The sequence below is a fragment of the Primulina eburnea genome, chromosome 14, assembly GCF_022965805.1.
Source record: "Primulina eburnea isolate SZY01 chromosome 14, ASM2296580v1, whole genome shotgun sequence".
Lineage (NCBI taxonomy): Eukaryota > Viridiplantae > Streptophyta > Magnoliopsida > Lamiales > Gesneriaceae > Primulina > Primulina eburnea.
The window spans coordinates 30304082-30359489 of record NC_133114.1 but is presented as its reverse complement, the minus strand read 5'-3'; the positions used below and the strand labels follow the sequence as shown (position 1 = coordinate 30359489).

The following is a 55408-nucleotide window of genomic DNA, read 5'->3' as shown; positions in this document are numbered from 1 at the left end:
TCCTGAAAAGAACAATTCAGTCCTCAAACTTACAAAGTAAGATATTTTGTTTTATCTTTTGAAATTCAATGGTGTGATATGAAGCTAGTCTCCTTCTCATCAGCAAGTATTTACCAGAACTATAACTGCGGACTGAAATCCCGGTAATCCCACCATTAATGCTGTTGGGTAAAAATATGGGAAATAAAAAAGAAAATAATAATAATTTTGTAATTTCAAGATTTTGTTTCTTCTTTTTCCAACACAGCGTAAATTTCTCACTATATATCTACCTTTTTTAGTCTCGTAAATTTATCACATTTCAGTAATCAAGAATTTAGCTTTCTTCCATTTTTTCTCTCCACCTGTCTACCTCTAAAAAGGCTGAGATCTGTGGTCTCTCTCTCTTTCTTCAGTGGAGGGTCTGTCCTACAAATCTCCGCGTACTTTTCTTGGCCATTACCGGTAAGTTTAAGCCGGTTTTGCGCCATTTGATGGGAACCCACTATTTTTTCTAGCCATTTTTTTGCCATTTTGTGATTGTTTTTTCGGTCAAATTCGGGTTCTTATTGCTCTCTTCACACGTTCTTCTTCATATGTTGTGATCTTGATATTTCTTGGTGAATTCGGGTGGTATTGATTTGAACGAGGAGTACGAGGGTTGACTTTCTTTTCCGATGTCCTAAAGTTCCATTTTTTCTTATCAATATATATAGATTAGCTTACCCTTAAGTTTTAGATCGATTACACGGAACTATATTGCATTTATTTGCGCGGTTTCTTGAACGTTTCTTGGTTCTTTTTACCCCTTTATTCATTCTTATGTGTTTTTATAGTATGAAGGATCTGCGCGTTATCTATGATGATTTGTTGTTGAAAATTAAAACTTCTATGGCTTGATTCCGTACCGAGATTGATCTGTATCATTCTGGTATTTCAATCATTGTGGCTTTATACGATTTGTACTCATACTGTTTAATTTGTAATTAGCTATTGGGGACATCCTTGTTTGATTTCAACATTACACATTAGATTTCTTGAATTTTCATGGTGCTAACTCATTGTTTGTATTTTTAAATTCCATCTGATAAGAAGTGGAAATTTGATTGAAGGGGACAATGCATCGATCCAAATAATTTTGTTAGCCTGAGTGATTTCCTTAAACATCACAGTTAAGATTATGAATTTGGCTGATTCGAGTGATCTTTGTTAATCAACGTTCCTCGAACAAATGATTCTTGTTGATAAAAAATTTCTTTTTGGGGACTTTTCTATTATATAAGGTCTATTGTCAATGATGGTAATTTATTTCTGGTGTAGGTTTTGAGAATTTACCTTGCGCCGTTTGTTGCATAACATGGGTGTGGAGGTTGTAGAATCCAACTCAGCCGTCAACATGGAAAATGGAAATGAAGCCAGCACATCAGTTGAAAATGGAAAAGTAAATATAAATTTTGGCTCACATGGTGTGGAAGAGCCAGTTAAAGGAGAAGCTCCTAAAGTTTTTGAGTCCAGTGCCCCTAAGGATGCAGTGGATGAGTGGCCAGAGCCCAAGCAGGTACATTCATTTTATTTTGTTAGGTACCGGGCATTTGAAGACCCGAACCTGAAAAACAAACTTGATCTGGCTGACAAAGAGCTTCAGAAAAGGAACCAGGATCGATTCCAACTTATCGAACGATTGAAGGAAAAAAGGGTAAGCTGTGGTATTTGTGTTTTAGCTGAGACTATACAAGATTTTCTAGTGTTAGCCTCTTTAATGCGGCCAATTGTTGATTTGTATAGTTCTTATACAATTTGGGAGATCTTTTGAGGTTTAGAAGGTCCACATTTAAGTAAATGTAAACACCTGAATTATTATGATTTTAAATCATGTGAATGTACCGTAGTGGCTAGCCATGCATCCTTTAAATTGGTTGGTCCTATTAATCTGTGATGTTTCTACCGAAAGTTAACTTGATTTATCCACTTTTGTCATATTTATTCATTCTACATGTCTCATGGTATTGATTGTGGACTGTGTCCAGTATAGATCTAATTATGAAAAGAAAACTGTGAGATCTTAAATGATACCAAGTATGTGTTGCAGGGGGATCGAGCCCAAATCATAGCCCAACTACGGTCTTTGGGTGTTGAGAACAAACAATTTAGGATATTTATGGATGAAAAAAGGAAAGAAATGGAACCTCTCCAGCAGGCACTGGGTAAGTTGAGAGGTCCTGCTGGAAGTAGAGAAAGGGCTTCCAGTATATGTTCATCCGAGGAAGAACTCAATGATCTTGTAAGATTTTATTTAACTGTTTTTTTTGTTATTTTCATGTAGCATATATTACATCAATTGCTTATATGTTACTGCCAGGATTGTGTAGCTAACAATTTTTTATTGCTGAATGGCTTAGATTAAAAGTTTACAATACCGCATTCAGCATGAAAGCATTCCTCTCAGTGAAGAAAAACAAATCCTTAGGGAAATCAAACAGCTTGAAGGTACGAGGGAAAAGGTTATTGCAAATTCAGCTGAGAGGGCAAGGATTCAGGACTCGTTAGGTGAAAAAGAAGCCATTCAGGACCAGGTCAAAGTAAGAAGATAGTCCCTTGAGATTTTCATGTTTAGAATCTTCTTAATTTCCATTTATCAGTAGCCTTATACTTATTTTTTGGTGTATATACAGCTGATTGGAGTCGATCTCGATGGAGTTCGAAAGGAAAAGCAAGTGATTAGTGCCAAGCTGAAGCAGCTTGATGATGCAAAACTGGCAGCAGAGAAAGTGATCAAAGCTTTAGAGGAGGAATTGACTACAATTACTGAAAAGAGAGACAAGACTTTTGAAAACATTAAAGAAATGAGGAAACAGCGAGATGAAGGGGTACGCATCTTAAATTTAGTTTGACGGCTATTTATGCACTGTACTGTCTATGACCCTGATTTTTTGGGTTGAACTATCTATCTATTCTCCATGACATTATTTTAGCATGTGCCGACCATCTATACCGTGTATCAAGAGAGAGCCTGTATTTGAGCTCACTCAACGAAAATACCCGCTGCATCATACCAAATAAGAACTCTATTAGACTGATCCTTTTGATTTCTTGACAAACATACCCAATATCCATTGTGTTTAATATTTTGAATGTTATTAAAATTATTGTAGAGTAAAAATAATTTTATTTTCTCTATATACTTGTTATTTTATTATCGTGAAATCATTCAAAATGAATATATTATATCAAATCTTGATGTATGAAATATTAATTGTAGCCAACAAGGTTTAAATCTTATTAAAGTTTGAATTAAATACTCACTATATACATATATTAATTGTGGTAAACAAGGTTTAAATCTTATTAAAGTTTGAGTTGAATACACACACACACACACACACTTGCAATAAATTTTGATTTATAATCAAGATATTTCTTTTTTCAATTATGATGGATTGTCATAGTTTTCGACTCATTACTTGATTGCTCTTCTATTTTTCTGAGTAGCTCAAAACCGAGTTTTTTTGGCCTTTAACTTTTTTTTTGGAAACTATGCCATATTTCACAATTTCGATCATTATGAAGTTTCTATTCTATCTTGCAGAATTCTCCCTTCCATCAAAATCGTGTTGTCTTGACCAAAGCTAAAGTACTTGCAGTTAACAAGGATGTTGAGGCCCTGAAGGATCTTTCACATTCAGAGGTTTGAAAAAATCTTTCTACTAGTAACTCAACGTCATTATTTTGTAATTTATTTCACAGTTGTTTTATGTTATTCCCTCGACTAGGTTGAGAACTTCATGAACCTCTGGAATAATAATAAGGCTTTTCGGGATGATTATGCGAGGAGAATCTTGTCATCCCTTGATGCGAGGCAGTTGAGTAGGGATGGCCGGATGAGAAATTCAGAGGAGAAACCACTGGTGTCAGTCGAGGTGTCCACTCCATTTGTGCCAGAGGTGGTAAAAACATCTTCCAAACAACCTCTAAAGCAAGATTTGGTATCCGTGCCTAAAGCAGATACTTCGGAGCAGAAAGTTCAGAATCCTAAGAATGCTAAAAGCAATAAAGAAAACAAGAAAGCAGAACTCGCCTTGGAGAAAATTGAACAGCTAGACAGAGAGGAAGTGTTTCAGTTTGACAAAATCCAGAAGGATTCTCTCCCCAAGAAGGAAGAAGTGGATGAAACTAAGCTGAAAGAGCTTAAGAAAGCAGAAGAGATGGCAAAGCGTATTCAGACAGAAGAAAGGAGGAAGAAGTTGGCAGAGAAAGCTTCGGTCAAAGCAGCTAAAAAAGCTGAGCAGGAAGCGGAAAAGAAGCTCAAGGAAATTATCAGTTTTTTTTTTTACCACACATACTATTTCCAACTAACGTAATTTTTCGAGCTTTGATACTGAAGTTACTTGAATTCGGATTTATACAGGAGCGTGAAAAGAGAGCAAGGAAGAAGACTGGTGCCACTGTTGCTGCTGTGGCTTCTGAAGAGCCATCTGAAACAATTGAAGAAGTTGCCGAACAGGAGATGGTCGAGGAGAAAGTCGAAACTCCTGCTCCATTCAAGAACAGGGCTCGAAAGGAAAACCCCATCAGACATAGAGCACGCCCGAGAGGCGGTCCGGACTCACTTCCGAAGTCCATGCTCAAACGCAAGAAGGCGACGAATTATTGGATATGGGCTATTCCTGCTGCTCTGGCGGTTCTCACTCTTTTGGTAGGCGGCTACACCTATCTTAGTTAAGGTAATGGAGAAGAAACAACTCTTGAGAGACTGTTATACTATGGTAGCGAGTTATAGTTTTTCGCGTCCTGTGTACAAGGATGGAGTTTGAGATATTTACGGCAGAGCAACTGTGAAACTCTTTTTTTTTTTTTTGGATTGTCGAATTTTCAATTTTGTCCTGAATATTGTTGAAACCTTTGCTTACTGCAAACTGTTGTGATGGTACGTAGGACAGGATACTGTCCATAATTCTGTGATATCAAGAAAATCTATGGTAAAGTAGAAATTGTAAATTAGTTTTTAATACATCGAAAATCTTTCAATATTTTCTACTATTTTAACGAAAAAACTGGACTTATTTAAAAGTATGTCTGTTAAAATTTTATTATAATGCAATATTAAAAATAAATTTTAGATCTTATGGTTGATTACATATTATTCTATTAAAAATTAAAATTATAAATTATTATACATACGTTGTCCCATAACACGAGCTTGTCTCCCATATATCATAAATGGTTTCATCGCACAGTGTTCAAGATTTTGGGCTATCATCGGATTCGTTAAAATATGGGCTCAATTAACTTGACCCATTGAGAGCCCATCCAACCTCTTAAACGGCACAACCACCGAAACTCGGATTCAAAATTTGAACTTGGCATTTCCTTTTCAATGGCTACCAACGGTCGCGATTCCACCAACGCAGCCGCTTTCCTCACTACACCCACCAAAACTCCCGGCGGAGAAAAGTCCTCTTCCAGGAAACACCACCATCAATCCATGGATGCTTTCAACAGTACCGTTCCCGAGTTCAAAACGAGATTCGAGGCCTACAACAGGCTTCAGGCCGCTGCCGTTGCATTTGGTGAGAAAATCCCCATTCCCGAGATTGTAGCCCTCGGTGGGCAGTCCGATGGTAAGAGTTCTCTGCTCGAAGCGCTCCTAGGGTTTCGTTTCAATGTGCGGGAAGTTGAAATGGGCACCCGTCGCCCTCTCATCCTTCAGATGGTTCATGACTCTACTGCACTTGAGCCCCGATGCCGCTTTCAGGTCCTCTGCATTTTTTTTCCAGAATTTACTTGGTTGATTTGATGCACTACGGTAGAATTGAACTAAATTTCTGTTAAGTTTGAAACCATATTGTTTGGATCATCAGTTTGGAAATAATCAAAAGCTGTTAAGGTTGGAACTTTAATTCCAATGGTTCAGCTCCATGATTCCAATTGTTATGTTGGGCCTTTTGATTGTAGACTTCTGATATGGATCTTTAATTCTAACGATCTATTTCTTGATGCAATAGTTGAGTTAACTTTGATCGTAGAATTGTCAACATTTAGCTCGTTTTTGAATTTCATAATGAAGAGTTGAATTCTATAAGGTGAGATAATTGTGAATAGATTAATATTTTTTCACGGTTTGGCTTTTGAAATTATGAAACAGAATTAGGGATGACATTATCGCCAAGTTGATGTACATTGTAGATTCAGGCTTTTGAATGTATAAATTTTGAAAATATTTCTTTAGAATGTAGTTGTCTTGAACCGAACTAATTTTGCTTAATATAAGAATATCAATCTTGTATTTTTCCATCGAGGAAGCTGAATTGAGAATATTGTGACAGGAAGAAGATTCAGAAGAATATGGGAATCCCATTTTGTCATCTACTGCAATTGCAGATACTATAAAGTCTCGAACTGAAGCACATTTGAAAAAGATAAGGACAGCAGTTTCTTCGAAGCCCATTGTTATGAGAGCAGAATATGCACATTGTCCTAATCTTACCATTATAGATACACCGGGCTTTGTTCTCAAGGTATGCAATGTAAAACTTTAAATATTGATAACAATTTAAATTTATGTTTTTCCTTTTAAAATATTCTTTCTGCACTAAATTGGTGGTTTGAAATGATGGCAGGCAAAAAAGGGTGAACCTGAGAGTACACCTGATGAAATTTTGTCAATGGTGAAATCCTTGGCCAGCCCACCACACCGAATTCTAGTGTTTCTTCAGCAGAGTAGTGTTGAATGGTGCTCGTCATTGTGGTTGGATACTGTTCGTGAAATAGATCCTGCATTTAGGAGAACTGTCATTGTTGTCTCCAAATTCGACAACCGTCTAAAGGTATAACTTTGTTCAAGGATTTGCTTCATTGGTAATTATAATTCAATAATAATACAGGGAAAGATTAGAATCAACGTGATTAACTAATGATATATTTCTCATCATCGACAAAGCAAATTCATAGTTTGCATGAATCAGTCTCTCTCGAGTGCTGTTGTATGAAACTATTGCATCAGGACCAGTTTTGAAAACGTTTCAATTTTTGGTTTCGGGAATAAAAAGCCCAGGAAGTAATATTGGTCATAAAATATGAATCAGCTTAAAATCTAACATGTTCAGGAGTTCACTGATCGCTGGGAGGTGGACCGCTATTTGAGTGCAAGTGGATATCTCGGAGAGAGCACGCGGCCTTTTTTTGTAGCCCTGCCAAAGGAGAGAAGTGCAATTTCTAATGATGAGTTCCGTAAGCAAATATCTCAGGTAGATACAGAAGTAATGTCTTATCTTCGTGATGGTATAAAGGGGGGTTTTGATGAAGAGAAGTACAAATCTTACGTTGGCTTTGGCTGTTTAAGAGATTATTTGGAATCTGAACTCCAAAAGAAGTACAAAGAAGCTGCCCCAGCTACAATCGCCCTACTGGAACAGCGCTGTAGTGAAGTCACAACTGAGCTGACCAGGATGGAAAGAAAAATACAGGCAACTTCTGATGTTTCTCATCTTCGCAGATCTGCCATGTTGCATGTTTCTTTTATCTGCAACCATCTGGTATGTATCAATGTTTTATTTTAATATTTATCTTTTTTATTTGAGTATCATTTTTCGGAAACTTAATTTTGAATCCAAAGTTTGAACCAGTGTTCCTGTAAATTGTAAAGGAAGCACTTCTTGATGGAGCAGCAGATCCAGAACCAGAGCAATGGGGGAAAACAACAGAAATCGAAAAATTCGAGAGTGGTATAGGTTGTTGGCCTGGTGTTACCACCGGTGTAAAACCTGCCAATGCAACTCTCCGCCTTTATGGTGGTGCTGCTTTTGAAAGAGTGGTGCATGAGTTTCGTTGTGCCACATATTCCATGGAGTGTCCCGTGGTGTCTAGGGAGAAGGTACTTTTTCATCAAGGTTTGGGACTATGTGTCAAAACTATACAGCGTAATTTACGTCCTGAACTGTGACAGGTCGCCAATATCTTACTTGCTCATGCTGGCCGAGGCGGGAGTAGAGGAGTTACAGAGGCTGCTGCAGAGATAGCACGTGCTGCAGCCAAAACTTGGCTTGCTCCTCTTCTTGACACAGCTTGTGATCGGCTTGCTTTTGTTTTGTGCAATCTTTTTGATATTGCGATTGAGAGAAATCAACATCATCACGCTGGATGTAAGTTGAGAACATATTTTTTTCTGTTTCATATTTACCTTATCATAACATTGCTTTTTTATTGTTATATTTTCTGTTAGATGGTCATCAATCTGGAGATATGGATGGATATGTTGGTTTTCATGCTGCATTAAGGCACTCTTACAATTGCTTTATAAAAGATCTTGCCAAACAGTGCAAACAAGTAGTTCGACACCATCTAGATTCAGTTACTAGCCCATATTCACAGGTCTACTACGAAAATGATGTTCTGGGGAGTTTAAGTTCAGGTGTAAACTCGATTTCTCGACTAAACCAAGTATCAGCAGGATCGTCTTTCTTTGAGCTCAGCGATGGCAGGCCTGCTTTGAACAAGGAAGCCACTAAAGATCAAGAAAATATACCCCCTGAAAAAAATGATACTACACCAGGGAAAGTGGCTGAGGGTAGAGATGCTCTCCGAGAATGCCAAATGACGGTGCCAGAAACCCCATCGCCTGATCAACCAAGTGATGGAAACTATCTGGTTAAAAAGGAAGTTGGTAACTGCATTGAAGTAGGGGCAAGAAAACGCTATCCTAGACTTACAGGAAATAATAGAAATTCGGATAATTGTATTATTCAAAATGGTGGTGGCCTCTTATTTGGTTGTGGAGATAATAATACTTCCAGGTCAGGATCAGCTTACTCAGACATATGCTCATCTGCTGCTCAGCATTTTGCTCGCATTCGTGAAGTTCTAGTTGAGAGAGGGGTGGCATCAACTCTGAATTCCAGTTTTTTAATACCTTGGTAAGGGGCTGTGTTTGTCTTAACTCTAGAGTTATAAAAAGGAAAGATAATATGTACCAGCTAAGTATAACCAAGTTTCTTGCCCGGTAATTATAAAACACTGAACTGATTACTTTCTTCCCCATTTATTATAACACGCTAAAATGATTAGAATCCTTTGAACTCATTTTTATATCCTTGAAACTAAATCCTTATTGCTGATTAATCTGAATCAAACTATGGTTTTTAACTTATGCAGCAAAGAGCGGCTCATGGTAGCACTTGGATTGGATTTGTTTGCTGTGAGTGATGAGAAGTTTATGGACATGTTTGTTGCGCCTGGAGCATTAGATGTACTTCAGAATGAAAGACAGTCGCTTCATAAGCGCCAGAAAATACTGCATTCTTGCTTGAATTGAATTCAAAAATGTTGCAAGGTCACTTTGAACACAGCCAAGTCATACACTATATGCAGACTTTGCTGGAGAGGTATGATATTTTTCACATCTAGTGAAACTTTTAGTTTCTATGATTTAATTTCCCTTTTCACACAGAATGAATTAGTTTACTTTTTACCATTGATTGAGAATACTTTTTTTTTTCACTTGGAAATATCGGTGTAAGTTCTTATGGTCATTGTTTTTCACTATACTATATTATCGAATTTGAGACATATAAAGTAACCAACTTTAGTGACATTATCAATTTTTTTAAAATATCAACAATATTCCTTTAAAATTATAAAAGCATAGTAGGTCGCTTAAGTAGTTTTATAGCTGGTGCCGAACTACTTGTTTGCATTGTTTGGCAAGACCTTTTATAAAGCAATCGTGAGATTGCCTTGATGCAGCATGAAACCAATTGTAAGAGTGTCTTAATACCAATAATAATAGCCCTCAGAAATACCAACAATAGCTCTCTAAACTTTTTTATATAACTTTGAGATATCTCTAAAGTAAATCCTTTATTATATAAAGAATCACAATTGGATCATCAGCGCGAACAGCAGTGTTGTGCAAGGATGCTTCACTTAATCTCAAAGGTCGATAATACCATATGATTGATTCCTTGACTAACTTCATTGTGGTCAGGCAATCTAATACTATAATCATAAAATATGAAGAAAAATTGTATAATGGCGTGTTTCACATGGATAAGCAACAAAGCATTAGTTCTGTATTTAATTCCACGTGAATAAATAATGTACGCATAAATGCCCTCGTAAATTGAAGTACTATACCGTTAGCCATTCATGCACATTATATGAAATAAAGTTTTAATAATAATTAACCACCAACAGCTTTTTTCTCTATTTGAAACGGTCTCATGAATCTTTATCTGTGAAACGAGTCATCGATATTCACAATGAAAAGTAATACTCTTAGCATAATAAGTAATAATTTTTCATGAATAACCCAAATAAGAGATATGTTTCATAAACAATCCACTTTTTATTGTTTTTTGTATTCTATACAAAAAACACCGTTTTCACCGCTAGTTAATTTTTTTATATATATATACAAACAGTTATTTGTACGACTAGGTATATATATTTCATTCTTTCAGTAGATAAATAGCCCGACGAAATGTTCTTGTGTGGCCAACTGAATTGTCCAACACAATGATTAATGAGCATTTTATATACAATAATGTATTATAATATTATAATTATAATTTTAATGTGTCATGTTTCTATTTTGAAATATTAATGTTTGGTCATTAAAAATTGATTTATAAGACAGTGATAAATAAAAAGAAAAATGTTGATAATATAATTATTTTTGACATCAATTATTATAGAATTGTTGCTAAATTGTCACATATACTAATCAATGGATTAATGAGATGGAGTGGACTCAATTATTGTCATTGTTATGCGGCTCGAAGCAGAGATGCTAAGCCTACGATGTTTAGGTCAGTTGTGGCGGGAATAATTAAAGCAAAGCATTGCCATTTCATTAATTAATTAATTAATTATTATTATTATTATTATTATTATTATTATTTGTCTCTGAAACTAGCAAGATCAATAGTTTTATATTCCACATTTATTTTTATTATATTACATTTCCTGTCCTTATATGGAGCTAGGTGAATGTACTTTGGTGGACAATATGATTTGAATGAACTTTTATTGTCAATTAATAAAAACACTTTTTGAAAAATGAAAAAATTTATTTGATCTTTCCTATTCCTATCAAATTGTAAAAATTTCCAGATGCTTTTAATTTTGGATCTTAAATATTATATTATATTATATCAGCCTAAACTCTTAAGACTGAATCCGAGAGATGAATTATTGTTAACAATGAAACAATTGATCAAATATTATATTAGTATATTATTTATTTATACATTAGTTATACAAAATATAAATGATTCGATTATTAAATAAATTTGAAATATTTCATGATTAACATTAAATATTATATAAACATATAAATGATGATTTGAAGTTTATGTTTTTACATCCGTAAAACAACAAAAATATATTTAAGATCCATAAATTTAAAATACATGGCAACCTTAAATTGTAGAATCCAAATTTAAAAGTAATATGTACTGCACTTCACTTTGCTATTCTTGTAAATGTTCAACATCCACATCATCTCATTATTGAAAATTTAAAAGGTTATAAGAAATTTCATATAGTGGAGTATGCCTGGATACAAGTAAATTATATGCGAGAGAACAAAAAAAAAATGCAAATTCGAGAAACAATTGTAAATAAAATTTAAAAATATGTATGAAGAATATTGGACCACTACTCACTTCATGCTTGATCGACTTTGCTAGCATTAATAAAGTTAATATGTTCTGCATCATAGATCAAGTGTTTATTATTAGATCAAAAGTTAGAACTGTTAATCAATATGTAATTTTATTTTTTTTATACCCGCGACAAACCGAGATGAGTGTTAATAGATTTGACTGTCAGAGCCGTGAATCCGGAGAGGTACGTGTCTATCGCCTGAAACGACCTCATTCCCATTAGATGTCGGCAATAATAGGAGTGGAGCAATTAATGAGGAAGGACCACGTGTTTGTTGAATTCGTTCAGTGGACGAAAAAAAGTTTGAAACCAAAGCTTTTGTTCAGACGAGGAATTGCATCTATTCATCAGTTGCAGTATCCCATTCTGAGTTCCTCTCTCAGTATACACATATTTGAGTGTGTTCTATAATATTTAATAGGTGTTTGTTCTCATGTATTAAGAGAGTTTGTGTTCTTTTTGGAAACACAGTGAGTGAGTTGTACACCACAAAATATTATAGTGGAATTCTTTTCATCTTGCCCGTGGTTTTTACCCTAATAATTTTTAGGAGTTTTCCACGTAAATCTCGGTGTCCATTTTATTCTTTATTTTCGGGTTTTTACTATCTCAAATTCCGCACGTGGGACCAACATTAGAGATCGATATTACTCATTTTCTACCACCGGTCCTATCCGCAACAGAGATATTATTACTCGTTAAAATCTGATCATTCATGATTAACCTACTCAACCAAATCAAGCGACCTAATGTCAGCAACTTACAGACAAGAACTTCTTAAAAATTATCCTAATATCAGTATCACTCATACACACTTAATTAAACATATACGTTTCTTTCAACCCCCTTCTCAATATTCCATTTTAATGGGAATTTGATTCTTTACATTCTTAATATGGCCTCACCGTTTAAACATCTGCACTAGGATATGATGAACTAAGCGAACAAAATACACACATTTTAAAGTCAAAATCATTTTTCACAACTTATTTTTTCAAGGTTATTGCCAATTTCCTATATTTCCTGCCAATTAAATTTAAACAATAAAATTAATAATCCTTGTACGGCATAGGGCATCATGTAATAGTGCTTGTAATGTTTTTTTTTACGATGTCATTTTCAGAATCGATGCAAAATTCCATCTTAATGCAATTCAAATATCAATATTTTTAAGTATAACTTTTATTAAATACAAAGAGTTAAATTTCATGTCTCTATTCGATCCAATATTTTTTTTATGTTCGTTGTATTTCATGTCTCTTAGATTCGATCTATAAATACAACATTTAAGTGATGCATTCCAAAAATAAGTTATATTCAATCTATTCTTAGGCATTGTTCGATATAAAAGAAGAAGAAAACATCAACTGATTATAAATATTTGTTTTTACCATAGTTTGTCTCAATTTTTTTAAATAATTATATTTATAAATCATTATAAAATCCATATTTGTTGATTATTATCACCATATTATATATCTTTATCATTATATCTCACAAATCAAAATGATAACTAAGTTTTTACCCAAAGTTTATATCAAACCATCTATGTTTATTCTCATAAGTGAAAGTTTCAATTTTCAGTCCCAATCAGAAACGTTCTCAAGTCAACGAGTTCAATCTGAAAGCTCCCACTTTCCCATCACCACGTGGAAAAACCATTCTTTCTTTTTTACTATTTTTGCTTTCAAAATCTTATTTATCTTGTTAGTTTGTGTGTGTATATATATACACACACTAAATGCAATAGGGGTCTCAGTGTGAGACCATCTTACGGATACTAATATGTGAGACGACTCAATACTACTCATATTCACAATAAAAAGCAATACTCTTAGCATAAAAAATTATATTTTTTCATATATGACCAAATAAAAGATCTGTGTTACAAATTCGACCCATGATACCGTCTCACACAAGTTTTTGTTATAGTCATAATTATGTTATCTTCAAATAAAATAGGAAATTACAAAAAGGGTGTAAATTGTCCCTATAAGGCTATAACCCTACCACGAAGCAAGAATGGAACAAAGAAAAATAAGATTAAAAAAACAAGTCACGTATCGTGTGAGGAAAAAGAAGGTTGGGTGCATGAAAGACTTCAACTTGACAACAAAATAAGGGGATAACCTGCGTTTTTTTTTTTAAATATATATAAACTTTAAAATAAAGTTTTGAATTAATTTTATATCGAAACAATCACGAATCAGTTCCGTCGTTTGCTTTGAAGGTTTCGTCATTCGGTTTGGACATATATTTATATATAAATTTTGGCATATTTAATGTGTAATAAAAGAGCACCTCTCCCCATACCCATTCTTTTCACTCGTTCATCGCTTCTTCTCCTCCCAAACCTTTTTCCCTTTGTGTGTCTCTGCTTCATTTATTGCCAATTATGGATATCAACTCTCCGAGAATTGAAGAAAGAGAACTCAACCCATCTCCCACCACCTCTCCCCACAGCAATGGCGGCGGCGGCTGCACCACCAGTAATGCGGCGTCGGTAATGCTTGTCGCCACCCCGCCGTTCACCCCTAATCCAAACCGCACTTTCAGATCTAACGAATCCAATCCATATCCTACCACTTTCGTACAAGCGGACACTTCGTCCTTCAAACAGGTCGTGCAGATGCTCACTGGTTCCTCGGAAACAGCTAAACAAGCATCCAAAAAGGATCCAACTTCGACCGCTGCCGCCCCCCGAGGCGGTGGCGTCAGCAACAGCAGCATACCGCCTATCAGAAGCACCGCTCTGAAGAAGCAAGGCTTTAAGCTCTACGAGCGCAGAAACAGCCTGAAGAACGGGCTCATGATCAACACACTGATGGCGGGTTTCTCTCAAAACTCCAACTTTTCGCCGAGGAAGCCCGAGATTTTATCCCCGAGTATCCTTGACTTTCCGGCGCTGGTCCTCAGCCCGGCGACGCCATTGAACGAGGATAACCTGAGCAGAGCCTCACCGTCCTCGATCGAGAATTCGTTGGAAGAGGAAAAGGCAATATCTGAGAAGAAATTCTACTTTCACCCCTCCCCGAGGACGGCCCCCGGAAACGCCGAGCCTCAGCTTCTGCCTCTTTTCCCGGTGACATCACCGCGAGTATCGGGTTCCTCTTCGTAAGCAAAAATATTCTTGAATTTGAAAATTTTATTCAAGGTAGGGATCATTCTCCATTTGTACAATTTCATCTTTCATTTTTATCTCTCTTCTGTTCTATGATTACAAAGAGAAAAAGGAAACGACTTTCATCGTCCCATTGCTGAATTCCAAGCCGACATTTCCACCTTCACGATTCTTTACCAAATGTCACATCGATCCATAATCAAACCATAGTTGTTGATGTTGGATCAAATTCGTATTCACTTATTCTGTACTTCACGAGTCAATTTAACAACAATCTCTTTAAATTTAGAAATCTTATTTCTTTAAATAAATAAAATACAATTTTTATGTTCAACAATTTTTAATTAGTCCCAATTTTCTTATTTTGTCTTCGGTTTTCATATTGGTGATTGGATTGAACCAAGAAATGCTATTTATAAACACAATCAAATAACTACAAATTTGAGTCAAATTGTACTTCAAAACCACTAATTTTGTGTTTATTTTTAACTTGGATAGCGACTGATTAAATTAAAATTAGACTTGCGAAAAATAACACGGTCTATTTTCTAATAATTGGGTCAACATTTGGGGACCAGACAAGCCTATATCATCTTGGGCTTTCTTGTTCATATTTATTACACGGCCCACTTCTTTATATTAACTCCCAACCTTTAATAATTTAGGGATGGGCATTCGGGTCGGGTAACATCGGTCCCCACCCGATTTTATGCGTCTTACAATGTATGTCATATTAAAAAAAATTGATGCTTGTCACATTTGAAAAAAAAAAAAAAAACAGAACGAAATCTGTCTTAACATGTACTTTACTTTCTCTCGAAAAAATTGCATACAAATCCCTTAAAAATTGAATAAAATCCTTGTAAAATATCAATAGGCGTTTAATTCACTGTCTATACAGACAGATTTTCATGGACAAAAACTTGTGTGAGATAGTCGCACGATTCGTATTTTGTGAAACATATATCTTATTTGGGTCATAATTTAGAAACAGTGCCAACGAATGCACCACTTCTTTAGAGGCCCACTAAATCCATGTTAAATATTGATCCGCTGGGCTCGTGTTTTGTACTTGAATTATGATTTTACTTATATAATATAGAGGTTTATTATTCTCGCCTAAATGTACATGCACAAGTTATCTCGCTTCTCAAAACTACTTTAAAATAATTGATTTAAAAATCATACTTAGCAAAACAAAATTCTTATTTTCTAATGTTGAGGTGCCTATCGTCTATTGGCGACCTGAATTTTGTCAAATTATTCGGGAGAACACGTTTTACTCCAAAAAAAGTAAAATAAAATGTAGTTTTCATCATCACAATTATTAAACTCGATAATATTTTTTATTCAATCATTATACCACAAATCCAAGATAAGATTGTCTTTTAATATTCAAAGCATAGGGGTATTTATAAAACTATAAATACAAACAAAATATATAGAGGGTATTTTGTTTTTTAACTTTGGTCGACTATTTATTTAAGAAAAGGCAAAAACTTGTTTTATATGATCGCATGTATACATTGTTTATACTGGGATATTTATATCTCACCGGAGTTATCCGGCTGTTGTCTTGTCTGTATGTATGCATGACAACATGTGGGACAGGTTCAGGGTCACAGAGGTGAAGAAAGATCGAGTTAGAGTGGAAACTACGGACTTGGACTAGAGATAGGGTTTAAACACTTGATAGTTAGTTGTTGAACCTGAGATGTGTATGATTGTATATTTTATCATATTTATACTTATATACTGATATGTATAGGAGTTTGATTCCATTACCTTCTGCATTTTAAAAAAAAATTTATACCCTGTTTATTCTAATTGATTAAATTAGTCCCAGTGAAGATTAAGAAGATGATTAGCGTTCCGGTCCCCACAATATATAGAGGGTATTTTGTTTTTTAACTTTGGTCGACTATTTATTTAAGAAAAGGCAAAAACTTGTGTGACAGTCTCATAGGTCGTATTTTATGAGACAGATCTCTTATTGTGTCGTCCATTAAAAAATAATACTTTTATGCTAAAAGTATTACTTTTTATTGTGAATATTGGTAGGGTTGACTCGTCTCACAGATAAATATTCGTGAGACCGTTTCACAATAGACTTACTCTTAAAAAATAACCTCCTCACTCGAGGAGGTCATAAAATATAGTACCCAAAAAATCAACTTAACATGCTATTATGATAAATATTTATCAGAAGATTTCGAAATAATAAAATTTTAATTTTAAAATAAGTAAAATAGGAATCAAGAAATTTCAACTTGGAAGTTTCGCAAATTATTTCAACAAAACAAAGTATAATATTATAGAGTTGACTTATGTTTCTCAACTGAATAGTTAAAACAAAGTGTCATTAAACCATTAAATTACTCCGTGTTAAATATATACTAATTTGCTTACACGTCTATAGTCGTGTAAATGAATAATTGGTTGTAACAAAACCAGGCAAGAAAGGGAAGACAGATGGAATAAGGAAAATAAAAACTATATCCATAATAAATTAAAAAAAAATATAGGAAATCAGCAGAAGAAATTTCGAAGCTATAACATAAATTACGATACTTTACGTCGTGTTATTCATGAAACAATATTTTAAAATAAAACCCTCAATTTGCTTTAAAATTTAAAACTAAATAATTTTTTTTTAATTATCACTTGGTTTTTGTCATAGTTAATTTATAGAATAACCATTAAAATTCCGACCTCGTGCATCTTATTGTGTATTGAAATGGGAGCGGGCTAGTGGCTTAACTAAAATCTCGATTTGTGATTCGCACATGTCCGGACAAGAAAACAATGTATAAAATGTGAGTGTTTTTACCATGTCTTAATATGATCTCACATATTTATATTAATAAGATATATCGATTGATTTATATCTATAATAAAAAATAATATTTTTTTTATTAAAAATAAGATATTTCATGAAGCGGGTCAGATCAGATAGAAGATCGCCTCACAAAATTGAGTCATTAAACATTCTCGTGATAGTTTTTTTTTCATTGAAATGGTATAGCCTATGCACCCACAATTGTACATACTTGTATCACCAAACTATTTAGCACTTGTACCATCTTCAATCGGTCAAACAATTCACTGTAAACAATAATTTATTGATAACAAATCAACAAATATTAGAAATAATTACATAAAAACTATTTATAATTGTTTTAGAGAGAAGAATATTTATCAAATCTGTATAATCCAATTGTCGGATAATTTTTGTCAATCAACAATATAACTAACTTATTTAGTGAAATTTTTTTAATCAAAAAATAAGTGTTTATTAACTTTAATTTTGATAAATTTCTTTATGTTGATACAATTATTACAGATATAATTACAAAATCTTAAAGAAAATATAAGTATTTGAAAACAAACCTTTCTGTTTCTCAAAACATCACGACATATTCGAATTGTTGAAGCTCCATGTATTTCTTTATCAAACTAATTAAAAACTCTCAGTACTAAAAAAATACTCAAAAGTCTCTTAAATATATATATACCAAATGACTCATAAAAAGACGGTCTCGATATCAAATAATTCATTATTATTCTATCCATTGGTTTTTTCTATAGACTTCCACACGTGTAGATGAACGTAAAACATTCCTGGGGGTAGTGTCCAGCGCATGTATTATCTCATTAATATGACTCGCCAATATTATCAAATAATAAATGCAAACGTTATCATTTATTATTTAACGCCTTTTTTCTCAATCAAAAAACTATATTTTATAAATATATTCTTCAAGTAAAGATGGATAAATGAAGTGTTAAATACGTGGATGCAAGCAATTGAAATAATAAATACAAACATCATTCCAGCTTTGAGCTATTATATAGACTTGCGCAGTATAATTTATATGTCAGTGATTTACATGCTACTGTATTACACACGAAAGAAAGTGACTGCAAATTTCCAAAATAAAAATTATGTATCATATCATAAATAAATTCATGAATGATTCCACATGGAACTGCCTCGTATTTAGTTTTTAGACAAGTTTTTAGACAATGGGAAGCATCAATTATTATTTTTTAATGAAAATACAATCATATTGACATAGGAAATAAATATCCCAATTGAATTCCAAATCAATCACCAATAATAAATTACGAACATAACTAAAGAACGCCACCCAATTTACTTTTATAAATTAAATAGAAAGACTGAGAAATTCGAAGACGAACAGAAAACAATCAAGGTGACGTTACAAAGCCACCCAAGCTAAAACTCAGCACAACTGAAACGGCCAGCACCAAGACAACTTTCGGACTGTACGCCGGGGCCGCAAATGAACCGGGACCCGGGGGTGTATTACCGCCCGCCGGAGTGTTCCCTGTCCCCGGAACAGTAGTAGCCGGAGATCCCGGTGTCGTGGTTGAAGGTGGCGACAGGTTTGCCTCTGGGGATGAAGCTGAAGGTGGGGGGCCGGAGACTTGGTTTGACGGTGTAGGTGACTGATTAGGTGATGCAGATGGGGAAGGAGACGTCTCAGACGGTGGAGACGATGGTGAGATGACAGGTGGAGTTGATGATCCGTTTGGTGTTGGCGGGGCGGCGTTTGGCGGTGTTGGGGGGCTCCTAACGGCCAAGACGACTGTAACTAGCTTCTGGCCTTTGTCGCAGTTCTCTTTGGTTCCGGTGATGAAGTAGAAAGGCCCGGATCGATCAAATTTGAAGACTGAATTTCCATCGTCCATTTTCAGTATCGGATTTCCGGTGTTGCAGTTGTCATAATCACCTTTGTTCACCACCAGCACCGAATCCGATCCTTTCTGATACCTGAACACTACAGATATAGAAGACAAAAAACAAGAAACAATCATTTCAACGAATAAATATGCTCGTAAACACTGAAAATCTAATCAGATTTCGATAACTTACAGAGAGTGTCATTAACACTGAATCTGTTCCTTCCAGCCCACTGACTGTAGCTTTCAGAAGGGTTTAAAACCCAACCATCTTTGCCTCCAACAATGAATTGATAAGCTAGCGAGGATTGACTAAGACATGCAAAGATCAACGCAAGAGAAGAGAGAACACAAAGCAGATCAATGGCCATGGCTTAATAATCAACCAATGGCGGACAAGAGTTTCTGAGTTGTTCCAAAGAAACAGAATGAATTCTTAAACTGAATCGAAGAGGTATCGATTGAAAGGATCGATGGAGAATGGTGAGGAGGAAACGGACTTTATAGAGTCGAAGACTATAGAGTTTACCGTTGCATGTAGGAGAGGAGTTAAACACGTGGCGTACATGAATGGACTAAACGGTAAGCAGAATATTGAACTGGAGAGTACCTGGCACTTGAATGGTAGGAACCCCGTTGGATCCTGCAGGATAATTTCAAAATTAATTTAGGTTGCATTTTTAAAAAAATTAAAATGTTTAAAAATTCGTTAGTTTTTTGAAACGATGTGTAGCTTTAAAAATTTTAAAGTATAAACAAAATATTCAAGAAAAAAATGAAATTTGAAACATCTAGATAATATTTTTCCCCCAAGCATACATACATGATGAATTTATATTGAAATTTAAAATTCATTATTTTTAAACATAAATATCAAAATTTAAAAAATTACCAACCATCTTAACGCAGCGAGAAACGAGAAGATTTTGTTTCTTCATAAATACGGGACAATTTATAGAGTAAAAATTGTGAAATTATTATTATTATTATTTAACGAATTAGTTAATTCATGACCCTTGATCTTCTTCGGCAGGGGAAGCAGAACATTTTGCACGATTCAAGATGATTGGTACATTTTATGAGGTGGCGAGTTCATTTTCGTACAAGCCTAGATAATCTGTTGCGCCACGTGACATGCATCATTTTGTACCACGCACAGATGCACTTTCAGAATTAACCTTTCAAAGATTCCAAGATAAATAAAGTATATTCAGTTGATGCAAGTTCCTAAAAATAATCTTTTTTAAAAAAATTTGAGCAATAAAACTTGGATTTTTTAAAAAAAATTATGCAAAAAAATGAGAAAATCTCTTTGATCGTCATCCAAGCAACTACGAATTGAAGCGAGCGAAGGTTCCAAAGAAAACAAGTTACTCCAAAATATATTTTACATGAGATTTTTCCGGTTCCTTTAAGTGTACATAACGTAGAGGGGTGTCATCACATACCCTCCATTGTGCCACATATAACTGGAGCTACAAGCTTTAATCTGAAGGAGAAGATGGATGAATTGAAAAATTACTCGATTTGATGTCTGATTGCCTGGCAGAAGCACCGAGACTCTGAGGGGAATCATGTAGATGATGGTATCTACAGTTGACACAAAAAATATGGTCTTGGTCGATCAGTAGGCATGAAATAGATTTAACCAGTTTGTTTTCTTCATAATTCAGGTAAAATTGATTCTACAATGATGGATAAAACTAGGGACTTCAGAGAAATACAGCGAGCAGCGAGTCACCATATTGCACCAACGCCGTGATCGTTCCAGAGTTTGGCATTGTTCCCGCAACAAACAAGAATCTCCAAAGCCCGATACTCCAGGCTGGAAACATCAGGAAAATCAAACAAGTAAATCAAAGCATAACATGAATTTGATGAAACATTCTTTCCCTGTTGTGCAAGAACCCTTAAGATTAAAAAAGTGATAATGTCATAAATATCTGCTTTTGTGGGGAAAAAAAACACATTATTTATGCCGAAATAAAGGTTTGAGAGCTTTTACTTCAATTTGTTTTCCGTATGAGCATATTCGTCTTACCAATATGTTAATGCTGTTTTTGGTATGTTGATAAGCATCTTAAATCCGCAATCTTGATGGTAATGGATTCGAGTATGCTTGTGTGTGTGCTTGCACGTGTGCCTGTGTGTGCGAAAAAAAAAATCCAGGAAGGATTAGGATAAGACTTACTTCAGGAAATGGCTACTAGGATTCCAAGAGTTGCGTCAGGATCGGAAAATTATACTGCAGGGAACCATTTCATCTAGTATTCACCCATCTGCTATCCTTCTGCTCACAAAGAATTTTGAATCTTGAAAACGGAGGGGTTCGTTACCCCAAGAAGTCCAGCCCGATAACATCTCTCTGGAGAACAGTTCTATGCAGCGAGCAGGTTTGCACCCTGGGACGTAGTCCACCAACAACTCTATTGGTGCAGCGGGATGAAAATAAAAACAAGTGACATCAAAATTGATATGGATACATTGGTGTTATTGTATAATTTATCATCAGTGTAAACATGTACACAAGATTCCGTATAGCACTTGCCACGACGGGAAATCTTCAAAGTAGACAAAAGCAAAATTGTGGAAATTCTTTGGCTAGATGAGTACAAAGATACCTCCGATTGGGGGTTTCCTTGAATAATCTCCTGGAATGCTGATGAATACTTGATTATTTGGTATATGTATTGATCTCAGAAGATGTTCAGAATTGGAATCCTGTGAGAAGTAGGGTCAGCGTCAATATTGAGCATCTAATAAAATCAGAATACGATTTAAATAGTGAAAATTACCTCCCCGTGACTAAAACCAAGAAGGAGGCACTCGTATGGTCTGTGATGAAAGAGGTCCAGTTCACCAATCAATGACCCATCTGCTTTCACCTATCAAATTGAAACAGGTTGAATGCATTAAAACAAATTGACTTATGATAATTGCTGATGCAGTCAACAACCCTATTGCTACCTTCAGCCAGAAAAAGGTTGCAGCATACTGAACACCCCATTTAGGAAATAATTCATTCTCAACAAAAGTCCGCAATTTCTCCCTATTGGTTACCCATAGAGCCACCAAAGCTCCAACTTTATGAGTAAGTTTTTTAATTGGAATAGATAAAAAGTATCGATTAGGCAAAGTTTTGTACCTGCAGTCATGGAAAAAAATAAAATAACCGAAACGAAGAAGAATATCAGGATGATATCAAAGCGAAAACGAATTTTTCAAGCAACCATAAAATAAAAGGTATACAGAATCTTGTATTAATCCTCTGCTACAGTCCTACAAGCAAAACAGTCCATTCAAATTGGTTCAAGAAGTAATGACCTCTCAAATACCAAATATCGCATTTAAGCATATATGGGAAAAAAAGTTATGTACACTTCATATTCGCTTCCTCGAATTTTTTAGGTGCTAGATATAAATTCAGAAGAAATTTAAGCAGGAGTGCAGGACTTTCTCGCGCTTCAGCAGATTTAATAACTTCATCGTTAACTTACTTAAGTTTCTGATGTGCACTACTATTCTCCCATGGTGGATCGATAACTATCAAATTAAAGCCACAATCAGCTTCAGCTGCAACAAAATCAGGGTCAGCAATCCAGCTTTGCTCAGAAGCATTCAACTCAAGTTTTCACAGCTCTACATTAATAAATATAGCATGAAAACAAAACACATATGTTCGAATGGAAATGCCTCTCTAAAATTCCCAAGCAACTATAACTAGGTCTTCGATATTTAATACTCATTCTCGTGGATAAAAAATCAGAGAAACTTCACTTTACAGAAATTAAATCGACCTCCTCAGATACTACAGAAGCATCTCCAAGATTACACATGTTTTATGTCCACTACGGGATGTAGATGTACCCATTCTGCTATAGCATAATTGGACACAACTAATAGGAGGTAATAAATTTTGCTGTTGCTGCAAAACAAGAAAAACAATGAAGTACTGCCAAAGTTGGAATTGCATACTCATGCACGTTGAAGTTTTATTTCCCAGACAGGAATGCATTTTGGAATTGACGAAATGTGGTTTTGCATCTTCCCAGAAATATCACTTGCTTTTTAACAAAGCTATGATAGAAAACTTATTATACATCACTTTGCACAAGAGCAAGAACAAAACAGATAATTACCTGGAACAAGGTTCTGAATCTGCCCATAATCCGACTTCCACATGAGAGAATTATGGCATTAAGAGTGTCAGAATAGCAAATTGGAGGAAAATCATTAAAACAAGAAACCATCTATTCAAAAAATAGTATCTACTTCAACAGGGAAAAAACTCGAACATTTGAATGTTGATAACAGAACGAGTGAAACTATTGCGATAATTGGTTTTAATTTGGAAATCTTGAAGGAGTTTTCGGAAATGAGATGTATGTTCTGTTATGATTGAGAAAATAAAATTGATACTACAGATGTTGAATCATTAACGAAATAATTAGATAAAATTATTTTAAAATGGCATGATTTTGGAGAATATAATATGATAATAAAGTCTTTAGAGAAATGGTGAAAAGTTTAGTAAGAAGAGAGATGTGAAACTAATAAAATATGTTTTGCAGTAATGTTAACCTTTCTATTCACAGTTAAATATTAGGACCAAAAAGAAGTCGAGAAGTGTTGCAACCTCCTACCATTAAAAAGCGACTTTTCTTTGGCAAGATAAACTTGCGGTTAAATATTTCAGCCTCCGTCTCATTACTCCCTTCATTGGCAACAAAGTTGTCAAATACAGGATGAATGCTTTTATCACATGATTCAACACCTGCGCATGAGAAGGATAGCACAGCTCCATAAAGAATATAAAACTGGCAATAAACTTAAAACCCTGCTATAGCGAGCTTCAATAATTGCAAAAAATCAACAGACTGTGAACTGATACAAAAATTTGCTTGTTTTATGATACATGACACATCTAGCTCACACATACAAAAAAAAAAAAACAAAAGCCAAACAAAAGAGCTTCAAATTATCCCCTTTTCATATCTACTTTTATCAAATAAAGAATGCGAAGGAACCAGTCAAAATTGCAGCTTTGGGATTCCCTCTTTGCAAAAACTTCTCGAAAACGGACTAAGATGAGCTTGAACTGACCCACCAAGTATTTGTTGGATCTAAACAATTTGTGCAGCAGTTGATGCTGAGACTAAGATATGTTTTTCTTGATTACCATATGTAATCCTATAGCATTATTCCATCAGCCTTCATAATCGACGTTATGAAGATAACACAAGATGTCCTGATTCCACACAACCAAGACATACATTTTATAAAAGATTTAATTTAATTAGCGACTAAAAGATGCGATTTTATTTTCAGCAACTTTATATGGAATACTGTTTTTTTCCACATTTCAGATACTGAATGGTCTAAGTGTAAAAACTATTAGAAATCGATCATTAAAACGTTTAATACGATCAAGTAAAACCAAACGTCCTTTTCCAACAGTATTACCATCTACACCAACATTAAGAACAATCTCATAAAATCGCTTCTGCCAAAGGCTCCCCAACTTGACAAAATCAAGCTCACTGTTTGAAGGATTCGGATCTACATCACCCTTCAAACCACTGCTCCCCTCATTCCTCAAATTCCTCATCATTTCCAACAGCAGACCCGCTTCAAGCAATGTATCATGAGCATTGACCAAAACTGGCCTGACTTCCTTGAATAAATCGGAAAAAAAGGAAAAGAAAATTCAGCAAAATAAATTTTTTAGGCTGTCAACATGAACAGAATTCCCGCACGAAAATCACACCTGATGACGTTGATCAGCGATTTGTTCCCGTGAATTGAGCTCGTGTAGTTTTTTCTTCAAATTTTTGCTGCGTTTTCGTTTTTTGGAACAAGATGAAGCAACATCGTAGTTCACAGTTGAATGACTTGAGGACTGAAAGAAGCGGGAGTAGTAAGCAGACGGCGAAACGTTAAACCGCGTGTAGGACCGGTTCAGTACCCGAACGGGGTCTATGAAAGCCACGTTGGAGTCACCGAACCGGTAAATGCCTGAATTAACGAAGAGGGATATCTGATGGACGGCCTCGGCTTCGGCGTAGGCCATACTCACGGCGGGCTTTCGTTGTCGGGGAAATCGGAGGACGAGTCGTTGAGAAAACTTAAAAGAAATGGGTCGTAATGGACTCAGAACGGCCCAAAATAGAAAGATTCAAGGCCCCGACAAAACTTCCATGGCCCACAAATTCTTTGATAGCTAGCCCCATAAAAACAATCCAACGCCTTAAAAAACCATATCGCCATTATTTATAATTTTTTTTTAAAATTTGGAGCATGGCATTTTCTTCATTTAATTTAACCAATCAAACAAACAAATCTAACTCGGTATATACAACCATATTTTAATGCGTTATTCAAAAAAGAGAGATTACTTAAATTAAAATTAAAAAGAAATCAAATATGTCAGGACGGATCTAGTTTAGGTCAGTCTTACTCTGTAACCCACTATACTCCACTAGTTTAAATTATAGGACACAACTTCATTTAACGATATAATTTTATGATTATTTTCTTATATATATACAATTTACAATTTATCACATTAAGTTCAAGCTCCCTCTTACTCTAACATATGAATTCGTCTCCAAAATACGTTAATTTCATGCATTTATATTGAATTCGAAGGAAACAAAAACAGAAGCCACTTAATTCTATCTTTATCTAACAATGATTTTTTTTTTAATTTCTAAAATATCATTTTTCTTTAAATCCTTAATTCTATCTTTATCTATAAATTTATTTTTAGACTCTTAATAAAAAAATATGTAAATCATTAATTTGAAATGACAAAAAAATATCATGTTTAGAGAGATAAATATTTCCATTATATATAGGCAAAGGCACAGTAGAGTTAATATTTCAGTTATATATATGCATGCAATATGATAATATTAAATAAAACGAGGGTTATTGTAGTAAAGATATCATATACGTCCTCCAATGGCAATAACACGTTAATTGCCAACTTTTATTTAATTATTTTGATATTTTATAATTATCCCTTCATTGCCAACATTGTTATAAATTTATAGCATAACTCGATTCACGTAATGAAATAAAAGAGCACGATCTTGCAGGGGAAAGGCCGATGAGAATATAAGCTCAATAGAAGATCCGGTTCGAACCGGGCAATTTATCGAAACCTCGTCGATTAAACGAAAACGTGTTTTATTTTTCGAACAAATAGGCGACCGAAACTTTTTCTAATTTCCATTAGCCTCCAAAAAGTAGGAGAATTCTAAAAAAAATTAGATTAATATTGATAGTTAACTCTCGTGTTTTGTATTGTGTTCTTACAAAGTCACCTAGGTAATGACAGAACAAGTTTAAAGCCAATTTGATGACGTGATTATACTTATTGAATAGATAAAAAAAAACTCATAAATGATCATAAAAAAAGGAGATTTTCTCAATTCTCTGTCCCCGTAAGATTTCTACGCATTTATTACTTCATTGATTTTATAATTATTTGTTCACCAATCTTGGAGGATAATAAATCATGCATGGGATAGATTTACTCTTGTCCACTTTGAGAACTTCGAAAGCAGAAGAAGACCTATCGTCTGGACTGATAAACCACAAACTAACCCAATCCACAGACCCTATTTCCAAAAAAAAAAAAAGATTTAATCAAAGAAATTAATATTAGTGTACATATATATATAATAATATAAAGACCATCTTTATAATTTAAGCTTGTAATACAAGATAAATAAGATAAGAATATATTTAAGTCTACCTTAGCATATAGTTTCAACTTGAAACCGAGTAGAGCAGCACAAGGCATGCCAATGCAATAGAAAGTTCCCAAGTTAATAAACACTGCCAAATGCTGCCAACCACATCCTCTTGCTACTCCTGTAAATTTAATGCGATATTTCAATCAATATAAAAGAACCTCAGATAATCTTCAAGAAACATGTAAACTTTTTGGGAGCAAACCAACCTGATAAGATCCCTTGAATAAAATCGCATGTTACAGATGCAAGGAGTAGGGGTGTCATTGAGGCAAATGCATCGATGATCACATGGCTGTCGCTAAAGGAGCTAGCCCACAAGTTATGGCCAAAAGATAGGGCTAAGAGAACACAAACTACAACAATAACAGTTAGTTTAAGGGTGACAACCATGGCATGTTTGGCTCGATCCGGATTTTCTGCTCCTAACTCGTTGGACACCCTCGTGCTGCAAGGAAAAATGGCAAGATTTACATCATTAAATCAGAAGGAGAAGATGGAGGAATCTGAAAGAGGATGTTTCGTGTGATTACCTAGCTGCAGCACTGAGGCCATAAGCAACCATAAACAAGATGGCTTCTGTATTCACACTGCACAAATGTTATTGCGTTGATATTTATCCAATAGACAAGATAAAAGGATTGACTATTCAAAATCCATGGTAAAATCCTTGGATTAAAGTAGAGTTTCAGAGAAAGATAGAAGCAGAAAACTCACCACATTGCAATTAGAGAAGTAGTAATTTCAGAGTTCGGCATCAATCCCGCCAGCAAAACTAGAATCTCAAATGCCCAATACTCCAGACTGGTTCAAATCAGATGAATAAAAAAAACTTTTTCATTCAAATTTCTATCCAACCGAATACAGGTCTTATAAAAAGATGAACTTGTAAGAATTACTAACCAAACCATGGCTGCAGAAGGCAGAGCAAGCTTCAAATTCGTAAAGACATGACTAAAAGACTCACGGGTAAAACCTTCCCATGTTTTCTCAAATTTCTTGGCCTTGAGCACATATAAACTTAACATAAATACTGAAATCCACAACGAAATTGAAGCGGCTACAGGAGCTCCCCTATATCCTAGAGTGGTCCAGTTAACTAAAGCATAGACGATGCCCAGATGGAGGGTTAAAGGGACCAACGAACACACTACGAGCGGCAATACCACGCACTGTGTCTGAAGAAATCTTAAAATATTTTGCAAAAACCCATAAGCAAAGAGCCCGGGAATAAGATACTTCAGATAGAGACCGGCTTTGTCAGCTATTTGAGCATCTTGATGTAGGAAAATCAAAACGCTATTGGAAAACCACCACAGAATGGATACTGCAATTGTGAAGATGATGGTTATGATGCAAGACGCTTGTAGATATATCCCCAGCATCCCATAGAGTTTTGCACCGTATCCTTGTCCACACAGTGTTTCAAGTGCACCACTCAAGCCAACCTGGAGCAAGAAGCAAAAAGTTCACGCACTCGCTAAGTAGATCAATGAGAAGAATGAGAGCAATATTTGTCTGATGGCCGTAGTCTTAGGTCCATCCTTTTCTGTATTTTATGTTTTGAACTTTACAAGATGTATAAAAAAGGTTTAAAACATCGCCTTCTCGAGGTTACTTCGGATACAGCACATTCTAAAATAAATTTTCTCGAGAAAAAGACAGCCGGTTAAAGCAGTAAAGTTGCCTATAAAACTGATCAGCATTCCTGTTTTTCTAAAAAGCTTTTATGCAAATCATCTGGATCATTAAATATGGCTTTTAACATCACTAATATTGCATGAATCAGTAGAATTTGCCACCCAGAGTAAGTGAAGAGAGACAATCCCATTTTTTTCCGCTAATATTGATTCTCCTTACGTCATAGCACGAGGACCAGAATAGCGAAGTCTTAATTGGCCTGCGGCTGTTGTCAGACAGCAACAGATAAAAGATGAATAAATATGATAATCAACAGATTGCATCCTTATCTCAATTTGAGGATCATTGCTGTCATAAAAATCAAACCCTTCAACATGCATCAAATCGGCCCATGATACAGCACTAGTTACAACAAGAAAATCACGGTATCTTACTTCAAATAAGCAAGTTCGCAAGTAAAGAAAGTGGTTTTGTTACGCTCTAACGATAGTTATATGTTTCCATATGCGAAAAATTAATATCCAAAGCTAGAAGATAATTACCATGAGAGCGTAACCAGTGACAGCAGCCCAAGAATTGGCCAGATTGGAGCCAGCGAGCTCGAGTTCTCCGAGGTGGCCGGCGAACATAACGGACACCAGTGGAATGAAGTAATACGAAACATTAGTCACTATCATCGGCAGTGCGAAAAGGATCTGATCTTTAGCCTCCTCCACATCAATAACCTTGCTCAGCCATCCTTCCGCCGCTTTATTCTTCTCCAGCAGCGGAGTCGCCGCCGCGTCAGCGCCATAGCTTGATGACATCTTCAAATACCCAAGCCACCGCCACTCTTCTACTTGCTTATATTATACGTGGGCAGTTGAATCCTGGTGAAAGATTGTGTGGAGAGCCAGTTTCATATCCAACGTGAATCCCGAACTTTTGTTCTTTAAATATAAATATAATTAATAATTGAGATACAAATAGCCTCGCACGGCATCTCCAACTATTAATTTTATTTTAATATAATTTTTGTATTGAAAATAATTGAATTTCTTAACCAAATTGAAAAACAACTCCAATATATTTAATTCAAATCTTACGCTTACATATATTAATCGTTATATTTTATACTTATATTTGTATTAGAATTAACAATTTCAATTGTTAATTTTGTATTTTTTTATAAATTATTTTATTGCATTAAAATTTTCATTTGTATTTAATTATATATTATTTATAAATCATTAAATCAAACCCTTAATTAAATATTTTTAGTTAATATAAATAAATAATATTATTTTAAAATCTATTTATAAATTTATTTGATTAAATATTTTAATCTTTATGTTTAAATATCAAATTATTAAAATAATAGAATAAATATTATACTATATGTTTGCACAATATTTGATTTGCGGACGTATCAGGTGCGAAAGTACACCGATTTGTGTGAAAATGATAAAAATCTAACTTCTAAAAACAAATGAAAGTGAATTCTAAATTTGATCGTCGGTTCTAATCTCCTAAAACAACTATAACGCCAAAATGAAGAAAACTATTGGAATTTAAGAATAAACCCCTGACATTGTTTATATTTTCAATAAACCGTAGTAATTTACTAGGCATAAAAATATAACAAATAGAGTTGGTGAAATCTAAAACGAGAAGATGTAAATTGCTAGAAATATGCTGTTAAGATTGAAAAACTATTGCTTGAAGATTGAATTTTTAGCAGATAGTATTTTGCAGATTTTTGCTGAGTTGAGTTGTGTCTTCTGTCAGTGTTTGCCGATCTCTTTTCTCCCCCCTCGCTGTGCCGTTTCACTCCACTCTCCCATGATCCACGTTCCCCGCTTTTCACGCCACGATCTCAACCTCCCACGTTCTTATCTCTTTTGGCGCTCTGTGACCAGTTTTTGAATCGATAAAAATCAATCTGCCACGTTTAACGGGCCTATATAATTTAATTGGGCTTGTGATTAATGTGGGCTTCATAATTAATTATTTTTAGCCCAAACACTATTATTTAAATAATAATTATAATCTTTATAAAAAATAAGATAATTAACATATTTTTATAATAATTTTTTTTTAAAAAAAAACTCTGCGCCAAATCTATCATCTGCACCAAATTTAATGTAGAGGAGAGGGTTGCACTATTTTCGCCAGCTCGATTGGAGTACCAATTTTGCACCAAAATGGTGTGAAAATATCATTTCTATGCAAGATTGAAGATGGTCCAAGTGTTTAGACTACTTCCTCTATCCAAAACAAAAGGGATCACAAAAATTAGACCGCTTCCCAAGTTTTATCGACTCAACCCCAACCTACCAGCAACCAACCAGTCCACGAGTCAATTTTTTCTTTCTTTTTTTTTGTCTTTGAAACAAGAAGTTTCATTTCTTATCGGATAAAAAAACTCACACTCTCTGACATATCTAATTAATAAGTTGTAATTTCTTTAAACATTTCACAAATTTATTATATTAATAACACGTATTGGTACGAAAAAATATTTACAAAAGATTTCTTCCAGCCTAGAGTTCAAGTTTGCGTGTGGTGATTGAAAAAATGTTTATATAATAAATTACATTCAATGATTGGATTTATTTGATATTTATTTATATATGTACACACCCCGAACTTTCATAGAGTCAAAGCGCAATCACTTAATTGAGAGAGGAATTGCATTTATTTCAAAGTGTTTTTTTTTCAAAAATATAAAATATTCAAAGGTTATTTTCATGCAGCCAGCAAATTAATGCGACCTATTCCCACTCCTTGGACTATCAACTATTTTATATTTCACTCGTGGCCAACTTGTCAACTAGATATTTATCAATAAAAAAATATATAGTTTAAAATAATATTTCGGAATATAGAAGGATGTCTTAATGGGAAAAAAAGGAAAAAAAAAAAAAAAGGAATAGCACTGTTACGGACCGGCATAATTCCACATGGGATCGAGAACTCGTATTCTTGATTGTGGTTTTTGGAGGCCCATTTGGGATTACGGCCCAATAAATTGCGTCTTCTTAACCCAAACTAACCAATCTGAAAGGCGAAGAGGATACACTTGGGCCGGGAAGTGTCCTGGGACGACTTGAGTAATCGAATTTCAGCTTCAGTTTAATTATTGTTAATTGTTAGTAGATATACTAATTATTGTAGTTATTAATATACCAACAAATTATTGAGTTGAAACTAGAATTCTTATGATTTCTCAATTCTTTATTATTTTTAGGTTTTATCGATGTAATATTGTGAGTATAATTGATCTATAATCTTCATTTTTTTAACCATTATTTTAATTCTTTTATTTTGTTTTTTTAGTTATTTTAAATATTTATAAATATTTTAATTTTATACATAATAATGTTTTAATTATTTTTCTACTAATTGAATATTCAAAACGTCTATTTAATTATAATTATATCATTAAGTTTATAACTAGATGTCTGATTATTTATTTATTTTTATATTTATTTATTTAAAATACATATTTAATTAATACTATTATAATAGTCTAATATAATTTGAAAATATGTATTGAATATGTATCTTGTGGGACGGTCTCACGAATCTTTATCTGTGAGACAGGTCAACCATAATCGATATCACAATAAAAAGTAATACTCTAGCATAAAAAGTAATAATTTTTCATGGATGACCCAAATAAGATATTCATCTCACAAAATACGACCCATGAAACCGTCTCATATAAGTTTTGATAGACTTGTGGAGACGGTCTCACGAGTCGTATTTTGTGATACACATATCTTATTTGGGTCATTTATGAAAAATATTATTTTTAAGTGCTAAGAGGTATTACCTTTTTGTGAATATCGTGGGATAGACTTGTCTCACAGATAAATATTCGTGAGATCATCTCACAAGAGACCTACTCATAATATTCAAGTTATTTATCAACTTTAATAATTTACGTGTATTAATTCATATTACATGTAATTTAATTAATATATAATAATTAGATTAACAATCATGATTATTTGATCAAATTAATAAATGGATACTAAATAAAGGATGAGGAATAATGTATTTTTTTGTATGTAAAATTTGAGATAAATGAATTGATGATGAATGTTGTATCTGATTCAAAACTACCTTATTTTGGTACAAAATTTGCACCAAAATAGATTTGTGGATAAGAGTCTTATTTGTGTAGGAAGAAATGTCGCAACAAAATGGAGTTCGGAATTTCAATCCAATTCGGTGGAGCCTTTGAAATTTGCAATATATTTGTATTGTTTCACAGATTCACAGATATAATTGTTTGATTATCCAAATAATGGTTGGAGACTACTAGTTCTCAATCCCCAACTTCCATGTAAATTATTCAAAGTGTTTGGAGATAATCTAGGCAGTAACTTGGTACTGCAGATTACTAATGCTAAATAGAATGAATCCATATATTTTGCAATGGGCCTTTTCTCAAGATCAAAACGACCCCTTTATTTATATTTAAAAAAAACACCCTTTACACTTATTTCTTCTTGCAGAGGCATACAATTTGATGGAATTTTGGGCCGATTATTAGATTTGATAAAAGGTCATATAAATTGATTTGTCTTGTTAGCCAAATAATTTCAAGAATCTGATTTAAGTAAAGCAGATGTAATTTAAAAAGGAAAAAAATAATAAGAAGAAAGAAAGAAAGAGAAAGACTGCAAGAAGAGAAGAACATGGATACCTGAAAATTTTAAAACTCTTTGTACCGAGCCAATCTCTTTCCCGATGTTATCCTTAAGTTTGATGGGCATGTTTTCTTTACAAATGGATGAATATTTTGAAGAACAAGAAATAGATTAAGAAATTGCCTATATGTTTTCAATATTCTAACCAAAACAGTAAAGAAAAGATATTGATATCTCAAGACTTTGCTTGAATCATTTATGCCACAAACACACACAGTTCTTAAAATGGAAAATCAACAATTCACCAATAATTGCACCAAGATTATAAGTACGTTCAGTTACACGAGCAAAAGCCCACATATTGTAGTGAAGATCTTTCAGATTTCATTTCATAAATCTGTGACAAATTGCCATCATAAATTATGGCATACATAATTAAACAGAAAGAAAACATGAATAATATTATTACTTAATAATTATAAATCCCATCTGCAGGGAATCACGAATCCATCACTCTGGCTTGGTTTCTTTCTCCTTTGGCTTGCTTTTCTTTGGCTTCATGAAGCAGAAACAAGAACAGCAAGGACACTGGAACAAGAACTTCATCCCTTTATGCCTGCCCGCCTCTGTGCATCAACAATTTCTGACAACTAATTTAAATGTGTACTATTGCTAGAAAAGAAGGCACCTTTGGCTTTGCCTTTTTATTTTCTTTGCTGTCTACTTTTTATTTATAATAATAATAATAATGTTAAATGTACATGCAAAAAAGATAAATATATATTATAATAATATATCTTTTCATCATTGGATTCCAAAAAAATCACTTTCAGATACCAACTCTACCCAAGAAGAATACATCAAACTGGATGGTGGGATGGCCAATCAAATTTTAATATTGGAACTTTATATTTTCGTAGACCTTAAGTGAGGCATTATTTTGTTCTTGAATAGGTTGTTTGTATGCTTTGATTTTATTTGTCTTGAGTTTCAAGATTCCTAGGGTGGCAGGCACTATTGAAGGACTGAATTGTCAATGGCTCTGTTCATATTAAATGCTTTATTAGTTTTTTTATCCATAATTTTGTAAAAATTAAACTCGATAAATTGTATAAAACTTAAGATTTGACATTATGTGAACTATAAGGTCGTCAATTTATTTCATTTTAAGACATCTATAGTTAGAAAGTAGCAAGTTTCTTTCGAGAAGTAAATCTTATTTAAAGACGCAATTAAATCTAAGCAATTTCTATCGAGGGTTGCTTTCAATCTTATACTTGAGCAAATTTGTAAACTCTAATGGTGATCACTTTGCGGTTTGCACTCCCCATGTCCTCACAAAATGACAGACTACGGATAGAATGAAAAAGGTAAGAGTAGAAAAGAATTATATGGACGTCATTCGATATATATATTCATATTACACTTAAGATGGTATTATTGGTATGGATTCATGATTATACAAAAATCTTGTTCCACCAGACATGTTCAGATATCTCACAAGGAACATCCAAGCTACGCAAGAGTTAACGGATCGTCATTACATGAGCAAAGAAAGTTACAGACGAGGAGCTATCGATGCGTAATAGTTCCTACTTTTATTGCATTTGTGAAATAACATATGCTCAGAATGATAAACTATCAGAGGAATAAAAATCTTTGATTTCTAAAGAATTGTTATTACACAACATATATTTAAGCTGCTAGGTGTTCAAAGTCGAGCTGATGGCTTTATTTCCTCGGGCGTCTTACTGTATTCATATACACCGCTGCCCTTTTTTTTCCCGAGACGACCAGCATCAACATACTGCACAAGGAGAGGGCATGGGGAATACTTACTGTCCCCAAGCCCGGTATGGAGGACTTTCATTATTGACAAGCAAACATCAAGTCCAATGTGATCAGCGAGTTCGAGAGGTCCCATTGGATGGTTTGTTCCCAGCCTCATTCCTGCATCTATGTCTTCTTTCGATGCCACTCCAGTGTATAGCACATGAAACGCTTCGTTGATCATTGGCATTAAAATTCGATTAACCACAAAGCCAGAGAAATCTCGAGAACAAATAATCGTCTTACCAAACCTGCAAAATACAGGACTCTGAAGCGATTGCGGAATGTAAAGATACGTGGAGCACTAAAACGCTTGATGGAGGGTAATAAAGTAGTGTAAGGCCGTATATTATTATTCTCATATGTCATAACAGCTTATCCATGCCAAGACTAGACTGACTTAAGTCAATTGTGAAGGAATTCCGACTTTCTGAGACACGGAAACAAATGCCATGGCAAAAAATATAGCATTCAGACTCTAAAACCCCCTTGAAATTTATTGATGTTCACTCTAATTGTTAAAACCAGATGGGGTGCAGCAGAACTCAATAGGTTCAATGGTTTAAGAATCAAGATATTATATTTGCTCCTTAATGTCTATTGAGTGATAAACATAAATGAGAGAGAAAAGTTAACAAGGGAGAAAAAGTGATGGTTATATACTAGCAATGATAAAGCTCGAGTACTTCTTTACACCTCTCCGCCAAGACTTTCGTGGTATTAAAAGTCTTATCTGATGTGTTGGCTCCTCTTATAATCTCAACCAAATTCATAACAGGTGGAGGATTCATAAAATGCATTCCTATCACCTGCAGTTTAAAAAAAAACAAGTGACTTCAATGGCACTTGCATACAGTACACCAAAGTTAAAAAATTAAAAAATGAAAAGATAATTCCAAAGCATCACTAGAATTGCAAATTGCGAAGGGTCAGATGGGTATCAAGTTCATGAATGGTAAAGCATTGCAGATAATCACCAAACAGACTTACGTAACAGATTCTAAAATCTTTAAGTGTTGGAAAATACAACCAAGTAAACATGTGGAAGTTACAAAGTGATTAGCAGAAACATTAAATAGGCTTTCGTTGGAGTCGAAACAATCACATGCTTTTCATTTTGGAAAAGCGGTGTGGATATTTGGCAAAGTACTAGAACACGGGTCAGTTGTCAATGCACAAAGAACATATATAAAAATAGATGTTGAGAGGTAGGAAATCAGTCCACTGCTCTTTTTCCAATTCTATTTCATAGCCTCAATATGGTTGCTATGATCCTATAATTTCAAAATAACTTTTTCAGGGTCCTTGACCACCAAAAAAAAGTTTGTCATAAAGTTTAAGATAGACAGCTAACACCGTCTTTCACTTAGCTCTGAAATTCTTGCACGTTCTACTTAATCATTCTAATCTTTTTCACAATGTCACCGTAGGATTTCAATATTTATTGTTGCGAGAAATCAATTCAATTGCGACATTTTTATCAAGGTAGATTAACAGCAAAAACGGCTGCAGCAAGATTCTATGTTTGGTTGAGAATCTCAAAAATCTTTTCGACATATATTATATGGTGCCATCCACCAACTTTAAGGGTGAGAAATCAATTCAATTGTGACATATTATTTTATATGGTGCAATCCACAAACTTTAAGTGCATCATAAAGTATTCGTTAAGGAATGCATCAATGTCAAGTAGAGTATGAAACCTGGCTGGGGCGGTTGGTTGCAGACCCTAGACGGGTAATAGAAATAGAGCTAGTGTTAGTCGCCAAGATTGCAGAACCTTTAACAATCTTATCCAATTGGGTGAATAAATTCTTCTTAACCTCCTCAGACTCCACAATGGCCTCGATCACAATATCTACAGAACAGAAATCCTCCAAAGCTGAAGTACACCTCAAATTTCGTATAGCTTCAACACCTCTTTCCTGTTAGAAAATGAAGTTACAACCTCAATAGACCGCATAAAATCAGCAAGAGTAAAAAAAACGTACAAAATTATCGTGCACAATCAAGGCACTCTCCACGATCGAATCCGCCACAAATTTTATAAAGGAACAATGCAACCATTAAAATCCCAAACAACCATGTTCCAATATTTCTAGCGGGAAAAAGAAAATTCTACAAGTTAAGCTGATAACCACCAACACATGGTTAATCACCATTCAGAAATCCCCATGCATAAGGGGGCATTCGCAAACGGTGCATATAAATTAAGAATAAAGGGGGACCTTCACCTTAGAGAGGTTACTCTTGGAGACGAGGCGTTGGATCCTGGAAGAGATTGATTGGTGGGCTCTAGTGAGAACACCGGCATCGGAATCGTGAAGCCATACTTCAAGCCCGTGCACAGCAGCCAGTTGGGCTATTCCGGAGCCCATTTGGCCGCCTCCCACCACCCCAACGCTCCGTACGTAAGCCATGGTGAACCAACAACCACTAGACAAATCCACCACGGTCAATCCGGTTAGAACCTAGTAGTGATCGAAGTTGCCAAAACTCTGCGTTCCATAGACCTGAATTTAGATTTTTGTCTGCTCGTTGGGCCAATTTGAATACTAGGTTCAAAAATGTTGGCTTTAACGTTCTAACAGGTCCAGGATAAGTGGGCCGGATTTTGGTCCGATCCAAGTGTATTTAAAGATTGATTTTATTATCTAGTTTCTTTTATGTACACCAAAAAAAAAAATTCAATGAGGTATATGTAGTTTTTTATATATATAAAAAGAATACCGCCCCTAATACATATTTAAACTTCCATTATACGGAAAAATAAGCACACATGCATCCAAAAACTTGACATCTTTCAAAAAATTTCCAGATGAAGTAACAATGGCAACATATCCTCTTTGATTTACTATAAAAATACTCACTCTAAAGATATGTCACAAGGGTTTTTCCCCCCTCAGATTTGTTTCATGTCAAATAAAGAAAATTTGCATAACTTTGACAAAATTCAAATGAAATTCAAATCCACTACATGCCAAGTTATACAATTTCAATTGTAATTATAATGGATTTTAAATACACTAAAAATCGGTGTCATTTGAAATTCATCCATCAAATTTTTTCTAAATTAAAGGCAAGATTAGTTGTCTACGCATGAATGTATAAAATTAATTTAGTGGAACTCAAAAGTAGCCTAGAAACGTGACAATGGAACACCTAGGGATGAAATAAATCAATAGACAATCGGTAGAAAAAGAGACCAAATTTTATGTAATGTTTTTTCTTTTTTCTTTCCCTGAAAACATACTATGTAATGTTCATTAACGTACATGGACCCAAAGGGAACCCGTGAGGGGAGACAAGAGGAGTCGCGGTGTTTGGTTAAGGATTAACAAAAAAAAGCATTGATCCAATTCTTAATTGAAAGAACTATTACCCCTCTGGCTTTCTAACTAAAATACGCAGCACCCACTTTCCCTTTTGGCTTCCACATTTAAGGAAGATGAGTTTAATCCATCATTACTTGGTCTTAGTTTACACTTGGGTTGACATATATTGGATACACAATTTATATTAATTTTCCTTCAAATATTCTTTAGGTTTCCACTTCACTCGATTGATAAAGGTGACATAATTTATAATATAGTCATTTATATACATTAAAAAAAAAATTGGTAAAGTTGGTATGAGTTTTAATATACAGTAGTTTATATGTACATATTATATTAAAATTTGGAATATTTTTCAATATTGGTTTGGCATATTTGACTTTATTTGATTTTGATTATCTATAATATTAAATTTGAGTATTGTGTGTTATATATATTTGTAATTTTTGCAATTTTAATCTTATATTTTCCTGATTTGGAACTTATGTTACAGCTACGTGACTCTAATTAATATGACACTGATGTGTATAGTATCATATCCTCACTTCTGCTAAAAAATATTAAATTTGTCAAAATTGAAATATACATGACTTATATTTTAACAATACAATATATATGACTAAAATTACAAAAAAACTACAAGACTGAAATTACATTTTTTCCTATTAAAAATTTCAGATTTTTTTTGGATTCAAAAATTAAAGAATCATGAGAAAACCAAAAGCAAAAGCCAAAAATTTGAGTTAGCTTTAAGAAATTATCGTGTTTGGTATTTCAAACAATAATATTGAAGAGCTTAGAGATCATAAGCAAATGATTTTTCATCAACTAAGATATAACTGAAAAATATTGCACAGGAAAATATATGCATATACATATATTTGTATATATATATGTGTGTGCACGAACGATGATATCTTTTTTGTATCCTTCAAAATTATTTTAATTTAAACCTGCTTTACATTGTTTATATGACTTTCCCCCCCCTAAATCAAGGACATCCTTTCTTTCTTTCTTTCTTTCTTTTTTTTTTTTAAAAAAAATTATGACATTGCATAATGCACGAGCGATCAAATTCTTTTTAACCTGAAATTGGTGAGATTGCAAAAATTTTTGGTACAAATAACTGCTAACATACAAGAAAGATTTCACGCAATAAAAATATTGTATCATATATCATTGAATTAAAGCAAAGATTTGAAAACTTATATGATCTGGTATTAAAGACATAATTATGAGCCGCACGCTCCATGTATCATCTCTGATTATACTTTACCAAAAATATATATAATACTTTAGTAAACAAATTAAATTACACGTATCCCCATTATGTGCACCACCAAAGCTTAGCATACTTGGGGTCCCCTTTGAAGCAAAAAGAGCCAACCCTCACAACTTTTATTTTTTTATTATATATATCATTTGTAAGATCGAGTTACATATAAATCATGCACCACAAGTCTTAATTTGTCACACACCGAAATCATCAAAAACATTCATTTATCTGCACAGAATTTCATGGAGAATCGCCGGATAAATTATAACATTTCACCGGATGACAAGTTTTCGTTCCCGGTTATGATTCCGGGCAAGGGCAACGTTTCTGATCAGTTCGAATTCGGTTGTGTGACGACGCCTGGTTCCCCAAATTCTCCTGCCGATCATCTGTTCTTTAATGGGAGACTTCTACCTCATGTTTTTCCGATTCAAACATCAAATAACCACAACTTTTCGTATTCAAGATCCACGAGCCGGACAAGCAGCACGGGAAGTAAGGATTCTTTGATGTCTTCACGCAGCAACAGCACGAACAGCAGGAGCAGTAACTGCAGCAGCGCAAGAACCAGCACCAGTATCGATCAGTCCAATCCCGAATACAGAAAAGTATCGAATATGGCCAAAAAACAAAGGAATAATCATGTCAGGCCGGGTTTGAATACTCATGAGCAATTTGGATCTTCCCAGAAATGGCAATTCATCTCGGCGGCTCCTGTGTTAAAGCACCAGGGATCAAGGTCAAGAAAAGTTGACTATGTTCTCGAACCAAAGGGATCCCGGAAGTCGAAACGGCCCGACGACGATTATGGCGGGGTGAGGCCGTGGTTTGGCAAAAGGGTTTTGAAGTCGTTCGTTTCCGCATGTAAAGAATGCCATGCAATCAAGACGACATCTCAAATTGGGGATGTTTTGCCAAGAAATTTGGAGGTGTAGCTAAATTAAGTGTTACTTTCCTAGCATTAAGAGACATGCAACCTTTGTTTTGATTTTCCAGCACTGATTTCTCATCTTTCAAAATAAAAGCAGATGTGATAATCTATTTTTACCTTTTTTCTCCAAGTAAATTTTCAGCCGTATCACATCTCCCAACAAAATTATAATTCTTTTTACTTAATTTTTTTAATCATTTCGCAGAAATACTGCATTAATTAATGATATTATATTCAAAGATATTCTGTATATATAGATGGATGGGACAATTGGATCATATAGATGATAAACGTGATACACGGTATATATACTTGGCCAGTTTTAGTTTTTAAACCCCATTAGTTTCACTATTGCTAGTAAAATTAAATTATAAAAGAGGCGTAGAATCTGGAAAAATATACAACATCGACACTTTCTGTAGTAGCCCGAATGCCGAATTGGGTAATTAACGGATTAATGGTGATTAATCATGATCGGAAGGTCCGAAGATGGTTCGGAAGCACCGAAGAGTTCGGAAGGTCCGAAGTGAGATCGGAGGATCCGATCATTAGGTGTCAAGAGTTGATCGACACGTGGGAGTTCGGACGTTCCGAAGTGTAGGTTCGGTGGATCCGATCATGAGGTGTCAAGAGCAGCTGGACACGTGCATGTTCGGACGGTCCGAAGTGTATGATCGGAGGATCCGATCATGAGCTGTCAAGAGCCAGTGGACACGTAGCGTTCGGACGTTCCGAAGTGGTGTTCGGAGGATCCGAACATGGCCTATAAATAGTGGTCGGATTTCCTCATTTTGACTCGCCAATTCAGAGAGTTCCATAGCATTTCAGTCGTTTCTGACAGGTTCTAGTCTTGTTCCGAGATTTGGGCACTAGCGGGGAGCTGCTGGTCTTGTAGCAGAGCTGTGCTCTAGTTGGGAGCTAGCGGCATCAGCGGGCTAGCGACGGACGAAGGTTTGGAATTTTATCAGTATTTATCTCAGGATTATCTAGTTAAGTCTGGTAGATAAGTTTAGTGATGGTTTTCACTTGATGAATAGGCTTGGATTAGACCTGTTGTCTGGTTGTTCCAGTGGATTAGGATTGCTGTGATAGAGGTACGAAAGTACTATCCGAGATATCCTGGTTGAGTATACATTCATATATGTGTTGCATGATTATGTGGTGCATTGATATATGTCATATGATGCATGCTATTATGTCACGTTTATTACTGCACGTTGCATTTCATGTTGAGCCGTATTCTCCTTCGAGATAGCCTTTGCTGTTGAGCTGTATCTCTTTCGAGATAAGCTATATCTTGGGGCCGCTCAGCCCTGTCTTGTGGACGCATGGACACCGAGAGTACACAGTGGCCGACGGGTCGGGAGGGCTTCGGTGGTCCGGGACATTTTAGGTCCACGTCTGTCTTGTAGTGGATGCAGTGACCCAGAGGTTGGACCGCGCGGCACTATCCACTTGGCGCCTCTAGACTGAGCATTGTTAAGATCCTTTTGTGATTCCTGTTTCTTGACTACCCCGGTATCATGATCATAGCATGTGCATTTCATATAGGTCTGTATACTCATATTTTTGTACTGGGCGTTCTTATCGCTCACGTCCTCGGTTTTGTTTATCTTGGACACCCCATTCCCTCGGGGCAGGTCTCAGGTTGGATGGTTCCGGAGGAGCAGGAGGAGGACGTTGAGTAGCCGGTTGGTTTAGTTTCGGTATCATTTGATTCGATATGGTTGTACCAGATATTCTTTACCTTATTTTGAGTTGTTCTAGAGTTCGTTTGGGTTGTATAACTATCTTTTGTTAGTTGTTTCCGCTATTATCTCTGATTAGTAATTATTAAGTTAATTGCATGCTTAGTTTTCAATTAGTAGGTGATTCTGGAACGGGTCACTACATTTATGGTATCAGAGCATGCGTATGATTTTGGGATATAGATTTTGTTTTGGGATTTCCGTTGACCATTTTTCCCTATTCTATCTTGTAGCGATGGCTGACCATTTTGATGACGGGAGTAGTCAGGGGAGTGTAGGTCGATGGGGTGACCAGGATGATCTTAGGCGTCACCATGAGCATCGTCATCGTCGGGATGGTCCTAGGCGTTTCGATATGCATCGTTTCATGCAGATGGGGCCTAAGCCTTTAGTTGGCGGTGAGACTCCCGATGATGCGGAGGATTGGTTAGAGCGCATGGAGAGTTGTTTCCGCGCATTCCAGTGCACCGATGAGCAGAAGATGGAGACCCTTAGTTTTCTTCTTGAGGGCCGTGCTCGCAGGTGGTGGCGATCGACTTCTGCGCCGATAGTTCAGTCTCAGGGTAGAGCGACTTGGGCCGATTTCCGTGCAGCGTTCATGCAGCTGTACTTTCCTCCAGCCCTTCGCCAGGCCAAGACGATTGAGCTCTTGAACCTGAAGCAGGGGAGTATGTCTGTTGATGAGTATCAGCAGAAATTCTTTGAGTTATTACCCTTCGCTCCTCATATCAGTGGCAGTTCTGAGGCCAAGTATGATCATTTCCTCCAGGGCCTTAATCAGGAGATCTTTGATCGAGTCACTGTCTGTGATAATCCTACTTCGTACGATGGGTTGGTGAACCGGTGTCGTCAAGCAGAGATCAGTCTCCAGCGTGGTAGGGCTATTCTTTCTTCTAGACCTCCGAGTACTTTGAGGCCTCGATCTCAGTCGTTCAAGAAATCTGGTTCGTCTTCTTCGGGATCTAGATCTCGATCTAGCGGTGTTTTCCGCTTTGGTAAGAAGAAGGAGTCTTGTGCGCATTGTGGGAAGAACCATCCATCGGAGCAATGCCGAGTAGCCGCAGGAGCTTGTTATCAGTGCGGAGAGATGGGGCATATTAAGAAGAATTGTCCTCAGTTGCGAGGTGGAGCAGGATCTGGTTCTGGATCTCAGGCGACTGTTCAGCAGAGGAGGCAGGGTCAGGCAGTGGGTAGTTCGAATCTTCGACCTCGTGCCCAAGGTCAAGTTTTTGCGTTGAACCAGGATCAGGCTGCAGACGAGACCGAGAGAGTCATAGCAGGTACTTTTTGTTTATGCGGTATTCCTGCTTTTGTTCTTATAGATACCGGAGCATCTCATTCATTCATTTCTGCACGATTCGTTAAACGTCATAAGTTACCGTATGTTTCTCTAGACGTCATTCTTTCTGTTTCTACCCCGATGGGTCATTCGATTTTAGCCAAGCGTCTAGTGATGGGTTGTCCTTTAGATTTTGAGGGTAACGAGTTGACTGCGAATCTTATGATTCTGGAGATGGAAGATTTTGATTGTATTTTGGGTATAGACATTTTGACTACCTACCGAGCTACTGTGGATTGTTACCAGAAGCTTGTTCAGTTTCGTACGACTGAGAACTCTAGTTGGTTTTTCTATGGTGAGGGAGCGCGACCTCCGATGCCAGTAGTATCTGCTCTGAAAGCCTGTCGTGCTTTAGAGGCGGGCGGGGAAGGCTACCTCATCTATACAATTGATACGTCCACAGGTAGTGTTGGTATAGAGGATATTCCAGTGGTTTGTGAATTTCCTGATGTATTTCCAGAAGAGATTCCTGGTTTTCCTCCGGTTAGAGAGGTGGAGTTTGGCATTGAATTAATGCCAGGGACTGCACCGATTTCTCGTGCCCCCTATCGTCTGGCTCCGTCAGAGATGAGAGAGCTGAAGCAGCAATTGCAGGATCTTCTTGATAAGGGTTATATTCGCCCGAGTGTTTCGCCTTGGGGAGCTCCAGTCTTGTTTGTCAAGAAGAAGGATGGATCGATGCGGTTGTGCATTGATTATCGCCAGCTGAATCGGGTGACGATCAAAAACAAGTATCCATTACCCCGTATTGATGACTTGTTCGATCAGCTTCAGGGTACTTCTGTTTACTCCAAGATCGACTTGCGATCAGGTTATCATCAGATGAGAGTCAGAGATGATGATATTTCCAAGACTGCATTTCGTACTCGTTATGGGCATTACGAGTTTCTAGTTATGCCATTCGGATTGACGAATGCGCCAGCGGTGTTCATGAATCTGATGAACCGAGTCTTCCGAGATTTTCTGGATCAGTTTGTGGTGGTTTTCATTGACGATATCTTGATCTATTCTCATAGTGTGGAAGAGCATGTCCAGCACTTGAGGATTGTGTTGCAGATTCTTCGCGAGAAGCAATTGTATGCTAAGCTGAGTAAGTGCGAGTTCTGGATTGATCGTGTAGTATTCCTTGGTCATGTGATTTCCAAGGAAGGAATTTCTGTGGATCCCAGCAAGATTGAGGCAGTGCTAAATTGGTCACGACCTACGACGGTGGCTGAGATCCGTAGTTTTCTAGGTCTAGCAGGGTATTATCGTCGCTTCATCGTGAATTTCTCCCAGGTAGCTAGACCTTTGACGCAACTTACTCGGAAGGATGTTCCATTTGAGTGGTCATCTGAGTGCGAAGATAGTTTCAGAGAGCTTCGTCGACTTCTGACTTCTGCACCTGTTTTGGCGTTACCGTCAGGATCTAATGGTTTCAGTGTTTACACCGATGCCTCTTCTCAAGGCTTAGGGTGTGTGTTGACGCAAAACGGTCATGTGATTGCTTATGCTTCCAGACAGCTGAAATCTCACGAGGAGAAGTATCCTACTCATGATCTAGAGTTGGCAGCTATTGTGTTCGCGCTGAAGATTTGGCGTCATTACTTGTACGGGGTTAAGTTTGAAATCTTTACTGATCATAAGAGTCTGAAATATCTGTTCACTCAGGCTGAGTTGAACATGAGGCAACGTCGTTGGATGGATTTGCTGAAAGATTATGACTGCGAGATCAAGTACCATCCAGGATCTGCAAATCTCACAGCTGATGCTCTTAGTCGCAAAGTGAGAGTTTCTGCACTTCAGACCAGTGCTATGATTAGTACTATTCAGGATTGTTGTTCGTTGGGATTTAATTTCAAACATCGGAAAGGTATGGAGAGCATTCGTGTTGCTACCATTTTATCTGAGCCAGCCTTGTTCGCTCGGATTCGAGATGCTCAGATGTCTGATCTCAAGACTCAGAGATTAGCTCGGTTAGCGGGTGGAGATAGCGGTTTCCATTATCAGTCTAATGGTCTTCTGTGTTTGTCTAATCGAGTTGTAGTACCAGAAGATGATAATTTGAGGGAGGAGATCTTATCTCATGCTCATCGAAGTAAGTTGAGTATTCATCCAGGAAGTAATAAGATGTATAAAGACTTGAGGACACGATTTTGGTGGAAAGGGATGAAGCGCAGTGTTTATCAGTTTGTTTCCAAGTGTCTTGTTTGTCAACAGGTTAAGGCAGAGCACCGTCGACCTGGAGGATTATTGTTGAATCTACCTATTCCTGAATGGAAGTGGGAGCATATCGCGATGGATTTCATTACTCACTTGCCATTATCGTCGAGGAATAGTGACGCTATTTGGGTAGTGGTGGATCGACTCACCAAGTCTGCTCATTTTCTGTCTTATAACCGGGATTTCACTTTCGATCGTATGGCTCGATTGTACATTCAGGAGATTGTACGTTTGCATGGAGTGCCTGTCAGTATTGTCAGTGACAGAGATCCTCGTTTTACCTCACGGTTTTGGGGTAGTTTCCAGTCAGTTTTGGGTACTACACTGAGTCTGAGTACTGCTTATCATCCGGAGACTGACGGTCAGTCAGAGAGGACTATCCGTACGCTTGAGGATATGTTGCGAGCCTGTGTTATGGATTTCGGACCCGCTTGGCAGGATCATTTGCCTTTGATTGAGTTCGCGTACAACAACAGCTACCATCGTAGTATTGGTATGGCACCATTTGAGGCGTTGTATGGGCGACGTTGTCGTACTCCTTTATTCTGGGACGAAGTTGGTGAACGACATGTTGAGGGACCGGAGTTAGTCCAGCAGGCTATTGATAAAGTTGCAGTAATCAAGAAGAGGATTAAGATTGCCCAGGATCGACAGGCTAGTTATGCGAACACCAAGCGGCGACCTCTTTATTTTCAGCCAGGTGAGAAAGTGTTTCTCCGAGTTTCGCCTTTTCGCAGGATTTTGAGATTTGGTCTCAAGGGTAAGCTATCTCCGAGATTCATTGGTCCTTTTGAGATTCTAGAATGTGTGGGAGATTTAGCTTACAGGTTAGCATTACCTCCGTATTTGTCCGGTATTCATGATGTGTTCCACGTATCTTTGTTGAGACGATACGTAGCAGATGAGTCTCACATCTTGCATCCCTCTGAAGTTCAACTTGAATCAGATTTGTCTTACGTGGAGCGACCAGTTCAGATTCTCGATCGCAAAGACAAGGTGTTGCGGAATAAGATCATTCCTCTTGTCTTAGTACAGTGGCAGCGCAGAGGCACTGAAGAAGCCACTTGGGAGTTAGAGAGTCGTATGCGTTCAGAACATCCAGAGCTCTTTTGAGTTTTGCTTTGTATATGTTTGTGTTTTTCAATTGTAATCGAGATATCAGTTGTATTCAACAACAATTGAGATATAATAGCGATGTTGTTATTTCGTTTTGTTCATTCTCTAAGCCTGATTTCGAGGACGAAATCTTTTAAGGGGGGGAGAATGTAGTAGCCCGAATGCCGAATTGGGTAATTAACGGATTAATGGTGATTAATCATGATCGGAAGGTCCGAAGATGGTTCGGAAGCACCGAAGAGTTCGGAAGGTCCGAAGTGAGATCGGAGGATCCGATCATTAGGTGTCAAGAGTTGATCGACACGTGGGAGTTCGGACGTTCCGAAGTGTAGGTTCGGTGGATCCGATCATGAGGTGTCAAGAGCAGCTGGACACGTGCATGTTCGGACGGTCCGAAGTGTATGATCGGAGGATCCGATCATGAGCTGTCAAGAGCCAGTGGACACGTAGCGTTCGGACGTTCCGAAGTGGTGTTCGGAGGATCCGAACATGGCCTATAAATAGTGGTCGGATTTCCTCATTTTGACTCGCCAATTCAGAGAGTTCCATAGCATTTCAGTCGTTTCTGACAGGTTCTAGTCTTGTTCCGAGATTTGGGCACTAGCGGGGAGCTGCTGGTCTTGTAGCAGAGCTGTGCTCTAGTTGGGAGCTAGCGGCATCAGCGGGCTAGCGACGGACGAAGGTTTGGAATTTTATCAGTATTTATCTCAGGATTATCTAGTTAAGTCTGGTAGATAAGTTTAGTGATGGTTTTCACTTGATGAATAGGCTTGGATTAGACCTGTTGTCTGGTTGTTCCAGTGGATTAGGATTGCTGTGATAGAGGTACGAAAGTACTATCCGAGATATCCTGGTTGAGTATACATTCATATATGTGTTGCATGATTATGTGGTGCATTGATATATGTCATATGATGCATGCTATTATGTCACGTTTATTACTGCACGTTGCATTTCATGTTGAGCCGTATTCTCCTTCGAGATAGCCTTTGCTGTTGAGCTGTATCTCTTTCGAGATAAGCTATATCTTGGGGCCGCTCAGCCCTGTCTTGTGGACGCATGGACACCGAGAGTACACAGTGGCCGACGGGTCGGGAGGGCTTCGGTGGTCCGGGACATTTTAGGTCCACGTCTGTCTTGTAGTGGATGCAGTGACCCAGAGGTTGGACCGCGCGGCACTATCCACTTGGCGCCTCTAGACTGAGCATTGTTGAGATCCTTTTGTGATTCCTGTTTCTTGACTACCCCGGTATCATGATCATAGCATGTGCATTTCATATAGGTCTGTATACTCATATTTTTGTACTGGGCGTTCTTATCGCTCACGTCCTCGGTTTTGTTTATCTTGGACACCCCATTCCCTCGGGGCAGGTCTCAGGTTGGATGGTTCCGGAGGAGCAGGAGGAGGACGTTGAGTAGCCGGTTGGTTTAGTTTCGGTATCATTTGATTCGATATGGTTGTACCAGATATTCTTTACCTTATTTTGAGTTGTTCTAGAGTTCGTTTGGGTTGTATAACTATCTTTTGTTAGTTGTTTCCGCTATTATCTCTGATTAGTAATTATTAAGTTAATTGCATGCTTAGTTTTCAATTAGTAGGTGATTCTGGAACGGGTCACTACACTTTCCTTGCAGGATTTTAGGAAATTAAAGCCAATTTTTTCCTCAAATCCAAGTCAAAGAAGAATCAGCGGTCATAAAACATCCAAAAGTAAGGATTATTCCATCCTACCCTGCAGACACTATCAAAGGACTGGAATTTTTTCTGGTCCAATTTTTTTTTTAATTTTTTTTTCCTCATGAAGTGGAATCTCAACCATTGATATGAGGTGTGGGCACTGCACCCACACACAGGATCGAACTAAACAGGTAAGTAAATCCCGATCGATGCTCTATTTTGAGGAATGGCAAATCTTGTTGGAAGCCCAACTAAATTGTTTAACAACACACATTGTGAACACAAAATCATCTATGATTAAGAATTATAATATTAATTTTTTAAAATAAAATATTGATTTAAACAAATTATTGGAGTAAAAGAAACCCAAAAAATGGTAGGTTGGCCTAGCTGGCCAATTGTGGCCCAGACGGATTCAACATTCGAGACATATAGGTCCTGATAGTATACATTTATTCAATCGCAGATATTTTTGAAATCGTTTCAATGTTAATCGGTTTCTTTGATTTGAGCTAAGGTCACATGCGAAATAATCTCTTGATTAAGTTATTATGCAACTTCAAATAACAAAATTATGAGCTATAAATTAAAATCCCACGTTATATTTATATGTGGGCATCACATTCAAATATAATTACACAATCCAAATCCCAATACAATTTACCATTCACTTCGGCTCGGCGCACATAGAAACTAGCCACAAATCCAAAAAACAATGATAAAATAGCATGACAAGCTGATAACAATTGAATCAACACATGCATGCCTCTGCTTTAACTATGAATACAGAAATTTTGAAAATATTCAAAGATCGAGATTCACTCGACGATACCATATGTAAAATACGTAATCCATACATGTCTATATATATATATATATATATATATATATATATATATATATATATATATATATATATATATATATATATATATATTGTTTTGAGTTAAGTTCGTGTATATAATTATTAGTGGGTCATGTTGCTGATAAGTGATAAATGATAATTGACAAAACAAGAAACTTTACGTTCCTTATTTTTTTTTTCTCATTTAACATCATCCCCTCTTTCGATATATAGCTAATTTTCATCGGCAATTAAAAGTCCATACAGCAAAGATTGCCCAAGTATTGAGAGAACAAATAAGTACAAAACTATAAAAAGTACTAATACGAATAAAGCAAGCATCAAACTACACCATAATCCACATTCCTCTCCGTAGTAATTAGTCCAAGAAAGTTTCCATAACATCAGAGAACATCCCTGGTTCGTGCCTATACTCCCCGGTATCATGTCCATGGTGATCTAGAGAAGTTGAAGCAGAAGATGAGGCTGACATTCTTGCAGGCAATGTGAAGCTCCTTTTGAACTTGCCCTCCATCTTAGGATGTCCATCCAAACTCAAGAATTCACTAGCATTTCCAGAATCATTGTTATGCAAATTCAAATGATCAGAATTTGGATCGAACAAGAGCTTCGCTTCATCTGTTCTTCCAGTAAGTGCGTTAAAAAAAGTCAAGCCATTAGGCCATTTGAGGTCATTTTCGTGATCTCCAATCATATCTCCCATCCGGGTATCAGATGAATGAGGGTTCAAAAACATATGTGCTTCATTTTTCGATGGTGGAAGACCGAGTCTAGCCGAGTTTTGGAAACTTGGAGATGCCAGTAATGGTGGTATTGCAGTTCTAGGCCCCCAGTTAAACAAGGGAGGCTGTGGTCCAATAGGTAAAGATGGCTGTTTTAGAGGAACCGTGGATGAGGATGAAGCGTTACGGGTCGACGAAAATAGCTGGGATAGATAAAATCCAGACTGATACCCTAAGGATTCAAATGTGTGCCTCATTCTTAGCACAAAATGAAGGTCTTCTGGAATCTGAATGGGATCAATCAAGTGTTAATACGTTTATATAGTTCATTGAAATACATAATATCACACAAAACATTAAAACTCACTATCTTGCAAGAACCAAGCTGCAATAGACCATGTCCAGCTTGAATAACAGCTATGGTCTGCTAAAATATCAAAGTTTCTCAACAATGGAAAAAAGAAAAGAAACCAACAGTATAACTAAATATATGTGAACTACAGAATCTGACCTCAATCCCTGACTCAAACTGATCAGTCCATTCAGGAGGTAACTGCATTTAATACAAAGGTGGGAGATTCATTCATTTCAATCACGCAATTTTCAGTAATTTTACCATTTCAATAATTGGGGCAGTGAAATTTCGTTTTCCTACAGTCAAACTACTGCCAAGAACTGGTACAAAAGCATTTATTACTCGGAAAGTGGATCTACATAACTAACAACTCTGCAACTTATTCAAAAAAAACAAACAAATTTCTTCGATGTAAAAACATACAGCGTCAAATGAACTCTGCCAGTAGTTGGAGATATTTGGTTCACACTCTGTTGGCTCTTTGAAAACCCATTTATGACACTTATCAGAAGCCACTTTGCCCATCAACCTGCAACCCATTTTCCCCTAATCAAAAATATGCTCATTAAACAAAAACACATACATATAAAATATATAAAAAGTGATTTTTTTTGTAATTATGTGCCATTTGTTCCTAATCAGAACTCCACTCATTTGGGGTCAAAATTTGAGAGAGAGTGAGGCAGAAAAATATCCCATCCTAACTCTAAAACAAATGCACCTACCAAGTACCCACCCTTCTCCATAATTATATAATTGAATGGACATTTTGCTGAAGGATTTCCTGACAGGATCCTCCACATCCATTTCATCCAAGCAGTCTGGAATTCTGCCTCTGCAGAAACCATCTTCCCACATCAACATCCTGCCCAAAGAAACAAAAGAAATATAAAAAAGACAAGAAAATGAACTTGAAGGCACCTCAAATACACTCCATAGGAATATCAGCAAGAAAAAAAAAACCTCCACACAAAAATCTTTTATCTAAGCTCCCCAGTTGGCCAGTTTCATTTGAGTTTCATTTGAGTTTGAGCGATGAAAGTAAATTAAGTAATTAAGCTAATTAATCATGGAGACCCATGAGCATGTACTCACAAGCTACCACTATCGTCTCCCACTTTGCAACCACTGCCACCTCTGACTCTCCTGCAATAAACGCAAGAAACCCATATGAGATTCATCGTCCACATCAAGAAATTGGGGGGGATTACATATAAACTTACATCAACAAACTCCACACACAAGTTGACGTTAAAAAAATTAAGGTTCTAACAACAGAGAGTGAGACAAGAAACAAATACGGGCGAGGGCGAATGGTCCAGAAAACAGAGTACGTCCAGTCTGAGTTGAGGCAGACGCTTCGGAGGGCCTCATGAAGGGCCATCATTCCTACTGCGTCTTTGCTCCTGTCTGTTGCTCCCGAGCCCACCATTTTCTCTCTTTCTTGCTTTTCTATTTTTCCCCTAATTCTTCCAAGTTTCCAAGATTTACAACCGCGAAACTACGTATATATAATCCTTCGGTTCTATATTCTTTGCACGCAGTTAAACTCGAAAATGGCACGCAATTACCAGCCGAAAATGGGGAGAAAGAGCAGTGAGTTAACAGTTTGTGGATTCATATCCTCCATCTCTCTCTCTCTTACCTTGTTATTCCTACTCCCTGCATCTCTGTTCTCAACCTTTTACTGCATTATCGCTAAGTTACATACAAAACAAGAGCGGTACAATTATATGGGTCACGCAATGCGAGTGCGTGTGCGTACGACTAAGAATTGTATGGGGATTTCGAGGTCCTTGTCTACGCTTTCCTCTAAACAATTTACAAAAAATCACAGTAAGCATCTTATTTATGAGCAGATTAATTCAGAAACATTTGAGATAAAAGATTTGCAGAGTGGAATAAATAAATTATTCCCGCATTCGTATACTTTGCTTACACTTGGGTATTCGGATGAAAGGGGAGTGTAAACTTTCCAACTTGCCAGAGGAGTGGGGACACCTCTTATCCCGGTTCTCATTCACAAACCAAAGAAATTTAGCATCATTAGCTGTACAATTTTTTCTAGTATGGTTTATATTGGTCAAACGAACTGACTCGATATATATTAATTAAATAAAATATTATTTTTTCATAATTTGAATCTGGTTAAAAATAATTTTTATAAAATTAATACGTGAAATTATCTCACGAGAGTTTTTGTATTTTTCGAGTTCAGATGACAGTTGAGTCTCGAATTCGTCACTATATATATAATCATTTTTGAAAATTATGGTTTTTTGGGAAAAAAAAATATATTAACTCAATTACATAAATAACCCAATTTCATAAAATATGATATATATATATATATATATATATATATATATATATATATATATATATTTGATTTATTATAAATTGTATTATGCGCATATACTTTGCATTTTGCAAATTCAACCTGTGTTCTACCAGATATACCTAGAACATATATATGTTGATATCTCCGGAAGAGCCTGGGTTATAGATGAGTTGGGAAGATAAATGGATTGTCTGAATCGTGGTAGGATTGCTGATTGGGGTCATAAGTTACCAAGCAATTAAGTGTCCGAGAAGTCATTCACCTAGGCAACCAGAGGCCCGAGCCTTTTCGACGAATTCTCGGGTGGTAACTCTCTATCCAAAATGTCTCGATAATAGTATCACACCCGAGTGCGAAAACATATAATATTTTATCTCGATAAACGTACCTGAGAAAATCTTGCTGATTTGACGTAAGAAAAAAGTCAAGACGACGTGACATGAATTAGGTAACGACTACAAGTGGTAAGTAGTCACTGAAAACAAAGAAAAATCATCATCTTCCTTCATATAAATAGCTGGTTTGCTTTGCATTTATTCCATTGACACATATCTTGAAATATATTCACACATATACACCAGTAACATTTATTTCTCTACACTGGTTTTCTTTATCTTCAACTTGCTAACTTAAGCATCGGAGAGGTCACGCCGGACACTCCTTCGACGCCCATTCACACATTCGTTTTCTTGTGTTCAGGTCATAATACAACTCATTTTTCCTTGATCATCTTCACATCAAGATCCGATGGATTGTCCGACTCAACTCATCTTATTCACTCGGATCACATCACTTAACATGATGGGAACGCAACATGGACGATGCAGCGCCGCAAGTGTTGGGCATATTTTGAACAAAACAATAATTTTTCCAAAACTTTTAAAGATCGAGGGTAAAAAGATAAGAAGCAATTCTTATATGTTTTCAGAGAATTTTATTTTCTTTAGTATCTCTATTGTCCAAACATATGATAAAATTATTCGTTTCGAAATAACATTTTTATACAGATTTTGATATTTTTATTTTATGGTTTTTTCCCGGTTTATAGATATAGCTGTATCTTTGCTAAAATTATATCATATTGTATTTATATTGTGCATTTTATTTTGTTCCTAATTAGTCGTTACAATAAATTCATGGGCAGAAGCCTCAGACATGCCTATAGGTAGCACTGGATCAAGTTCCACACAACTCGCTATATGATGTTAGAAATTGCAAATCGTAGGTACGATGTTGTAAACATAAATCTCATATTTCATTTTCTTGTCTCAAAACATATAATCAATTTTCAATTCAATATTATTTTACCAATTTATACTCATCATTGGATACTTTAACTACTTTCAACAATTTTTTTATAATATTAATAAATTCATTTTATTAAACTGAGAGACTAGTGTTTAACTCGTTAGAAATTTAGATTAAATAAGGGTATTTGTGTGAAAATACACTTATAAAAAGCTCTAAACTTCAGTGCAATAATACTTTCATTTAAACTCAAATATGCGATAACCAAATTTTTTAAAAATAATATAATTCTACACCCAATAAAAATCAAACTAATTCAACCAAATGTTATTACACAAGTTTTTATATTGATATAATAGTTTCTTAAACCAAATTAATTAACGTATTTTTAAACGAGCACGATCTGAACACCCACGCTGACATCTCGAGTGACCAAGTACTATTTGTTAAAACTTAAAATAATCCAACCAGTGATACTAAGTTAGAGCAAAACCAAGATCAAGGGAATCACGTGAGCACGTGATTGGGACAGTGAGTCGGTGCATCGTTTCTCGTAAACAAAGAGAAGCGCACGATTTGCGGGGCAGTGTATCCTCTTTCTCTGTGGCCCGGCCTTTCTTTCCTCACCCCTCTTTGGCTACACGCGCTGCACATCGTGGAAAATAACTCGTATAATCTAATCTAAAATTTATGTTTAATAATCTTAAATTTTTATACATTTTTTGTCGACAGAAGAGAGTGGGCAGTTGCCCCTTTCAGTTTCAGCCTGAGATAATAATGGTATTTAGCCCTCCTTGTTGACTGCCTAATCTTAACTAGTATAATAATATATTGTACATCATGCTGCGTGCTAGCTCCTTGAACAAAATATCCACCTTTTGCAGGTGCCCGTTTATAAGAATATATTCCAGCA

At 36.0% G+C, this 55408-nt stretch overlaps 9 protein-coding genes across 14 annotated transcripts; 4 read left to right on the top strand and 5 right to left on the bottom strand.

The window, feature by feature from the left end:
• The first annotated feature begins 285 nt into the window (after positions 1 to 285).
• On the top strand, positions 286 to 4949 carry LOC140811817 (proton pump-interactor 1-like). 2 transcript variants are annotated; one of them, XM_073169898.1, is made up of 8 exons: positions 286 to 444; positions 1300 to 1675; positions 2069 to 2260; positions 2379 to 2558; positions 2652 to 2846; positions 3566 to 3664; positions 3750 to 4284; positions 4383 to 4949. In XM_073169898.1, the coding sequence occupies exons 2-8, from the start codon at positions 1337 to 1339 to the stop codon at positions 4697 to 4699; spliced, it is 1857 nt and encodes a 618-aa protein (XP_073025999.1). In that variant the 5' UTR covers positions 286 to 444; positions 1300 to 1336; the 3' UTR covers positions 4700 to 4949. The 2 variants fall into 2 exon arrangements, with proteins under 2 accessions (XP_073025999.1, XP_073025998.1); XM_073169897.1 differs by lacking the exon at positions 286 to 444 and adding an exon at positions 451 to 639 and having other exon boundaries at positions 3750 to 4656.
• A 381-nt stretch (positions 4950 to 5330) lies between these two features.
• On the top strand, positions 5331 to 9510 carry LOC140813239 (dynamin-related protein 5A). Its single transcript, XM_073171724.1, is given in 9 exon segments — positions 5331 to 5731; positions 6303 to 6494; positions 6597 to 6803; positions 7083 to 7511; positions 7622 to 7849; positions 7922 to 8117; positions 8198 to 8888; positions 9127 to 9283; positions 9285 to 9510. Coding segments are annotated over 9 exon segments (2508 nt in total). The 5' UTR covers positions 5331 to 5353; the 3' UTR covers positions 9315 to 9510.
• A 4426-nt stretch (positions 9511 to 13936) lies between these two features.
• On the top strand, positions 13937 to 15029 carry LOC140812196 (VQ motif-containing protein 4-like). The gene has a single exon (XM_073170419.1). It carries the CDS (start codon positions 14036 to 14038, stop codon positions 14756 to 14758), a length of 723 nt encoding a protein of 240 aa, XP_073026520.1. The 5' UTR covers positions 13937 to 14035; the 3' UTR covers positions 14759 to 15029.
• A 3870-nt stretch (positions 15030 to 18899) lies between these two features.
• Positions 18900 to 20040, bottom strand: LOC140811570 (uncharacterized). The gene is made up of 2 exons (XM_073169527.1): positions 19662 to 20040; positions 18900 to 19566 (listed from the first exon to the last, which is right to left on the bottom strand). The coding sequence occupies exons 1-2, from the start codon at positions 19837 to 19839 to the stop codon at positions 18974 to 18976; spliced, it is 771 nt and encodes a 256-aa protein (XP_073025628.1). The 5' UTR covers positions 19840 to 20040; the 3' UTR covers positions 18900 to 18973.
• A 932-nt stretch (positions 20041 to 20972) lies between these two features.
• LOC140811569 (methyltransferase-like protein 2) lies at positions 20973 to 25671 on the bottom strand. 3 transcript variants are annotated; one of them, XM_073169525.1, is made up of 11 exons: positions 25236 to 25668; positions 24932 to 25142; positions 24112 to 24242; positions 23608 to 23641; positions 22966 to 23041; positions 22436 to 22613; positions 22264 to 22353; positions 22090 to 22189; positions 21660 to 21894; positions 21210 to 21293; positions 20973 to 21058 (listed from the first exon to the last, which is right to left on the bottom strand). In XM_073169525.1, exons 1-9 carry the CDS (start codon positions 25536 to 25538, stop codon positions 21740 to 21742), a joined length of 1278 nt encoding a protein of 425 aa, XP_073025626.1. In that variant the 5' UTR covers positions 25539 to 25668; the 3' UTR covers positions 20973 to 21058; positions 21210 to 21293; positions 21660 to 21739. The 3 variants fall into 3 exon arrangements, with proteins under 3 accessions (XP_073025626.1, XP_073025627.1, XP_073025625.1); XM_073169526.1 differs by lacking the exon at positions 20973 to 21058 and having other exon boundaries at positions 21097 to 21293; positions 25010 to 25142; positions 25236 to 25671; XM_073169524.1 differs by lacking the exon at positions 20973 to 21058 and having other exon boundaries at positions 21097 to 21293.
• A 1068-nt stretch (positions 25672 to 26739) lies between these two features.
• Positions 26740 to 29799, bottom strand: LOC140812605 (protein DETOXIFICATION 18-like). Its single transcript, XM_073170915.1, has 7 exons — positions 29412 to 29799; positions 28132 to 28676; positions 27946 to 28032; positions 27762 to 27818; positions 27438 to 27676; positions 27231 to 27349; positions 26740 to 27093 (listed from the first exon to the last, which is right to left on the bottom strand). Exons 1-7 carry the CDS (start codon positions 29673 to 29675, stop codon positions 26989 to 26991), a joined length of 1416 nt encoding a protein of 471 aa, XP_073027016.1. The 5' UTR covers positions 29676 to 29799; the 3' UTR covers positions 26740 to 26988.
• A 5130-nt stretch (positions 29800 to 34929) lies between these two features.
• On the bottom strand, positions 34930 to 37885 carry LOC140812665 (uncharacterized). The gene is made up of 4 exons (XM_073171002.1): positions 37574 to 37885; positions 37043 to 37264; positions 36036 to 36148; positions 34930 to 35590 (listed from the first exon to the last, which is right to left on the bottom strand). Exons 1-4 carry the CDS (start codon positions 37757 to 37759, stop codon positions 35221 to 35223), a joined length of 891 nt encoding a protein of 296 aa, XP_073027103.1. The 5' UTR covers positions 37760 to 37885; the 3' UTR covers positions 34930 to 35220.
• Positions 37886 to 40192: 2307 nt separating this feature from the next.
• LOC140811333 (uncharacterized) lies at positions 40193 to 40885 on the top strand. The gene has a single exon (XM_073169189.1). It carries the CDS (start codon positions 40193 to 40195, stop codon positions 40883 to 40885), a length of 693 nt encoding a protein of 230 aa, XP_073025290.1.
• A 9075-nt stretch (positions 40886 to 49960) lies between these two features.
• Positions 49961 to 52955, bottom strand: LOC140812530 (protein RICE SALT SENSITIVE 3). 3 transcript variants are annotated; one of them, XM_073170819.1, is made up of 8 exons: positions 52846 to 52955; positions 52130 to 52718; positions 52002 to 52052; positions 51643 to 51771; positions 51330 to 51435; positions 51063 to 51104; positions 50919 to 50975; positions 49961 to 50838 (listed from the first exon to the last, which is right to left on the bottom strand). In XM_073170819.1, the coding sequence occupies exons 2-8, from the start codon at positions 52336 to 52338 to the stop codon at positions 50188 to 50190; spliced, it is 1245 nt and encodes a 414-aa protein (XP_073026920.1). In that variant the 5' UTR covers positions 52339 to 52718; positions 52846 to 52955; the 3' UTR covers positions 49961 to 50187. The 3 variants fall into 3 exon arrangements, with proteins under 3 accessions (XP_073026920.1, XP_073026922.1, XP_073026921.1); XM_073170821.1 differs by lacking the exon at positions 52130 to 52718 and having other exon boundaries at positions 52846 to 52864; XM_073170820.1 differs by lacking the exon at positions 52846 to 52955 and having other exon boundaries at positions 52208 to 52831.
• Between the last annotated feature and the right edge of the window lie 2453 nt (positions 52956 to 55408).

Coding starts and splice junctions, on each gene's coding strand:
- LOC140812665 (XM_073171002.1), bottom strand. CDS start 37,759: ATGGCTTACGTACGGAGCGTTGGGGTGGTGGGAGGCGGCCAAATGGGC. Junction 37,265..37,573: donor CCAAGAGTAACCTCTCTAAG/GTGAAGGTCCCC, acceptor ATTTTCTAACAG/GAAAGAGGTGTTGAAGCTAT. Junction 35,591..36,035: donor ACGAAAGTCTTGGCGGAGAG/GTGTAAAGAAGT, acceptor TGTATTTTGCAG/GTTTGGTAAGACGATTATTT.
- LOC140812530 (XM_073170819.1), bottom strand. CDS start 52,338: ATGGTGGGCTCGGGAGCAACAGACAGGAGCAAAGACGCAGTAGGAATG. Junction 51,436..51,642: donor TTATATAATTATGGAGAAGG/GTGGGTACTTGG, acceptor AATGGGTTGCAG/GTTGATGGGCAAAGTGGCTT. Junction 51,105..51,329: donor GGCAGAGTTCATTTGACGCT/GTATGTTTTTAC, acceptor TATTAAATGCAG/TTACCTCCTGAATGGACTGA.
- LOC140811569 (XM_073169525.1), bottom strand. CDS start 25,538: ATGGCCTACGCCGAAGCCGAGGCCGTCCATCAGATATCCCTCTTCGTT. Junction 24,243..24,931: donor TCTTAATGTTGGTGTAGATG/GTAATACTGTTG, acceptor TCTCATGCGCAG/GTGTTGAATCATGTGATAAA. Junction 22,190..22,263: donor TTGGTTTTAGTCACGGGGAG/GTAATTTTCACT, acceptor TACTTCTCACAG/GATTCCAATTCTGAACATCT.
- LOC140811817 (XM_073169898.1), top strand. CDS start 1,337: ATGGGTGTGGAGGTTGTAGAATCCAACTCAGCCGTCAACATGGAAAAT. Junction 2,261..2,378: donor AGGAAGAACTCAATGATCTT/GTAAGATTTTAT, acceptor TGAATGGCTTAG/ATTAAAAGTTTACAATACCG. Junction 4,285..4,382: donor GGAAGCGGAAAAGAAGCTCA/AGGAAATTATCA, acceptor TCGGATTTATAC/AGGAGCGTGAAAAGAGAGCA.
- LOC140812605 (XM_073170915.1), bottom strand. CDS start 29,675: ATGTCATCAAGCTATGGCGCTGACGCGGCGGCGACTCCGCTGCTGGAG. Junction 28,033..28,131: donor CCTTCTGCAGCCATGGTTTG/GTTAGTAATTCT, acceptor GATTTGAACCAG/TCTGGAGTATTGGGCATTTG. Junction 27,094..27,230: donor AGTTGAAACTATATGCTAAG/GTAGACTTAAAT, acceptor TTTTGGAAATAG/GGTCTGTGGATTGGGTTAGT.
- LOC140811570 (XM_073169527.1), bottom strand. CDS start 19,839: ATGGCCATTGATCTGCTTTGTGTTCTCTCTTCTCTTGCGTTGATCTTT. Junction 19,567..19,661: donor CAGTGTTAATGACACTCTCT/GTAAGTTATCGA, acceptor CTATATCTGTAG/TGTTCAGGTATCAGAAAGGA.
- LOC140812196 (XM_073170419.1), top strand. CDS start 14,036: ATGGATATCAACTCTCCGAGAATTGAAGAAAGAGAACTCAACCCATCT.
- LOC140811333 (XM_073169189.1), top strand. CDS start 40,193: ATGGAGAATCGCCGGATAAATTATAACATTTCACCGGATGACAAGTTT.